Raw genomic sequence first — 70944 nt, 5'->3', positions numbered from 1 at the left:
CAGAGGCAGAGGCAGGCAGAGTTCGAGGCCAGCTTGGTCTATAGATAGATAGATAGATAGATAGATAGATAGATAGATAGACAGACAGACAGACAGACACACACACACAGATAATTTCTTTTTGCTTCTGGTCTTCAAGCTACATATAAGAACCATGTATGACTCCACATTTTTGGTGGTTCTGGTAACTCTTTGGCTCTTAACTTGTATGTCTTTTCCTCTTCTGACTTACCTTTCTTTTTTGTAAACAGTCTTAAAGTTGCCCTGCTGACTTGGAACCCTCCACTTGTACCACACTAGCCTCAAACTCAGAAAAAGATCTGCAAGCCTCTGTCTCTCAAGTGCCAGGATTAAACAACTGGGTACACCATCCAGAAGGTAGATAATACTAAATAAAGCAAGACTAGCAAATGTCTACAAACCACTGGTGGCGTCAAGGACTTGAACAATCCCAAACGAAATGATTCACACCTGTCAACCTTTGGGACTAGTTCTATTTATCTAAACATTGGAAGAAAGTATTTCTACCAATATGCACTCATGTCTGCAGCTCCATGGAAAAGAAGTTATCAATGTCTTTTACTGAAACACACCAAGCAGTATCAGATCTGGAACTCATTAATAGGCAGTTAAAAATTGTTCAAACCAGGTGAAGATATTCAGTCAGGGGAAGATGCCTCCAGTAGGCAGCCAGCCTGGGCAACAGAGCAGATGTTTCAAAAACAACTATACTTAGACTTCAGAAAGGCCCCACAACGCAATCAGAAACACTGTGTATTTATTATAGCTTCAAATGATGCAACTTTCTCAGGCTTTAGGGTTCCAAGCGACATGAAGGAGTAGCCTAAAAATGAGGTTCTTTACAAACTGACCACAGGAAGTGAGGACAAAAAAAATTTATAGTTCCAGCACCAGGTAAAATAAGGATTTACCAATTACAAAGAAATGTGGTTAAAACAGTAAATTCAGCGCTTGACTACATACACACTAGAAGAGAACCCAGGTCACCTAATCAAGTATCTACTGCTAAATAAACAGCAGATCTATCTTTTAACAGTTTAACTATGCCAACCATCTTTCACGCTGAAATGCACTGCTACAAAACTGCCGAGGTCGAAAGTGATAGGAAAATCCTACCCTGCCTTTCGGCAAGAAGCCACTCTGCATAGAGCATCACACAAAAGACAGGAGCGCAAACAGAAAGAAACACGCTCCTAGGCCTTCGCCTGCCGAGGCCGTGAGCCCAGGTTTCGATCGCAGAGCACCGCCGACAGGGAGCGAAATAAGGGCTCGGGGAAGGAAGGAGCAGCGGTAGGATCCACTTGCCCGACCGAAGGCACCCGGGAGTTAGGGGCAGCCGAGGCAGAGGCGCGAGCACAGCCCCGAAAGAAAAAGAGCGAGGCAGGCTGCAGCCCGGCGTCCGCGGCTTCCAGGCCGGCTACACCCTCCGGCCCACACCAGGCTCGGCCCTCCTCCCAGGCCCGTCCCACCTTCTCACCTCCCGCACGTCCTGCAGGCACTCGAGCACCGCCAGGTTGTTGCTCCAGGTGTGTTTGGGGCACACACGGGTCACGTCTTCCCTGCAGGACTCTTCCTCCGCCAGCTTCCAGCCTCCGCCAGTCCCACCGGGCCCCGCTCCGCCCCGCCGGGCCGGGGGCCCGCCCGCCGGGAACGGTGGCTGCTGCTGCTGCTGCTGCTGCTGAGGCGGCTGGGGCTGCTGCTGCTGCTGCGATAACTGAGACAGCTGAGGCTGCTGCTGCCCCGCCGGGCTGCCGCCTCCAGCTTGCCCTAGCAAAGATGCAAAATTGGCCCCCAGACCCTGGCCCTGGCCGTGGCCGTTCTGGGCCCCGGCTGCAGCCAGCAGCAGCAGCGGCAACGCCGCCGACAAGCGAAACATCCTCCGTACACGTCCACACACCGCCATCTTGGGTTCGCGGCGAGCTCGACGCACCCGCCGGCGACGTGTATTTAAATGAGGGGGCGGGCCCGCGGGCGTGAGTTGGCGTGGCTCCTCCCCAGCGGGCGGTAGAGCCCACGGCGCGGTGAGGGCGGAGGGTGCCCGGCGAAGGGCCCACGCCCTGGACCCGGCTGGCGGGAAAGTGGTTTTCCTTCCCGGAGGAGCTGCTGGGGCTGCTTAGGAAACCTGGGTAGGAGCACTGAGGTCTCATTTCTTAATCGTCGTCGTGGAAAAGAAAAGAAATGAATTCAGGCTGCCACAACCAAGATGGCTGGTGGAATATTTTGCCGGTTCAGAGACTTGGGAGGAGGAAGAGGGATAGAAAACTTTGTGTGTATAGAGATGAACTTCAAAACCAGATGTATCCCGATACCTGAGAGCCTCATTTTGCGCCTGACCGCCCTTACCTGCATTTCTTAACTAGAGAATCAGACGGCAATTGAATAAAGGTTAAGCGCACATAAATCATAATACTTGCTCTTGGGCTTTCCGGGTGATCGCTCAAATGTGAACTAAAACTGTGAACATTAGGAATAAAAACAAGGAGAGGCTGGTGATGTAAGTCAATTGGTAGTTTGTGAAGCATGCACAAAACCGTGGGTTTGCCGGGTAGTGGTGGCACGCGCCTTTTAATCCCAGCACTTGGGAGGGAGAGACAGGCGGATTCTTTGAGTTTGAGGCCAGCCTGGTCTACAAGAGCTAGTTCCAGGACAGACTCCAACGCGACAGAGAAACCCTGTCTAGAAAAACCGAGAGGAGAGAGGAGAGAGAGGAGAGAGAGAGAGAGAGAGAGAGAGAGAGAGAGAGAGAGAGAGAGAGAGAGAGAGAACAAAGCCGTGGGTTTGATCCTCAGCACCTCATAAACCCGTGTGGTGCATATTGCCTGTTATCTAACACTTCAGGAGGTGAAGGCAGGAGTTTGAGGCCAGTATGAGACTGTTTTTAAAAAAGAGTAAGAAAAATATCTGGCCTGTAACACGAAGTTCCAAAAGCTATAGGGAATAGTATTAAACTTTGAGGGCCTTTGCCTGAAAATCTTAGTGCCAGAATTTAGACACACACACACACACACACACACACACCGTTTTTGAAACACTATTACATGGCCCTTGCTTACTTGAAACTTACTACTTAGACCAAGCTGGTCTCTAACTTACAGATATCCACCTTACAGATAGCCTCTGCCTGCTGTAAGCCACTAAGCCCAACCAGGTTAAACCTGTGTCAGCAAATATTTTTGTTGCCCTATATGCAACTACAACTAGTGACCCTTCCTTAGGATGAGAGTTTCACACTCCAGGAAGCCTCTGCACATCCAGCGGTTAGGTTCTAATTCAGTTGAGAAAAACTTTGTAGTGAGGGGAGATATTAGTGGTTCTGTACAAAGATTCTTAATGAACTGCCCACAGTGAAACTAGTCTGCAGACAGTGTCCAACTAGAACCCCTGAGCCTTCCCATCCCGGGTGCACTTTCCTCCCAGGTCAGCAATTCAGAATGTTAGTGGTAAATGCAGACAACTTGAGATATGAAATCTCTACTGATCAGCATATTTAAAAAATACAGTTTAACAGAAGTGGAAAGCTAGGAAAATAGCTAAGAGGTTAAGAGTACAGGCAGCTCTTCCACAGAACTGGAATTAGATCCAGGACCCACATGGCAGCTAAAAAAACAAACAAACAAACCCCGTAATGGCTAGGCAGTGGTGGCACATGCCTTTAATATCAGCACTTAGGAAGCAGAAAGGCAAGTGGATCTCCGAGGCCAGCCTGGTCTATGAGAGGTAGTTCCACAGAAACCCTATCTCAAAAAAAAAAAAAAAAAAAAAAAAAANAAAAAAAAAAAAAAAAAAAAACCAACAACAACAAAAAACAGCCAAACTGTAACTGCAGTTCCAGGGGCTCCAATGCCCTCTTCTGGCTTCTGTGGGTACTGCATGCACATGGTGCACAGACACTCATGCAGGCAAAACACTCATAAACAAATGTACATAATAAAAAGCAAAACAAACAAAAAGGTGTGGTGGAGCATGACATTAATCCCAGCACTCAGGAGGCTGAAGTAGATAGAACTCTGTGAGTTTGATGCCAGCCAGATAGATATATGTAGCATGAGTCAGTCCTGCCAGAGATACAGTGAGACCCTGTCTCAAAAAACAAAACCAGGGGGCTGGAGAGATGGCTCAGTGGTTAAGAGCATTGCCTGCTCTTCCAAAGGACCCGAGTTCGATTCCCAGCAACCACATGGTGGCTCACAACCATCTGTAAAGAGGTCTGGCGCCCTTTTCTGGCCTTCAGGCGTACACACAGACAGAAAATTGTATACATAATAAATAAATATTAAAAAAAACAAAACCAACTAAAACTACAGCTTCTGCTGTTCTGAAACCATAAACAGAGCCGGGCAGTGATGGTGCATGCCTTTAATCCCAGCACTTGGGAGGCAGAGGTAGGCGGATCTCTGTGAGTTCGAGGCCAGCCTGGTCTATAAGAGCTAGTTCCAGGATAGACTCTAAAGCTACAGGGAAACCCTGTCTTGAAAACAAACAAACAAAAACAAAACAAAACAAAAAAGACTAGAATCAGAGGAGTTGGCATACAGGTTTAAGCACCAGGAAAGGAAACCCCTAAGAACAGTCTGTAGGTCAAACTGCCCACTGTGGTTGGCCCTGGTCTCTATCTCTAGGAATGGAAGTATGTTGGCAGTTCCACAGCACTTCCCCTTGTTACTACCACGGAATTATCTGGAGGCTCCCCTAAACTTAATAATGGATTAAAGTAGCTCAGGATGGACTGGATAAATATATTTCATAGTGTTCGCACGGCATACACAAGTCTCCAACAGCTACATCACCAGAAGTCCTGGAGGTTACTAAGGGCCATTAATTTTCCATACTGGGTCTGCAAGTGCTCAGATGAGAGATTATTTTCAGTCATTCTAAGGCTAGAGATGGACAGTCTGCACAGAGATGGCAATGGTTGCCTATCTTTCATTTTACACTGAGCAAGTCCTACACCAAGCCACAGATTGTGTCTAGTGATAGGGAGAAAGATAAATCTATCTTAAGGTCTCAGTGACCAAGAAACAAGACACTGAGAAATCTGGGAACCTGGCCAGCTCAGGCTATGTCCCACAAATCTAGACCTTACGGAAGGCATAGACTCCAACCAGTAGAGAGATGGTTGATTTTGCTAAGGTCTTCTAGCCCCATTAACTTCTCAGTATAAAATGCACCATTTCAGGCCAGGCATGGGAGCTCATGCCTGTAATTCCAGCACTTGGGATAGAAGAGCAAGCAAGAGGAGAAACCTGTAAGTTCCACCTGTCAACACACACACACACACACACACACACACACACACACACACACGGCAAATGGGCACAGAACTCAATGGTTTAGAATGTGCTTATGTGCTTAGTATGAAAGACCTTAGGTTCAGTCCCTAGACTTAATAAAATACATTACCTTTATGAGAACCAGGAGTTGTTTTTTACTCATTAAACTTTTTTTTTTTTTTTAAGAGAAACAGAGATCACACAAAGGTGACTTCAGCACTTGGGATCCCACACCTTTTTTTTTTAAATTTTATTTATGTATTGTATATACAAGAGGGCACCAGATCTCATTACAGATGGTTGTGAGCTGGACTTCTGGAAGAACAGTCAGTGTTCTTAATCTCTGAGCCATCTCTCCAGCTCCTTTCTTGTTTTTTTTGAGACAGGGTTTCTCTGTGAAACAGTCCTGGCTATCCCGGAACTTGCTTTGTAGACCAGGCTGGCTGCAAACTCACAGAGATCTGTCTGCCTTTCCAGAATGTTGGGAAGCGTGCACCACTACAGCCTAGCTCATTATACTCTTTTTTTTTTTTTTTTTTTTTTTTGGTTTTTCGAGACAGGGTTTCTCTGTGGCTTTGGAGCCTGTCCTGGAACTAGCTCTGTAGACCAGGCTGGTCTTGAACTCACAGAGATCCACCTGCCTCTGCCTCCCGAGTGCTGGGATTAAAGGCGTGCGCCACCATCGCCCAGCTCTCATTTTACTCTTTTAAGATTCCTGTTTGACTAATGTATTTATTCATTAGGTACTGTTGACCATTTTTTTAAAAGATTTATTTATTTATGATGTTAACAGCATTCTCCCGGCACAGCATTCTGTCTGCTTGTATGTCTGCCCGCCAGGAGAGGGCACCAGATCTTGTTACATATGGTTGTGAGCCACCATGTGAGTGCTGGGAATTGAACTCTGGACCTCTAGAAGAGCAGCCAATGCTCTTAAACTCTGAGCCATCTCTCCAGCCCTTGTTGACCATTTTTTGTCTTAGTTTTTGGGACAAGGGCCTTGACACAGAGACCAGGCTGGCTTAGATCTCACTATGTAGCCCAAACTGGCCTTGGTCTCCAGATACTCTTGCCTTGGCCGCTCAAGGGCTGGGATTATAAACAATCACCACACTTGCTGATGACCATTTTCTACATATGCCAGGCACTGCTTAAGAGCTGTCATATATGAGAGATAAACAACAGGACAGCTAATAAATGGTAAGACAGTGGACTGTATTGGTTGGTGCACATCTTTAATCCTTGAATTCCAGCACTCAGGAGGCAGAAGCAGGCAGATTTAGACCAGACTGGTCTATAGAGAGTTCTAGGACAACCAGGGCTACACAAAGAAATCTTGTCGCAAAAACCCAAAAGAGTAATAGTACTAATGATACTGTAAAATAATTTCAAATAGTGCAGGTGCTGTGAAGAATCAGAAAAGCTGTATAGTGTGACTAAGCAGAGGCTGGGGGAAAGGCTGAGAGATAACTACGCTGAGACACCGCTCCCCACCATGAAGAAGATGGTAAAGAATTGGATCTAAAATGTTTCAAATATGGAAGAACCAAATTCAATGCAGGGTAGTGATGGCGCACCTTTAATCCCAACATTTGGAAGACAGAGGCAGGCAGGATCTCTGTGAGGTTGAGGCCAGCCTGGTCTACAGAGTCAATTCCAGGACAAAACAAACAAAACTAAATTCAAGACACTGAGGAGATGGGAATGACATTTTAAAAAAAATGATTTATTTATAGAGAATTGTGAGTGCCATCTGGGTGCTCCCCCAAGTCCATCTTCCTTCGCAGTGGGAGGAGACATGATGTTTAGGTTTTATAATGTCCAAGAGTTATGCACAGCTAAACAATTCCAGTTAAGGGGTTAAGTCCTGGCCATCACCGACCCATTTTTCTCTTGACTTCACTCTCTTCAAGGTGGTCTTATAATTTGTCAGAACTGTATGGTTGTGCCCTTCCCATCAAGTACCCCCCAAATTTCCCCTCTACCGCTCCAGATGGCACCAGGCTTTAGCCTTTCCTTCTCCCAGCCTGAGATTCCTTGGAAAAACTACAATTTCTTAGAGTCCATTGTTTGAAAAGACTGGTGGCCAAAGAAAGGGACATATGTCTCATTAGAATAACCTCACTCCTGCCAGATCATTACATAACAACAAATAAACCAAACTAAGACAAACAGGAACAAACACCCTCTCCCCAAATAAACAACTTTTAAGTGAAGGAAAACCACAGAAAAGAGCTTTAAAAAAATATGTGAATGAATGTCTCCTGAGTCACAGGCTACATTTTAAAGGGGCAGGCACAGAGCAAGGCTCCAAATGCCCCAGCAAACAATAGCTGGGGGAGTAGTGAACCGAATGGAGCTTTCAGTGGTTCTAGAATGCCGGAAGAGGTTGATTGACTTTGGGGTTTAAAACCATGCTGAGATACAAGTAGCCTTGGGTAAACACCTCAGCTGAGGCTTCGGAAAGGCAACACCCTAGAAACGAAAGCCACGGACCAGTAGGACAGACACCTTAGGAAGGACCTTGTCCTAGAGTAAAGGGCAAAACTACAATAGATCAGCCATTATATTCTTCAAATATTCTCTAGTGAGATCAAGGTTATCAGTTACTACTTCACATTCTGTGCACAAGAAGAAAACCTTTCCTAGAAAAGAAATATTTTCACCAGGTTTAGATTCTGTTTCTCTCCTGTCCATTGTCATCACTTCCTAACTGTACCTGGGTACAAGCAATTCTTGAGATCTATTGCTTGGCAGGGTCAGGTGTTTTGTGTTTTGAGACACAGTCTCATAGAGCCCAGACTGGCCTCACAAATTCAGTATCCAGTGAAGGAGGTCCTGAACTCCTCAATCCTCTTGGGTCCACCTCCCAAGTACTAGGATTGCAGGTGGGCATTTACCACACCTGGATTTGAACAATCAATTTTTAGGCCACATTTAACAGAAAAGACTTGAAGCTGGGCGGTGGTGGTGCACGCCTTTAATCCCAGCACTCAGGAAGCAGAGGCAGGAGGATCTCTGTGAGTTTGAGGCCAGCCTGGTCTAGAGCAAGTTCCAGGACAAGCTTCAAAGCTACAGAGAAGAGGGGAGCAAGAGGGAAATGGGAGGAGGTGGAAATTTTTAATTAAATAATAATAATTATAAAAAGCTACAGAGAAACTATCTTGAAAAACAAACAAAACAGAGAGAGAGGGAGGAAGGGAGGGAGGAGAGGAAAGGAAGGAGGGAGGTAGGTAGGTAGGGAGGAAGGGGAGGGAAAGAGGGAGGGAAGGAGGGAGGGAAGGAAAGTGGGAAGGAGGGAGGGAGGGAAGGAAGGAGGGAGGGAAGGAAGGTGGGAGGGTGGGAGGGAGAGGGAGCGAAGACTCCTGTCACTTCTACTACAAAGCTGAGCAGATCTCTTCTGAAGGCGTCAATTCTAATGCTGATAGCATTTAAGTCAGACGCTAGGGTCTCTAAGCAGCAAGAGTTTGAAGGTATAGCAATTTTACTTTTTTTTTTAAATTTTACTTTTTTGTAGACAAGCTCTTACTGTATAATCTAGGCAGTCAGGATGCTCAGAGCTTCTAATTATAACTTTAATTGTAACCTTATCCAATTGTTGGCAATGCAGAGCTTTGCCTAGATAGAGCTCCAAGTCTATTTAACTGTTTTTTTTTTTCTAATCCTATTTCCCCCTCTATGTTCATCATTTTCTCTATCTAATTCAGATGTAGTTGTGGCCCACACCGAGCCTCTAGGTCAGTCTTTCTGCCTAGTGTTCACTGTTGGATAAATAGTTCCTCAACAATGTATACAGCTGTTGTAATTTTCAGCACAAAGGTTATCTGCCTACATTGTCCTGGAGACAGAAACCTGAGTCAAAACAAGCTTTTACATTTTACCATTTCAAATTTTAAAAAGATTTCTACTTGCGCTTTGCCTGATGTTATGTATGTGCACTGCATGCTTGCCCAGCGTACTTGGAGATCAGAAGGCACTGGATTCCCTGGAACTCTAGTTAGGGATAGTTGGGGGGTCATAGGAACTGGACCCAGATCCTCTCCAAGCAGCAAGGGCCTTCTCTCCAGCACTCCCAGGTTTTAAATAGTCTAAGTAGGGTGGAAGAAGCAGGACACGTAAAGCTGAAGCCCCATGTGCATGCCATTTCCTTTGGTGCGGGGCGGGGCGGGGCGGGGGCGGGGGGGAGGGGACTCACAAGGTATTTCTCTCCATGCTTACCTTGAACTTGAGATCCTCCTGCACAGCCTCTAGAATGCTGGCGTGCCTGGTTTTAATTTCATTATAATTTTAAAACTATCTCTTCCTTGAAGATAATGAGTAATTCAAATTCTTTATCCATTAGGAATGTACTTTGTACTCCTTTAATCCCAGTACTTGGGAGACAGAGGTAGGTGGATCTCTCCTAGTTCAAGGCCAGTCTGGTCCACGTAGGTAGGTAGCTATGTGGTGAGTTCCAGACCAGCCAGGGTAGATACACAATAACTTAAAAAGCAAAAATACTATTAGAAATCTTAGCAATTGGGATTTATTTCCACCTCAGAACTCGCTTTCCTTCAAACACTTGGCTTTGTAATAACAGTATTGTTATACCTTTAGATTCTTCTTGGAACCCAGTACTTTTATTTGTTGCTCAACTGGAAGACATTTCCAGCTTTTCCAGTCTGCAGAGTATGTTTGTACCTACAGAATCCTGATCTGAACAGAACAGACAATCTGGACAAGAGGCTAGAACTGTGCTGAGTGGGTGGAACCCAAGGGCCTATACATGCTCATCACTAATAGCCATCCAAGTATTGACAGCTAATTTAAAAAAATAAATTGCTTCCATCCTTCCTCAATTGAGCAGTAACAGGAAGCCGGCAAGCACGAAAGTCTGAGGAGTACATCCTTACTATAAAACTCAATCTGGCCTGAAACTTGTGATCCTCCAGCCTCAGATTCCGGAGTGCTGGGATTACAGGTATGTGTTCCCAAACTGGCTGATTGAAGAGGCAAATGCAGCTTCCAATTAGCAACGGCAAAAAAGAACTGGCAGCTGGAGCCTTACCAGTTTAGATAAAATATTTACATTGGGCACAGTGGAACACACCTGCAAGTACATCTGTGTGCTCGGCAGATAAAGGTAGACGGAAGGTCAGTTTTTCCTACGTGGGGAAAGTCCAGCCTGGGCTACAAGAGACTCTGCTTCAGACAAATAAATTAATAGACAGTAAATTGAATGCTTACTTCAGGTCTAGTGGATCATCCTGTGTAACTCAAATCCAGTACTGGACCCGATAGAGAATATACTAGAGTAGGACCATGCCCCTCCCTCTCCCAAGTGGTAGGTAGGTATACTCTAGTAGACACAGGCACAAGACAGTGAAGTTGATGTTATCCATGGCAAATCCTTTATTTTACTAACATCACAACAAACATAGAAACACAGCAAATATTCAGAAATTCCAAAGTATTATGATAGTATTTAAAAACAAACGTCCTGCTGGTGCTAAGATTAGAGTCATGGTCTCGAGATGAAGGTTCCTGCAAGTAGGGGTGGGAAGGGGAAGGTTTTCTTTAGAGAATCAGTCCATCATGTGAATCTGCTTCCAAATCACAGATTTGGGTTTCTGATTCAGCTCAGCAGTAGAGCAAAAACTCAACAACTGTGAGGCCCTGGCCAAATTTATTGTGGAAATGCAAAATGTGGCAAAGCTTGATATTTATTTTAGCTTCTGTGGTAGTAACCTTAACCAGTCAGCCTTAGTTAAACATTCTTCAAGGCAAGTCAAATTCTAACCCTGCCCCACACCAACCTGACACCCGGCGCTTTCTCTGTGGCCATCTGCTGAAGTTCCCCGAGTTCTATCTAATTTCAGTTCTATCCTGCCCCTGAAGCTCCAGGTCTAGGCAACTACTTTTAAAAGCGTGGGAGAGAGGGGGGCTTTTTCCCCAAGCTGTGGAAGCCGACATCTTTAAAGCTTTAAAATTAAAACAAAGCCAAAAACTCCTAAGTATCTTCAAATAGAAGGTTTCATTGAATACATATAGCCACAACTTGGAACTCTAGGTTAATTAACCTTAATAGTTCCCTGCTGGTAATAAAGATCCAAAACAGCTCCGGAGTTTGACACGTAGGACAGAACGCTTACTAAAAAGGACAGGATAGTGCCTCCCCAACAAATATTTGAGGCAACCGGCCATGGTGTCTGTGCCTTGAGACAAGGTGTTCTAGAGGCAGTGGTTTAATGGTGTAGCCTAAGGCGAAGCAGACAAATGTAACCTGAGCATAACTCTAAATGCTGGACAGTTCAGGACCAGCAGAATGCAAGTTCTAAGTGTCTTCCTTTCTGCCATCCACAGGTCCAGGTCTACTACATTCCTGAGAATAATCACTTTATTAACAAACAACACTTGCAGAAATGATTGGAAAGCAAATCAAAGGAACTTAGAATCGGACATTTCACACACACAGGAAAGGAAGCCTTTACCCGGGAACTGTATGTCCTTAAGCACTGGCGTGGTGGGGAATAAAAACCTCTAAGGATTCTAAGCTAACTAGAAAAAGTTAAGTCTTTCACAATTGCCCCAACAACTGGTCCTTTTCTTTACCTCCCACAATGCAATGAACTGAATGCACACAAGCTCTAGCCATTGGCTCTACATACAGCTAGCTCATCAGCCACCTCCATCACTGGACTTGTCAACATTCTAGAAAGCATGTACACCTGGAATGTAACTGTTGTTGATGCAACACATACCGCATGAGAAGTACCAAACGGGGGGGGGGGGGGGGGGGGGGGGGGGGGGGGGGGGGGGGGGGGGGGGGGGCAACAGTGCAGAGGTGTGAGTAAGATCAAGTTACTAAAAGGTTGGGCATTCAAATTCTACCCAAGGCAATTCAGGCCTGTTGGGTATCACAAGCCCCAAAATGTTGTGGATATTCAGATCCTAAATAACAGCTGAGAGGACTATAAGATCTGCAGAATTTAAATGAAGAATGGTCCAGGCAAGATTCACAAAGGTACTCTTTTGGTGCAAATAGCATACACAATCTTAGTGTCTCTGTGACCTAGAATCACACTAATCCAAATGAACCCATGATCCAAAAGTTCTAGTTACGGCATATAAACAGGTATTTTGTTCAGGGCTACTAGGTGCTAAGAATAATACTTAACATTAACTAGCAGCAAGACTGGAGGGTCTCAAGATGCTCACTCCCATTTATAAAAATGGACATCCTTCTCAGTTAAGGTGGCCAAATAATTGCTCTGATTTGCTTCAAATGGGCAGATGTCCAAGACAGGTTGATCAGTCTTCAAGTCCTGCAGCAACGAGCCACTGCCAGCATTCCACAGCTTAAAAAGGAAGCAGAAATAGAAGTCAGCAGTTAGTCAGCCCAGGTGGGAACTGTCTCTAACCTTAACACTGTTCAAAACTAGCACACCTTAAGTTGGTTTGAAAAGCAAGTCAAGGACTCATTTCTTTCATCTATGTGCCAGAAGTCTTCTAAATATTGTCTCCTCTAGAAACAAAAGAGTCAACTGAGAAAAGACCACTGTCTCTATCTTCATAGAACTTATATTAAAAAAATATTTATTTTAATTATGTGTGTCTATGTGGGATACTTGTAGAAGAAGGTAGATCTCCTGGAGCTGGAATTACAGCTGTCTGTGAGCCTTCCAATTTCGGTGTTGGGAACCAATCTTGGATCCTTGGATCCTCCTTGAATGCTGAGCAATTTCTCCAGCCGTGGAACATACATTCTAGCAAGTGTTTTCTTTTCTAGAACATTTATTACAAGAAACTTGTAAAGTATCTAAAATAGTGCCGGTGAGGTGGCTCAGTAAGAAAAGACACTTGCCATGCAAGCCTAATGAGTTAGATGTCTAGAACCGAGGTAAAGGTGGAAGGAAAACCAAGTCTACAAAGTTGTTCTCTGACCTGCACCTGTGCACTGTAGCACATACTCACCACCCCTAACATCATACACTGAAGTTTTTAAAACTTGCGGTATGCCAGACATGCCTTGAACTCCAGCATTCTGAAGGTAGAGACAAGTTTGAGGCCAGCAAGATCTACATAGTGAGTATACAATGGCTCAAAAAATTTTATTGAAATAACAAAATGGGTATAATAAACTACCATCAGACTCTCCCTCTCTCTTGAGAAAGGGTCTGTGCAGCTCTGGCTGGCCTGAAATTCACACTTGACGTGTTACTAAATAAGTCAACTTCCTATTAAACTTCAACGTTTTAGCAATTCTGTTTTCTTCCCTTTACTTGTACTATTACTTCACACTGTTTAATACCTGGTGTAATCATTACATACCAACGACAGTTTTGAGCGTTTATGTGTATATATTTATATATGCCCCACATGTCATTCTGGAAACCACAGGTGTCTTCTGGTATTGCTCTCTGCCTCATTACCTTTAGACTGGAGTAGCGGTGCTTGAAACTGACTCCCTTGGATACGCCAGGAGAGTGCCTTACCACTGTGCTAGGTCTAGGCCACAAACCCCAAACTATTTTTAAATATAAAATAAAAATAGGCTTACCAGGACAGACTTTGATGCTTCATCCCCAGTACACACTAGGACATTACCATCATTCTCTGGGCTTTGGAAGATGGCATTTTTGGTCAATAGTTTGCAAGTGGGTCCCCCAAGGAATGTTTGCACAGGAAGGCAGGAACAGACGGGCTCTCCAGCATCATCTAGTTTGTAAGACATCTCCATCAGCACAGTTCGCATGGTGTTATGGCTTTTATCTATGAGACAGAGAAATAAGCGTTACCTCATGGAGATGATACAAAAGAAATTAACTAGGTACTGGAACCTCACTTACAACCGAGCTAGGCAAAAAAAGGTAAATACATTAAACCCATGAGACCTATATAGCAAATACAACAACACAGCACCAATGAAACTCAGGAGCCTGGCTAGGAAAAAGGAAGTTATCTTCAAAAGGTTTTTCCTACCCGAGAAACAACTCTAGAAATATACTGGTTTTGAATAATCACTGTATCTTCTGAGACCTCCTGGGGAACTGATTCTTCAGGTATTCTAATGGCATTTTTCCTTCTTCCACTGAGGACTCCATTAGCTATAGCAAGTAGTTACATCTAAAGTACTTCTGAATGACAGATAAAAGCTGGGAAACGAAGTGGGACCCCCGCCTTCAAGCTTTCTTTTTTTTCATTGGAGTTTTGCCTGCACATATGTCCATGTAAGGGTGTTGGGTTCCCTAGAACTGTAGTTATAGACAATTGTGAGTCACCACGTAGGTCCTGGGAATTGAATCCACGTCCTCCAGAAGAGCAGCCAGTGTTTAACTGCTGGGACATCTTCCCAGCCCCAACCCCTAAGCTTTCTATGGAAGTCACAGCATGATTTGGTAAAAAGCCAAAAGGTCAGGAGCGGCAACTGAAACAGTGTCCCAGATAAAGCAAATGTGCAGTGATGAGATCAAGTCACAACCAGGCGATCTGATGGACAACTTGACATATCTACCTTGAAACCCATTTTTAGGTCTGACTTAAAATCTGTGCACACAGAGGCTTCTCCATTAGCCAGGCATGGTGAACTAACAAGTCAATAATTCTAGCTCTTTAGAGGCTGAGGCTGAAGTTTGAGGTTGGCCAGTGCCAGAGAACCAGGAGTACACAGCAAAACTGTCTCAAAAATAAGATAAAATAAAATAAAAAAATAAAAAATCCCAAGTGGTTAGTTGTTTGCTATATATTCTCACTAAAACTCAACACATTCCAAAACTGTTGATCACAAATAAAGCACAATGGTCAACATCAGTCATAGAATAAGCTTCCCTATTCAAGTTTTCTTTAAATTAGCCAATCCCCCCCCCCCCAGAAATTTTAAGGAACAATGTCCATAAGCCTTAATAAAGACAGTAGTCCTACAAGCTCTTTTCTTCCTCTGTACCCACTGAGATGGCTCCGCCTCTTCCCAAGAGCCCTAAAAGCAGGGCTCCTTTCCTTGGAGCTTTAAGTAGTAAACTTCCTTTTGTTATTTAATGAGTTTTGCTGTGCTGCTTTTGTGTCTCATCTGAACCTGTCTTCTGATCTGGTTGGGGCTCTCCCAGACAACAGCTGTCTAGGTAGGAATAAATTGGACTCAGACCAAGTAAGAGCCACAACAAAGGTGTCCACCAGTATAAACAAATTTCCTGTGAGAGACACCCAGTTACAGGCCAGAATTAAGATACTAGGTGCTTGTCAAGACAAAGATTGAAAGGCGCACCATAACCAACCACTACTAAATATCCAGAATCCCATTAGAGCAGGGCTAGAATTCATAGCCAGAGCCATTCTCTTGAGACCTCAAGTCCAAGTTAAAAAGGCAAACCCTTACCAAAATGACCATCAGCATGGTTCATCAGGAATACAGTTTTTGTTTGTTTTGTTTTGAAGGCGAGGCAGTGGAGTTCAGATGCCTAGATACTCCCATAAAACCATGGCTGTCAATCTTAACTTCGCTGGACCCAAATATGGAACAACTAAAAACCTGATTGGGCATTAGGCTGTTTCCACCTGGATCTGATGTGAGGGGCAAAGGAAAGTGGTCTGAAGGTGAATGCAATGGACTCCAGAAGCACATGGCGGAAAGTATTCAAATGCATGTCAGGGAAGCAGACTCTATGGAGGAAATGGGAGCCATCATCTTCACTGTAGCACCAAGAGCGGCAATACAACAAGCCTGTCAGCCTTAGAGGTGTTTACCAAAACCACTCAAAGGAATGTCTTCTTTCCTGTACAAATCCACATCCCTGGCCCACTCCCAACAAAACAGCAGGTCCCTGAGAACTTCAGAACTCACCAGGCCTGTAAGTCACGAGACAGTGTCGGGTGCTGCTCTCTGTCTGGAAGTCTACAAAGCCCCCTGGCTCCAAGGAAAGCACATGAGGCTTATGAGAAAAGTCTGTTTTTAACTCCCAGAAGGAGGCATTCTCCAGGGTTCCAGCCAGCACCCCACCATAAGGAAATGCAGTCACAGCAGCTCTGGGTAAGTATGACAGGGACACCAAAGGACATCTGAAGGCAAAAAAGAAAACTATGACACACACTCCAAATCCAATACTGTGCTCCAGACCTCATGACCAGGAGACCTGGGCCACATTTCAGTCTCAATAGAAATCAAACAGAAGGGTGACTGTCTTCCTGCACCCTTTATTTTATTTTTGGTTTTTTGAGACAGGGTTTCTCTGTAGTTTTGGAGCCTGTCCTGGAATTAGCTCTTGTATACCAGGCTGGCCTGGAACTCACAGAGAATCGCCTGCCTTTGCTTCCTGAGTGCTGGGATTAAAGGCGGGTGCCACCACCACCCAGCTTCCTGCACCCTTTAAAAATAATTAGCTATCTTTATAGGAGAAAGAAAAAGGAAATACACATAACATTCTGTATCTACTTTCCACAGGATACATGATACACTTAAAAAGGAAAAAAAGCGCACTGTAACAAAAAGACTTTACTCAGAAAAGATGATTTTTCTAGACTTCTCACCATAAACTCGTAATAACTCTTCCGCCTCAACCCGCTAAGCTCTGGAATGGTAAGTATAAGCCACCAGCACTGGTTAGATTCTTTTCTTTTTAAAAGAAAGGGTTTCTTTTGTATATCCCTGACTATCCTGGAACTTTCTCTGGAACATGTTAGTCTCCAACTCAGAGACTGACCTGTTTCTGCCTCCTGATGCTAGGTTGTATTAAAGATGTGCCCTGCCCCCCATGCCTGGCTTTGGTTAGATTTTCTAAATTTCTACCTGTAAGTTTATGAACAATACTATATGCTAAAAATCCTTTCACAGGGCTGGAGAGATGGCTCAGAGGTTAAGAGCACTGGCTGCTCTTCCAGAGGTCCTGAGTTCAATTCCCAGCAACCACATGGTGGCTCACAACCATCTGTACTGAGATCTGGCGCCCACCTCTGGCATGCGGACATACATCGAGGCAGAATGTTGTATACATAATAAATAAATAAATCTTTAAAAAAAAAATCCTTTCATAGATACCAACCTACAGGCTGTGTTCCTATGATTTTAATGCCGAAGTTACCAAAAAAACACTTTATTTTGGTATTTCAAGACAGGGTTTCTCTGTGTAGCTCTGACTGTCTAAAATTCACTCTGTAAATCAGGTTGGTCTTCATCTCAGAGATCTTCCTGCCTCCCAAGCGCTTGGATTAAAGGTGTACCACACTACCACCCCTACCTCAAATTCTATTGATTCTGAAGTGGTGAAAGCACCAGAGCTTAGATTGGTGGTCAATTGCTGAGACACTCAGAGGAATGAACTAATACAGTTAACAATCTAAAAAGAATGCTGTGATCTACATAAAAACAAGTTTTTCCTACCTGGCTTTTTGAGGAACTAACTCCTGTATATAGGCATTTGTGTTCCGTAGGTCATATATCAGAATTGAACCATTGGCCAGTCCAGCATAGATGTAATTGTTTTCATCAAGACACCAGCAACAGCTCCAAACAGGACGTCCAGTATTATAAGTCTGCACAACAGTATTTGTTTCTAGGCTGTGGAGTTAAGAGATTTTACCACTATACATTAAGAAAACCATGTATACAATGGTGATGTTTAATAATAAGACATTTAATAAAGGAATATTTATTGAGAACTTATCTGCACCCTAAACTATCTGGATTTCATTATTTCCTCTGGGAATTGCATACTTCTCAATTCCCAAACACTCCTGCTTTCTGGTCTGCAAACTTAATTCTTGAGTTACAATGAAATGAAAGGGTAAACTGAAGGAATACACAAATGATACAATCCCTTCTCTACTGAATTTTCTCTATAGTTAACTGTCACACAAATATCAGTAAGCAATACAAGAAAGTAGAAAATATAAGGAAAACCAAAAATTAGGTCTGGAGAGATGGCTCAGAGGTTAAGAGCACTGACTGCTCTTCTAGAGGTCCTGAGTTCAATTCCCAGTAACCACATGGTGGCTCACAGCCATCTGTAATGAGATCTGGTGCCCTCTTCTGGTCAGCTAGCATACAGACAGACAGAACACTGTATACATAATAAATAAATCTTAAAAAAAAAAAAAAACCCAAAAAACAAAAATTATAATTCAGCAGCCCAGGAGTAGTCATTAATAACACTGTGTAAGAAGAGCACCCCAACACACATGCTTCCTGGGGTGGTAGACAATGAACCTAGGGATTAATGCACGGTAGGCAAGCATATCTTCAGTCTGTCCCTGCTTTGAGATAGGGTCTCACCATGCAGCCCTGGCAGGTCTAGAACTTGCTACGTCAAGATGTATGCCATCATGTCTGCCCCTTTTAATTATTTATTTTTTAATTATGAAATTATTTTTTTAATACATATGGGGGTTTTGCCCACATGTAAGTCTGTGTACCCTGGGGGGGGGCAGAAGTAGTTTCAGATCTAGAACTGGAGTAAAGACAGTTGTAAGCTGCCATGTGGGAGCTGGGAACTGAACCTGGGACCTCTGGAAAAGCAGTCTGTGTTTGTAACTACCAAGTCATCTCTCTAGCACACCCTCACCCATTTTTACAAGATTTTATTGGGAGGCTGAAGAGTTGGCTCAGCAGTTAGGAACATTTGCTGTTCTCCTGTTCCAGAGGACCCGATATCCTATTCTGGCCTCTGAAGGCCCTGCATTCTGGTGGTGCACAGTCATCCATCAGGGCAAAACACCCACACGCACATGAATAAAAGTAAGTTTTTTTTCTAAATGAAATTCTAAAGAATTAGAACAATCCAATCTTTGGTGCAGACCTGAAACACCAGCTATTCAAAAGGTAGTGGTGGCACACACCTTTAATCCCAGCACTCCAGAGGCAGAGGCAGGCAGATCTCTAGGAGTATAAGACCAGTCTAGTCTGCCAGGCAGTGGTGGCACAAGCCTTTAATCCCAGCACTAGGGAGACAGAGGCAGGCGGATCTCTGTGAGTTCGAGACCAGAGCTACTTCCAGGACAGGCTCCAAAGCCACAGAGAAACCCTGTCTCGAAAAACCAAAAAAAAAAAAAAAAAAAGACCAGCCTAGTCTACAGCGTGAGTTCCAGAATAGTTAGGGCTATTATACAGAGAAATCCTGTCTCAACTCCCACACCCAAAAGGTGAGGAAGGACAATTCCAAAGTCAAGGCTAGCCTAGGTCAATTATAGTAAAAAATGATATAGTAAAAATTAAAAAAAAAAATAGACAGTGGTGCCATGACAGAATGTTTGTGTAGAATATTCCAGGCCCAAAGTCACAAAAACTAACTCAGGCCGTTATACATTAACTTAGTGACTACTATGCCACTTTTATTTTTTCTACCGCACTCCTCATCTTAGGCTGACCTTGAGTCCCAATCCTCCTGTCTCCACCTTTCAGGTGCTGGATTAGAAGCTTCTCCTATCATACCCCACTTGATGCTTGCTTTTCTGTTTTAGACAAGTTCTAACTCTGTAGTTCAAGTTGTCCTGGAATTCTCTATGTAGCCCAGGCTGGCCTCAAACACATGGTAACCATCATGCCTCTTAGGATCCCAAGTGCTAGGATTACAGGGGTCAATCACCACACAGGATTTATAGACTTTTATTTTATTTATTTTTTTCAAAACAGGGTTTCTCTGTGTAGCTTTGGAGCCTATCCTGGAAATCATTCTGTTGACCAGGCTGGCCTCAAACTAACAGATCTGCCTGCCTCTGTTCCTGTCCCCTGAGGGCTAGGATTAAAGACACGTGACACCACTGCCTGGCTATTCATTTGTTTATTTTGAGACAGTTTCTCTATATAGTTGTCTATATAGTTCCGGCTGTCCCGGAACTCATTATGCCTAAAACTCAGAGATCTGCCTGCCTGTCTCTTAGGCACTAGGATAAAAGGTATGCACCTGTTGCTTACTTTTTTTTAAATATTTATTTATTTACTATACAATATTCTGTCTGCGTGTATGCCTGCAGGCCAGAAGAGGGCACCAGACCCCATTACAGATGGTTGTGAGCCACCATGTGGTTGCTGGGAATTGAACTCAGGACCTTTGGAAGAGCAGGCAATGCTCTTAACCACTGAGCCATCTCTCCAGCCCCCGCTTATATACTTTTAAAAGGAGACAACGGCTCAGATAAATAAGAGAACTAAGACTAATTTGATGCACAGCGGCCCAGGCCAATCTTACGATCACTTACCTGGTCAGTTTAATAGTGTTGTCAAAGGAAGCGGAGAGCAGAAGGCCTTTGGATCGACTGCTGAAAGCTAGTCCACGGATCTGCTTGCTATGCATAGGAATGTACTGACTGCTTTTCATGTTGGCAGTGCTCAACATCTTAACACCAAAGCCTACCAAGAAGAGAATTGAAAAAAGGCATATAAAAGTAAATTAAGGCAAAATCTATCTTTTTTTGTTTGTTTGTTTGTTTTTGTTTTTCGAGACAGGGTTTCTCTGTGGTTTTGGAGCCTGTCCTGGAACTAGCTCTGTAGACCAGGCTGGTCTCGAACTCACAGAGATCCACCTGCCTCTGCCACCCAAGTGCTGGGATTAAAGGCAGGCACCACCACCACCCTTTTTAAAGTAATCTTTTCTTACCTTTCTTGGAATCCAAGTCCCTAGAAAACAGCTCAAACAATGAAAAGGAATATTCTGTAGATTTATACCCCCTCCTTTTGAGACAGTTTCTCTGTGTACCCTGGCACCTGGGAGGCAGAGACAGGTGGGTCTCTTTGAGTTCGAGGTCAGCCTGGTCTGCAGAGTTCCAGGACAGCTGACAGCTAGGGCTACACACAGAAAAACCCTTGTCTCTAGTGGGGGGAAAACATTATTGAAAGTTTGAGGTCAGCCTGGTCTAAATAACAAGACCCAGTCTCAAATAGCCAAAACACAGTTGTTTAGACAAACATCAAACATATTTTACCTATAGGAGATGTAAGATATATATGAGCAATAAAGAACAAAGACAAAAGGCTATAGAAACTAAGATGACAATTTTTTTTTTTTTGAGACAGGATTTCTCTGTATCTTTGGAGCCTGTCCTGGAACTAGCTCTTGTAGACCAGGCTAGTCTCAAACTCACAGAGATCCGCCTGTCTTTGCCTCCAGAGTGCTGGGATTAAAGGCTTGCGCCACCACCAAACTGACAGATGACAAGTTTTTTTTTTTTTTAAAGATTTATTTTACTTTATGAGTATGGGTGCCTTGCATGCGTGTATGCATGTGTACCATATGCATGTCTGGTGCCCACAGAGGTCAGAAGAGGGCATCAGATCCCCTAGCACTGGGGTTAGGGACAGTTGTAAGCCACCATGTGGGTGCTGGGATCTAAACTGAGCAGCCAGTGCGCTTAGCCAGTCATCTCTCCAGCCCTGTCAAGTTTTATTTCTAATATTTATTTTATATTTATGCTTTGCCTGCATGTGTGAGGTGTACCATATACATGCCTGGTGCCCTTGGAGGCCAGAAAAAGGGTGCCAGATCCCCGGAACGGGAGTTACAAGTTATGATGGTCGTGGCTTGCCACAATGGTGGCTGGAAATTGAACTTGGGAAGAAGAATTAATGAAATTTACTACTCTTAATTGTCTCTCCAGTCCCACCAGTCCTGTCCCAGCTTTTTAATGTGTGTTTGTCTCTGTGTGCTGTGTGGGTATATGCACACAGATATGGGTGCCCATGGAAGTCAGAAGAAGGCAATAAATTCCCTGGATCTGGAACCAATTTTGTGGTTTTTTTTTTTTTTTTGTTCTCGAGACAGGTTTTTTTTTTTTTGTAGCTTTGGAGCCTTGAGCTCGCTTTGTAGACCAGGCTGGCCTCAAACTCACAAATATCCACCTGTCTCTGCTTCCCACGTACTAGAATGAAAGGCATGTGCCAGTACTGTCAGGCCTGGAACTGAAGTGATAGGTGGTTGTGAGACACCTAACATGGGTGCTAAGCTTTGAATTATGGAACTCCAAAAGAGTACGACTTTCCTGCCTGAAAGAGCAGCAAGTGCTCTTAACCACCGAGTTATCTCTTCAGCTCCCCATTAATATATACTAATAAAATGACTATTACAGTCCTCAAATTCTCTTATTTGCAATTCAAAATACCAAATTTTGTTTAAATTTGAATTTGCTGAACATTCAAATGAATTGGTACAGTAACCAACACGGAATATTCTCTTTGGACGATACTGGTGACCATGTATCTTCTTCCTCACATTGATATGACTACTGGTTATTTCTACATTCTTTTTTTTTTTTAACTTTTTTTTTTTTTTAAATGTTCATTGGTGTAAAGGTGTCAGCTCCCAGGGAGCTGAAGCTACTGGCAGTTGTGAGCTGCCATGTGGGTACTAGGAATTGAACCCGGGTCCTCTGGAAGAGCAGCCAGTGGTCTTAACCGTTGACCTATCTCTCCAACTCCTATTTCTACATTCTTGACAAATGAATTTGCAAAATAAAAGCAACAGCCATGAAAGAATTTTTTAAAGAAAAACAGCCATACTACTTGTACTATTTGTAGCTAAAATAGACATTTTCTGTTTGTCTGAAGCAGGATCTCACTACATAGACCACAGTGGCCTCAAACTTCTGCCTCAAGCCCCTGAATTCTAAGACAATTGATGTGTGCGTGTGTGTGTCAGTAGACCCAGCTATGAAAGACATGTTTTTTTTGTTTGTTCTGAGACAGGGTCTCTATGTAGTCCTGGCTTTCCTGGAACTTGCTGTGTAGAATAGGCTGGCCTGGCCCTCAGAGATCTGTCTGCACCTGCCTCTCAGGTACTGGGATTAATGGCTGTGCCACTGTGAAAGATTATCATTGAGGCACCCAAAGCACCTGCATTCAGTTAATAGGGAACTGACAGAGAAAAGTGAGTTGATTGATAGCCTGTTATCAGTGTTTAACCACCACTGAGCCCAAGATTCTTCAAAAAGGGAAGAGAAGCAAGTAGTATCTACTCATGAATACAAAAGATGAGTTTCTGAATTCTTTACCTGGCAAGAAAGAAGACTGAGGAGACGGTTGTGATACCACCAGGCAGCTCAAAGCATCACAATATGCCATAATTCGGCAGTTTCCTGTCTGAGATACTGCAAAGGTCTTTTGGAAGATGTATTTATGCTGGTTCCGGCGGGAGGGCAAGCATTTCTTGCAAAGTGCTTGGGAGCCCTTGCGCTGCTGCATTTGATTCTGATGCTGCATAACAAAGGCTTCTAAGTCCTACAAGGAAAGACTTTGTAAATGAAAGATTTTATTTTCCCTCTCAAAAATGTTTTTCTTTATTTTTACTTATATGCACTGATGTTTAGTCTGCATGTATGTCTGTATCAGAGAGTCAGGTACCCTGGAACTGGAGTTAGACACTTATGAGCTGCCATGTGTGTGCTAAGAATTTAACCTAGGTTCTCCCTAGCCAGCGTTCTTAACAACTCAGTCATCTCTCCAGGTTCCAAGAATGAATTCTTGATTGGATAAAAGATTTCTTGCCAATCATAAACACGTTACCAAGAATTTCAAGGAACTGCATTTCAATTTCACCAAGTAACTGAAATAAAGAATGCAGAGAATTCCCAAATATCAATAGTCCTTTGTGGTTGCTCTATGTCTGAAGTCCTCATAGAATTCACAAGTATGGACTTGGGGCAAATGTCCCATCATTGAGATAAACCTAAGTAATATTTAGATTCCTCTTAAATTGCCTGTGTCTTTAATTCTGATTCCAAATTTCTTTTTTAATTAGAAAGGACAAACTCACCTGGACACGGCTATTGAGTTTGGTGCATTTATCAATGAGGACCTGAAGTTGGAGCCGGCACTGTGCAGATTCTAACTCTGCCTGCTTCCTGAGCATTTGTTCATTCAGTAAGTCACTGGAAGGAAAAAGTCAGGGGCAGCTGAGTTTTAGGAAAAAGACTTTCCAGGATAAGAAGGAACCAAATTGAAGCCATTCTGGATAGAAATTCCATTTTGAATAAGGGGCAAGTAAAGTGTAAGTTCACGACCTCCCCAGATCCTCCTGGGTAACTGGACATCACTAACATCCTGGTTGGCAAGTTGAGACCAGAATGGTGGGCAAATCATCTGGCCATACTTACTTAAAGTAAACCAACCAATGAGAAGAAGATGAGTGTACCAGAGATATGTTCTTAGGAAAGTCCCTGATCCCTGAATCCTGACTGGTGAAAATGTAATTGTAACTTGGCACAGATGTTCATAGTTTTCATGCTGGGGTCGCAGTTCAGCTCCTGCATTCTGGGCCCTAATCAGTAAGTAGTGGCTGGATTTCAATAAATTTTTGTTTTCTGCATTGATTTGGTATTTTCAATTGTATTGGATCCAAGCGGATCCCATAAGAGACATAGTTAAATTCACATTGTAATAAACGCCTTGCTGTAAGTATGCCATGTAAGTATAGTAAAGTAAAAAATGATCTCTCTAGTAGCATGTGGGACTAAACAGTCAGCCCACTGGGGTTTGGAGTTAAAGGAAGCAATAAAAGCCAGAAATTTGACTTACACTATGGAATGGAAACTAAAAATAGCCTAAGAAAATGAGGAAAAGAACTAACTCACCGCTTGAGCTAAAGTAAATTATAAAAGATTGAACCTAAATGTAAAAAAGATTATCTATTGGTGTATCTGTGGCTTGTCCCAAAGATTATCTATTGGTGTATCTGTGGCTTGTCCCAAAGATTATCTATTGGTGTATCTGTGGCTTGTCCCAAAGCATGTGAATTAAGTGACAAATGAACAGAACTAAAACGGCTAAAGCTTAGAAAAATGAAGAAGTTTACATTAAGCAAATTCTAACAAAAAGTCAATTAGAATGAAGGTAAAATGCATGAATAGACATAAAAAAATAACAATATATAATCACAAATTTGCATGTACTTAAGCATAATTTCAAAATATGAAACACAAAAACAAGAACAAAATTCCATGTCACTGATATAGCAAAGAGAAAAAGATATAAAGACTAGAATGACATGGCTCAGAAGTTAACAGAGTGAGACTCTAATTCAAAACAAAGACAACAAAAACACTCTATCAGTGGGCTGGAAAGATGATTCAGCAGTTAAGAGCATTTATTATTCTTTCTTTTTCTGAGACACAGTTTGCTGGAACTCACTCTGTAGACCAGGCTGGCCTCCAACTCACAGAGATTCACTTGCCTCTGCCTCCCAAGTGCTGGGACTAAAGGCGTGCGCCACCACCGCCTGGCGGCATTTACTACTCTTGCACAGACAGGACAGTGTTTAGTTCCCAGGACCCACATGACAGTTCACACTTGCCTGGCACTCTAGTTCCAGGGAATCTGAGGCCCTTTTCTGTCCTTTGAGAACCCCAAGGAAATATATGGTGCACATATATTTGTGCTGACCAAACACCCATGCCGTGCACAATAAAAAAAAAAATCTTTAAAAGGCATGTGGGGGTGGGAAGTTATCTTTGTCTACTAAGAGCAAGGCCATTGTTCTTGGACTATATAACACCTTGGCTCAAAAATGACAAAAAAAAAAAAAAAAAAAAAAAACCCAAAAAACAGGTGATGTACAACATCCTTGATTTAAGACATAGGTAGCTATGAAAAGTTTGTGCAAAAAGATCACAGTATTTAATAAATTACACTACAGCACTTGGTAATCCATGAGAACAGACTTCAGAGTTAAGAGCCAATTTGACAAAATTTTCAAAGATCAGAGCTACACTTTGATCTTTTTTTTTATTTATTTATTAAAGCTTTCTGTCTCTTCCCCACCGCCGCCTCCCCTTCCCCCCCTCCCCCAATCATACACTTTGATCTTAAAGTAGCAGAAACAAGTACAACCACTAGACTGATGTAGCTTCAGAGAAACAAAAACCCACACAGGCTGAGCCTGGCGGCATAGGCCTGTCACTACTATTCAGGTGCTGAAACAATTCCAGGCTTGTTTGGTCTACAGAGTTCAAGGCCAGCCTAGACAACTTAGAGACCATCTCCAACAACAACAAATGCCTCCACAGTTCTTAAACAGCACTTTGGACAGGTTGCCTAGGTAGGTCTCACACAGAACTCATGCTATCTACCATGAGGCAATCTACCTCTCTTCATCTTCAGAAAAGCACAGTGCTTGTTTGCTTAGAACTGACTTCTTTTTAGGAAGGCTCCAAAACAAATTTGGGAAAAAGTTAAGATTTGGTAAAGCTGAGTACAAAGATGACTAATTTTTTTTCTGCTGGCATTTTCATTTTTTTTTTTTTTTTTCCCCTAGGATCCTCCAGAACAGGAGTTACAGACAGTTGTTAGCTGTCATGTAGGTGCTAGGAATTGACCCACGTCCTCTGGAAGAGCAACCAGTGTTCTTAACCATTGAGCCACTCTCCAGCTCCCATGACTGCTTTGTTTTTTCTATCCTTTTCCTTTCTTGTTTTGGGGATGGAGGGTTTTCAGACAGGGTTTCTCTGCAGCCCTGAAACTCACTCTGTAGACCAGGCTGGCCTCAAAATCAGAGATCCACCTGCCTCTGCCTCCTGAATACTGGGATTAAAGGCATGCACCACCATACCTGGCTGCATTTTGAAATTTTTTAATTCTTCCTAAAGAGGCTAGAGTAAATTGTTTTCAAGTCTCAGGATCCATCGATAGTCATGTGGATACTCTGTCTTCACTTTCTGGTGGCACTATGGGTCCAAATCAGGGATTTGTACATTCTAGTCTATCCTAGGCTAACTCTAAACTATATCCCCAGTTTGAACTTTGCTTTTTAAACACAAGTATGCATTTTAATGACTGATTTTTATGGTTTGGGGAACAGGGTTTCACTATATATTGACTTGGACTTGAAATCTTCCAGTCTCTGTCTCCCCAGTGCAGGACTTTGCTCCACGGGGGGAAAATTGTGGAAGCAAATGAAAAAAAAAAAAGGAAAAAAATATGGGGGCTGGAGAGATGGCTCAGCGGTTAAGAGCACTGCCTGCTCTTCCCAAGGTCCTGAGTTCAATTCCCAGCAACCACATGGTGGCTCACAACCATCTGTAATGGGGTCTGGTGCCCTCTTCTGGCCTGTAGGCATACACACAGACAGAATATTGTATACATAATAAATAAATAAATATTAAAAAAAAGGAAAAAAATACTTTACAAAATATAGTCAGAGTGATGTTTTTAGACCTGTGCACTTCAACAATTTTTGCATTGTCTAATACTATACCACATAGATATATCAGTTTATTCAACTAATTAATTTACTTGACCTAGATTATTAACAACAAAAATTGTTTTCATTAAGTAAATCTTTGCAAATACCCTTTTATAAATAATTGCCGCTGGGCAGGGGTGGCGCGCGCCTTTAATCTCAACATTCGGGTGGCAGAGGCAGGTGGATCTCTGAGAGTTCGAGGCCAACCTGGGCTACAGAGTGAGTTCCAGGACAGGCTCCAAAGAAACACAGAGGGGGAAAAAGAATTGCCTGTAGTAGGATAACTATGTATTTGTTAAACATCTGAAAGTAAAGTTTTATCATTGCTGTGACCAAATCCTCAGTAAGAAACAATCTGAGGAAGTATTTATTTGAGCACACAGTATGAGGTAACCCTACAGCACCTGGTGGCTCTACAAAGGCTCGCTTACACATCTGCTAACCCGGAAGTAGACAAGCCAGGCTACAACTTGAGTAAGTTAACTTCTAAGGCCCTCCCTGCCCAGTGAACCATATCTTCCAGCTAATCTTGGCCTCTTAAAGGTTTCACAACCTCCCAAATGGCATCGCCAGCTCTAAGTATTTAGATATTTAACATTCAAACATTATCAGTAAAATGTGAATTAATACATGTCTGCAATTTTCTCAGTGGTGGGTATTTTAAACTTTAGTCTCCTTTTTCTTTCAAGAGACAGGGCCTTTGTAGCACGGCAGTTTGGAACTTGCTAGGCATTTCCCCCACAGATCCCAGGGGTTTGTGGATGCCAGTCAAGAGCTCTACCAGTGAGCTATGTACCCAGTCTTGGCCTTGATCCTCTTGCTTCTATCTCTCATGAACATGTCACCATTTGAAAAACATTAACTGGGGGCTAGAGAGATGGCTCTGTGGTTAAGAGTTCTGACTGCTCTTCCAGAGGACCCAGGTTCAATTCCTACCACCCACATGGCAGTCAACAGCTGTCGGTAACTCCAAGATCTGACACCCTCAGATACACATACATGCAGGCAAAACACCAATGCAAATAAAATAAAAATAAATAAATTATAAAAAAAAAAGAAAGAAAAAACATTAACTATGTGAGAACATGGGTCTTAGCTGGGCACGGTGACATATGCCTTTAATCCTAGTACTTGGGTGGCAGAAGCATGCAGACAGATCTGAGTCTGAGGCCACCTAATCTACATAGTGAGTTCTAGGACAGCCAAGGGTACATATAAGAGCCTGTCTCCAGGAAAACAAACAAACAAACAAAACCAACCCCAAAACAAACAAATAAAAAGATGAGTCTTACTGTGGCCTGGGATTTACTATTTGCTCAGGCTTGTTTTTAATCGCCCACAAATTTTGCATGAGCCTCCAAAGTGTTGAAATTACAGGTGTGGACAACCATGCAAAACCAGATCTTTATTCAAAAGAGTTTTTAATCCCCCAGTGCTAAAATGAAACCCAGGGCCTCGCAATGTTAAGCAAGTGCTTTACCACTAAGCTATACTTCCCAACCTCAGCTTCACATTGCACTTTACTTGTTGGAGACAGGGTCTATGTAGCCATGACTATCCTTGTCTCTATATAGATCAGGACTGGCCTCAAACTCAGGTCTGCCTGCCTCTGCCTCCCGAGTGCTAGAAGTAAAGGTGCCATGATCTCTGGCTTCCAGCCTCACATTTTAATGCTATATAGACAATAAATCATGTAGAATGTGATTATATAAGTACCAGCACCTGAGATTATAACCTCAATGATCTTCAGAAATCCCAAATTAGAGACTAGAAAATGACAGAGTAGTAAGGAAATTAGATAATTTCTTTATCAAATATGCTTTAAAAAGAAGCAAAGAGGGCTGGAGAAATGGCTCAGCGGTTAAGAGCATCGCCTACTCTTCCAAAGGTCCTGAGTTCAATTCCCAGCAACCACATGGTGGCTCACAACCATCTGTAATGAGGTCTGGTGCCCTCTTCTGGCCTGCAGGCAGACACACAGACAGAATATTGTATACATAATAAATAAATAAATAAAAAAAAAAAAAAAAAAAAAGAAGCAAAGAGCACCTCTGGATTGAATGTGCACATCCTCCTAGTTCTGGGAGCAGTCAAAGGAAGGCTTGTACAGGTAACAAAGGGGTCAAATGAGCACCACAAAGAACTGGAGAAGTCTAGCCAGGGGCAATGGTGGTACACACCTTTAATTTTAGCACTGCACAGAGTGAGTTCCAGGACAACAAGGGATATATAGCAAACTGTCTTGAAAACACACAAGCACGCATGGCAGTGGTGGCCCACGCCTTTAACGCCAGCCCTCGGGAGGCTGAGGCAGGTGGATCTCTGTGAGTTTGAGGCCAGCCTGGAAACCCTATATGAAAAAAAAATCACCACCACACACATACATACAAAACCCAAGAAACAAAGAAACAAAATGAAGCAGAGAAACTCTAGGTGGGGTTTTTTTTTTTTTTGTTGTTGTTGTTTTTCGAGACAGGGTTTCTCTGTAGCTTTGAGGCCTGTTCTGGTACTAGCTCTTTTTTTTTTTTTTTTCTCTTCTTTGGAACAGCTCTTGAAGACCAGGCTGGCCTGGAACTCAGATTCGCCTGCCTCTGCCTACCGAGTACAGGGATTAAAGGCGTGTGCCACCACCACCTGGCATCTAGGCAGATTTAAAAATTTTTCCCCTTTCTCATATTTATTTACTGTGTGTTGTATACATACATGTGTGGAAGTCAGTTCTCTCCAGCCACCATTAAGTCCTGGTTATTGAATCTGCTGAGCGAGACTTGGGAGCACGTGCCTTTACCACTACACTATCTCACTCACCCTCACCTACCTTTTCATGCGCTCCTGTTCACTGTTGTCCAAAGCTCTGAGGGTCCGGGCATAAAGAACAACGATGTCACTGTGCTTGGCTTTCTTGTTGCACTAAAGAGTCCAGTGAGACACAATCAGAATGGTTCTAGGGATTCTGACTTAATACAAAGTCCTTGTTTATGTTCCTTACCTGAGGACATTTTCGTGTCTGTCCTTTAAGCCACTTAGAAATGCATCTATATCCAAAGAGATGCCCACAGCGTAACGCTGAGAGCCGATGGTCCCCAGCACTTGTCCACTGTTCCAAACATATTGTGCAAGTTTCCCCTTCTTCATCATCCACAGAAGACAGAACGTCGGGTTTCTGGGGAGACTTCTAGATTAAAGTTGAAATGCAATCAAGTCAGAAACTGCAAAAACAGTGTCGTGTGCAAACTACCAAATAAAACTGCACCTAAATGATATAAACCTACCTGAAAAGCTGCGAAGAATGTTTAACACCTACTAGATACATGTCATTTTTATAAAATACAACCTAACAAAATATACATCATATACTATATACACTATCTACTTCTGGGGGTATGGTGGAACCTTTATACATGCTAAACATGTCTTCTGCCATGAAGTTACATCCCAGAAACACTGATTTTTTTTTAAACTGTTGTTGAGAAAGGGCCTGAATATTGAACCATACTAGCCTCAAATTTAAATTCTCTCCACTTAGCCTTTTGAGTGCTGGGATTACAAGCAGGTAGCATCACCACACCTGGAAAACCTTTTGTTTCCATTCATTCACCCATTATTTCATGTGTGGTAAAGAAGACAACTTTTGGAGTTGTTTCTCTGTCTACCACGTGGATCTCAGGAAGTGCCTTTACCTATCTGGCCTCCTATTATTGATTTAACAAAATTGTTTGAATCTCTATCTTTTCCAATCCAAATAAAGAAAAGCAGTTATTAGTCCAAAGTTACAGAAAGTGAAGTAAAAACATTCTGGAAATCACGATAATCAACATCAGATAGTAGGCAGGCTCTTTTTTACTTTTTGGAAACAGGGTCTTACTATACAGCCTGGACTGACATCATGTGCACTAATGTCGTGCCCCCCCCCCCCATGTATGGCCTTTTCTTCTTTAACTGTTGCTACCCATGTGCATGTGGGCATATATACATAATTTGTATGTATGTACTCATAACACACTATAAACACATCCTGCTTAGTCACATAATGTTACTTTTATGTGTGTTTTCAGGGCTGAAACTGAATTGCTATCCAGGTTATCCACTGGATAACTACTTGGTGTACTCCTCCAGGGCCGACTATCTTTCCCGCTTTCAGCATTCTTCAGTTGCCGTCAGTTCTTTGTCTAGGCTCGTAGCCTCATTCATAGCCTTCCCTTTTCTACATTAGCATTTATTGGTGTCGTCCTTGTTCAGGTCAAGAAGGTTCTTTCTTTTAATTTTCTGCTTTTCAATAGGGTTTCCCTGTGTAACAGCTTTGGCTGTCCTGGAATATACTCTGTAAACCAGAGAGGTGCCTGCCTCTGCCTTCCAAGTGCTGGGATTAAAGACATGTGTCCAGCCCAAGCAAGTTCTTTATACATGCAAAATTAATCATCAACTCTTATAGCCTTAAAACATCCAGCTCATTCCAGTCAAAGGAAAAATATGAGAAAACAAAGAACATAAAAATCTTAACAAAAGCCTGATGGTGGTAGTGGTGTGAGCCTTTAATCCCAGCAGGCAGGGGGGATCTCTGAGTTCAAGGCCAGCCTGGTCCACAAGAGCTAGAACCAGGACAGGCAGGCCCAAAGCTACAGAGAAACTGTCTCGGAAAAACAAAAACAAACAAAAGACAGCACACACACTGATCAATAAGCAATCATTTATAGTTACTAAATTCAACTAAAGAAACCATTTCTTTATTTATCAGACAGGCATAAATTGTTACCTGATAACACCAATTACTACTGTGGATGTATATTTGTTATCCCTTCACCTGGGAGGCTGAGACAAATTGCTACAAATTCAAAGACCACCCTGAGCCAATCAGGAGAGCCAAGTAACACCTTGTCTCAAGGAGAAAAGAAAACATGCTTACATACTGTTGCTGTGGGCATGAGTCTGCATAAATTCTCAAACGCAAGTTTCATTTATCAAATTAAAACATACTTTCCTTTGATATAGCAGTCTCTGCTAGAAATATATCTCGAGGATAATCACAACTATTTGTTAACTGTCCAATGATACTCTTGACTTATTTAAGAAAAACTTAAGAAAAAAAGGGAGGGGGAGGAAGCAATAGGGTGCATAACAGGAAGTTGACTAAAATGTACCCTACGTTATGAAATATGCAAATACTAAAATAAGGCCTGTCTGGGCTACCTAATAAGACTGTCCTAAAACCAACCAAAAACCAACCAGCCAACCAACCAACCAAACTAACCAACCAACCAACCAACCAACCAGTGCAAGGCTTGGTGGTGCATGCCTTTAATGCTAGCACTCAGGAGGTAGAAGCAGGCACATCTCTGAGTTTGTGGCCAGCCTGGTCTACAGAGAGAGTTCCAGGACAGCCAGGGCTACCCAAAGAAGAAAGTTACACAATGAGTAACTGAAATAGAAACCACATCTGAAAATCTCTTTCACAAAGCCTGCAAAGCTTTCTAATTTAACCTAGTCTCATTTAAAATGAAAATCTTAACTTTCATTTAAAGGGATGTTCAATATGCTTGAAACCGTAGCACTTAGCAGGCCAAGGATGGAGTTAAAAGCCAAACTAACTTCAGGTTAAGACGTTATAAAAAGAAAACGAGGCCGGGTGATGGTGGCACACACCTTTAACTCTAGCACTTGGGAGGCAGAGAGGCAGGCAGTTCTCTGTGAGTTCAAGGCCAGCCTGGTCTATAAGAACTAGTTCCAGAACAGCCAGGACTACTACAAAGAGAAACCCTGTCTAGGGGGTGAGGGGGGTAAAGGGGAATAAATGGGGGAGGGGAGAAGAAAATTCTTGTTACCTCTTCATGGACTGTTTCACCTCCTGTGACAGATGTAGCTTCTTGCTCTGCTGAGATAACTCCATGTTCTACTAAGTTGTATCCAGAAACAGCACAAACAATATACAAAAGACAGAAGTTAGGTAGGAGAAGCTAACAGAGAGCCTCACTGCAGCTGCCCACCTGAATCTATAATATTTCTGCAAAGGATGTCATTTCTACCATATAGCATCAGTGATTTATTATTACTATATACTTATTTTGGATATTCCATAAGTAGACAAAATATCCAACACTCAGTTTTAAAAAACAAATCAGGGCTAGAGATGGCTCAGTGGTCTAGAACACTGGTTATTTTTGCAGAAGACCCAGGTTTAATCCCCAGCATCCACATGACAGTTCACAGCCATCCTAACCTCAGTTCCAGAGAATCTGATTCTCTCGTGGGCAGTAGGCATACGTGTAGTTCTCATATATGCAGGCAATACATTTATAAAAATTTATCTAAAAAGTAATATAAAAAACTCACAAATTCTTAAGCTCTATTCCATTGTTTTGTGTATACATGAAAACCAGACGAACCTTAAAGTGTCAATACTTGAAAAACCTTTATAATACCACTAAAAACATTTTTCATATAAACACTATCATTAATATATCTTTAAAAACAGAAATTTCTTACTACCATCTAATAATAGATAATCCTGTTTATATTAAAAAACTCCTCAATAGTTGTTCTTTATAGTTGATTAATTCTCATCTTTTTCACTATATATGTCCATCTCCGTGAATTCAAAACCAGCCTAGACTACAAAGTGAGTTCCAGGATAGACAGAGCTGTTACACAGAGACACCTTGTCTTTGAAAACCAAAATAAAACAAAACAAAACAGGGTCTGGAGATAGGGCTCAGCAGTTAAGTGTACTTGCTGATCTCATAGAGGACCGGGGTTAGTTCCCAGCAGTCACATGGTGGTTCACAACCATTGATAAAACTCTAGTTTCAGAGAATCCAGTGTCCTCTTCTGACCACGTTGGGCACAGACATGTACATGATACACATGCTATGTGCAGGTAAATCACTCATAAAAAATAAATTCTTAAAAATATCTAAAAAGATTTTTTTAAATATTTATTTATTTATTTGTTAATTGTACAATAGTCTATCTGTGTGTATGTCTGCAGGCCAGAAGAGGGCACCAGACCCCATTACAGATGGTTGTGAGCCACCATGTGGTTGCCGGGAATTGAACTCAGGACCTTTGGAAGAGCAGGCAATGCTCTTAACCACTGAGCCATCTCTCCAGCCCATCTAAAAAGATTTTTAAAGGAAAAGGTATTGAAAGAACATGATCTGGGTATCAGTGGCTTTTAAATGAAAACAGAACATCTACTTTAGGGGGTCTCTGCTTACCAACTGCTAAATAAAATTCCATTTACACAAAATAAAACATACTAAGACACAAAAGTCACAACTCAGATGGCTGAATTTATCATTATATAGCCCAAACTAATCTTGCATTACATCGTCCTATTGCAGCCTCCAAAATGATGGCATTATAGACATTTGTACCAACAACATAGGCACACAAAACTTTTAAATATACAATTTACTTCCTCAGGTTTACTGAGGTAATCTCTTCTTGTCCTGACTCTACATTATGTCTGCCCAGATAATTTTCAGCCTTCTGGTCACATCTATCTTGGCAATACTTTTGGGACTGTCCATGACCCTGACCATGGTCCAGATGTTATTAGCCAAAATAATTAAATGTTTGTGCAAGGTAGAATATAAAACTAAAACAACTAGAGAAGCATATATCAATAATTGTAATCTTATGTCTGGCAAACACTGCTAAAATCTGGAAAAAGACAGATGCTACAAGGTCACTCACTCCAATCTCCTCTAACATTGATGTAATTGTGGTTTTTGTCTTTAAAAATGATGTACCTCTCAACTTTGGCACCAAGAGACATTTTGGAGGTGTTAGCCTGCTCTTGGTCTAGTCATTATTAAAGGGCTCTAGTAATTATTTAATTAGTGAGGCAGTGGGTGGATCATCTCAGTATAAAAAGTAAAAGGGACTGTGAAGAACCATTACAGAGAGACTTATTTTGTTGGAACACAAATTACAGAAAATCATGAGACAGATCGAAGTCTTTTAATGTCACCATAGCCAGTGAAAGCTATCTATGCTATGTGGATTTTAGTTTTGGATAAAATACAGACCTGGGATGTTAGCTTCGGGTTCTTCTGCCTGGACAACAACCTCTTCATTCTCTGCAGAGCCATCACTGTCAGAATCAGTTCCTGATGTGGGATTCCTGGTCTGTGAATCAGGGGCAGTGGCTGGTACGTAGGGCTGAGACCTGCTTACCTGAAAGTAGGCAGACATTGGTGTTCTCAACCTGCGTGGACATAGGGACAAAAGAATTATAGTACAATGGACCATCACTGCAAGAATAATCTCTAATGATGAAGACAATTCCAAGTTATTTCAGTCTATTTCAAGGCCATTAAATGTTTCCATTGAAAACTGAGTGAAACTAACATATTCTAGGGCTGGAGAGATGGCTCAGCAGGCAACAGCACTTGTTGCTCTTACACAGGACCTGGGTATGGTTCCTTGTACCCACATGGCAGCTTACAACTATCTGTAACTCCAGTTTTAGGAGCTCTGATGCTTCTCCTGACTTTGATGGGCACCAGACATATATATCATACACATACATACTCACAGGCAAACAATTAAAAATAAATATAACTGGGCTGGAAAGATAGCTCATTGTTAAGAGCACTTATTGGTCTTCCAGAGAACCAGGATTCAGTACCTGGAAGCTCACAGCCATCTGTAACTCCAGTTCGAGGGGATCCAATGCCTCTGGCCTCCTTGAGTACCTGGATTCTAATGCATATACTTAATCACAGATCCCCACATGGGCACATAATTTAAAAAAATAAAAATAAATCTAGAGCATACACATGTTACATTTTTCCTGCTTTTTAAAAGTTGACTTGTTAGAGGGACATAGCAACCATTTTTCGAGACAGGGTTTCTCTGTGGCTTTGGAGCCTGTCCTGGAACTAGCTCTGTAGACCAGGCTGGTCTCAAACTGACAGAGATCCGCCTGCCTCTGCCTCCCGAGTGCTGGGATTAAAGGCGTGCGCCACCACCGCCCGGCTAAAAATAAATTCTTAAAAAAAGAAAAAATAGAAGATCAGGCAAATATTGGTTAAATATATCCCCCCCCATTCAATCATGGAGTCTTTTAGGAAACCAACCACCAAACATCACATGAGGATTCTTTCCAACAACATGGAGTTCCCACAGTGGCTGTCACACAGTCTATCCAAGGCTACCATGGTGCTGGACAAAGGGATGAGAATAGGGAACTACAAAATGTACCAAGAGTTGCTTGTTTTCCTTCACTAATCACCCCTAGATTACTACAGATATGGCCAACTCTGTCATGAAAACTTAGCTCACATTTTACAAACACTGTTACTACTCTAAGGAGAAAAATTTTCCTTTCTTTTTTTTTTTTTTTTATGTGGGAGTTTTATTGAAATAAAGGGAGTGAGGCAGGGGAGAAAAAGAGAAATACAGAGAGAAAGAAGAGCCAAGGACCAGCCTGCCTCTTCAGAAGAGGGACAAGAGAGAAAATTTTCTATAGTCCTTATTCTGCCTTTTTTTTTTTTTTTTTGGTATAGTGCCTAGTAAGCACAAGGTCCAGAGTTCCCAAGATGGATCTCTACATCCAATCAGAAGAACATTTTTGTGTCCTCCCCACCCCCATTTTTAAACAGGGTCTATGTAGCCTCAAATAGCCCGGCTTTGAATTCACAGGTCTATCTGCCTCTGCCTCCCAAGTGCTGGTATTAAAAGGCAAGCATTACCACACCCAGTTGGGTTTGTTTGTTTTAATAGACCAGGTCTCAAATACTCCTACCTGGCTTCTAACTTGCTAACAAGCCAATGATGGCCTTGAATTTTTGATCTTCCAGATCTACTTTCCCAAGTGTTGGGATTAAAGGTACACTCTACCGCCCGGAGTGATGGCACACACCTTTAATTCCAGCACTCTGGAGGCAGAGCTTGAGGCCAGTTTGTCCTACAGAGTTCGTTCCAGGACAGCTAAAGACACACAGAGAAACCCTGTCTCAACAAAAAACAACCTATATACTACCATTCCCAATTCACTGATGCTAGGAATCAAACCCAGAATTTAGTGCATGGAAGGTAAGCTCTATCAAGTCCGAAACAGCTCCTTTCTTACAACAACAACAACAACAAATCCTTTTTACCTGTTTTAAATCAAGCTTAGTTTAGTTCTTTTTGGTTTTTTGTTGTTTGTTTGGTTTTGGTTTCTCGAGAGGGTTTCTCTGTGTATCTCTGGCTGCCCTGGAACTCACTTGGTAGACTAGACTGGCCTCGAACTCAGAGATCAGTCTGCCTCTGCTTCCGTGCATGCTGTGATTAAAGATATGTGCCACCATCTGGCTTTGTTTTATGATAAGGTATCCTAATTGCAGGACTAAAAAGTGCTAGGATTAAAGGCATGTACTACACCTAGCTGGCCTCTTCAGATTTATTTATTTATTTTTACATTTATGGCACTTTGCATGTATGTCTATGTACCACCTGCATGCAGTACAGGTCAGAAGAGGGACGTCAGATCCTTTGGAACCGGGGTTTCAGACGGTTGTTAGCTGCTACTAGGAAACAAATTCTGGTCTGGTCCTCTGGAAGAGCAGCCAAGCACTGAGCCATCTCTTCAGACCACCCTGTTCTTGAGTTAAAAAAAAAATTTGGGTTTTATCATCTGTAGTCCTAGTCTTCCTTAGTTTTGTGATAACAGGTACTCTGATCTATCCTATTCATCAATATCTCTAGGGTAAAATTCAATTTCACATATTAGAGTTGTAATACTTCATGAATGATAACTTTGGCAACAGAACCAAGCAGGATGGAGTTTTAAAGCTTGGCTTAGGGGCTTGCTGCCAAGATCAGTTCATTATTTAATTTTCCCTCAAATTGGCCTCTTGGCTAGGTCTAAGGCAGAAGCCACTCACTTTGGCCCCAGGAAGTCTAGCAGGTGAGTCAATGGCAAACATTATAGAGAGAAATTCATCTAAATTTTGGAAATTCAGAAGCCAGCATGGTGGCAACACTTATAATTTCATCACTCATGAAGTGGAAGTAGGAGGCTGTTACCAGATCAGCCTGAGCGATACAAAAAGACTTTATTTCATTGAGAAAAAAAAAGAAATATCACCAAAACCAATTAACTAAATAACCCTACTCAATGCTAGTGAGATGGATGAGCAAGTCAATCGCTTGAGTTTAACTGGGAACTCATATAGCAGGACAGAACCAACTCCAGCAAATTGTCTTCTAACCTCACATCCATGCTGTGCCATGAGTGTGCTCATATACATATACACGAATAAGAACATGTAAAAAGGACAAAAGAAAAAACCCTACCTTAAAACAAAGAACACAAATATAGTTCAGAAGAAAGAAACCAGTCCTAGGAAATCAGTTACATAGATTTAGTGTAGAATTTGCTTAAAATACAGTTTCAGGAAAATATTTTAGTATTGTATTCATCTTGTTACAGAATCCATGTTCCTTGCAGTGAACTGCAGAGCCTTGGCCTTTGAGGTTTACTCACTTTGCAGAGCAGGTTACATGGATGTCAGTACCAGTCAAATGGCTTGGCTGACACATCTTTCAACTCCTATTTTGTAAATGGAGGTTTCTCTGTCCCATCCCGTACTGCAATCACTTCTAAATAATCACTCAGAGGCTTAATATTAATTATAAAATGCTTGGCCTATAGTTCAGGCTTATTACTAACTAGCTCTTACATTTAAATTAATCCATTTCTATTATCTATGTAATGCCACATGGCCATGGCTTTTATCAGTCTGCTGGCATGTTGTCTCTTGGGCAGCTGGCCTGTATCTATCTCTCTTGACTTCACCCCTCTTCATTTGAGTTGTTTGTCTCACCTAACCTTATTCTGGCTATTGGCCAAAGCGTTTTTATTATTAACCAATGAGAGAAATACATATTTACAGTGTACAGAAAGATCACCCCAGAGCATTCTACAATCCACCTCCTATAATTAATTAATTTTGTTTGTTTCTTTTTTGAGACAGGGTCTATATAGACCATGCTAGCTTCAAGCTCAGAGATCTGCTTGCCAAAGGCTGTGATTAAAATATGCACTACAATACCCAGAATTTAAAAATAAATAAATCTTAAAAAGGGGGGAGCACACCACAGTTGGGGAGGTGGCTCAGCAGGTAAATCACCTGATATTCCAGCACAAGCATCAGAGTTCCAATACCCAGAACATGTGTAAATGTGGGGAGGGCCCTTGTAACTCATGGAGACAAGATTCCCAGAGCAAGCTAGTTAGCTAAACCACATGGGAGAGTCCTGAGTTCAACTGAGACCCTGTCTTAATTAACCATGCACACCTAAGTATGCACACACTCCATACATATTTGAAAACATTTGAATTAATAAATAAAAGGGGAGGTGGTGGTGAAGGGATGACTCAGAGGTTAAGAGGATTGGCTGTTCTTCCAGAGCTCCTGAGTTCACAACCATCTATAATTAGATCTGGTGCCCTCTTCTGGTGTGCAGGCATATACACAAGCAAAACACTGTATACATAATAAATAATAAACAAAAGGGGTCACCTTCAATAAATATTATTGCTGACAAACCTGCCTTTAGATTTCAAAGCACATCACTGAAACCATCCCCTCAATATTAAAAGAAGTAAACAAGGCAAGCACTAATTTCATCCGGTCTACCAGGAGTGGGGATTCTGAAGAGTTAGCACTGAGGGGGTGTCTAGAACCTGAGTTTCACAATTCATAAAGTGGCATCAATCATTTAACTTATATTTTACCTGGCACCATCTGGCCTCTGAGACCCTCCACTTCTGGCCCTTAAAACGGATCCTGTTCTTCTCCTCACTCGCACTGGCCCCACGCTGTGGTTTGAAGGTGGCGGTCTCAGCAGCTCCAGCATGTTATGGAGTCTCTGCAGCCCACTAATGAAGTTGTTCATCGAAACCGCTGTTGCAGCTCGGATACTCTCGTTAGCACCAGATCCCCGTCTACGCGCTTCTGAAGTTCCTGGAGTGACTGCCTCCACATTGCCTTCTGAGAGCTGGGCATCCTCTGTCAAATCAATGGATGCTGGTGGCACAGGCTGTAAGAGGGGCAGTCCTCCTTGGCTGCTGACCACTTCAGCTGGGGCAGGCTGACCAAGTGCTCCTCCTTGGCTGCTGACCGCTTCAGCTGGGGCAGGCTGACCAAGTGCCCCTCCTTGGCTGCTGACCACTTCAGCTGGGGCAGGCGGGAGGAGGGGTGCCCCTTGGCTGGTAACGTCAGTTGGAGCAGCCTGTCCTGTACTACCATCTAATGGTACTTGAAGATCACAGTCCATTGCCTCCTGAGCCATCACTAGAGATAAAGCATTTGTAAAACATATTAGTAAAATAGGTTAAAAAAAAAACAACAAAAATTATACAGTTGATATAAGCAGTCTTTTAGAATTTCTGCTTAAGATTCTTTTTAGCAAATCAGCAAATTAGAAAAACCTTAAAAATTAATGAAGTAAGAAATGTTTTGGCAACCAACTCTAGAGCCTGGAAGATACCATGAATTCAAGGCCATCCTGGGCTACAAGACAAGACCAGAGCTAACCAAACCATTTACAACCATTTTCCTATAATTATAGTATATATATATATATATATGTGTGTGTGTGTGTGTGTGTAGTATATATGTCCCAAAATATAAAGACCTATAATAAGGAGGCTTAATATTGTAATAAAAACCCCGCAATTTTGTCTCAACCAACATAAAGACATTTATCAAAACAAACAAAATGTTATATCTAACAGGTAATATTAATCTTTCATAACATCAAAAGTGACAAAGGATGTAGAGAAATGCCGTTTTTTGGCACATGTGGTACTGTACACACTAAGCGTATCGCTCTACCACTTAGCTCTACCCACCCATCTACTCTCAGCCAAGCCACAGAAGACATTTTTACATTTCTAAGATTAAAATTTAAATTTCTTTGAGAAAAAGCGAAAGTGAGACTGGGGACTGAAGCTCAGTACCAGCCTAGTATACAAAGGTATCTGGATTAACCTTGGCACATATGCAAATACACCACAGCTAAATTGGCTGGGCTTGGTGACACGTCTGTAATCCTATCACCGACAGGATGAAGGCAGAGGCAGGAGAATAGTGAACTGGGCTAGCCAGAACTACAAAGTAGGTTTCAGAAACCTGAACTACTTCGCAAAACCATACATCTATGTAAATTTAACTAATTAAAAAACACAGTCCAAGACCTATTAGATCTGAGTAATGAATGCACAGAATTTTTCATTCTAATTTTCAGCGCATGGTTCTATATTTTAAAACGAAATCCTCCCATCTCATGCGGAGAGCAACCATTGTTCTGATTTCAAATGGAAGGTAACAGCAGAGAATTCCACACAGCATGGATTTCATAGCTGGTGCTGTATCCTCTCAAGGAAAAAAAACTCCAACAAATGATAAACCAAAACTACAACAACTAAGAACATGCCAGGACCTATACACTATTAAAACCGCAGTAGACTTCTATAAAAGAACCTAGCAATTTTAACTCTTTATGCAAAAAAGGCTATGCTTAAAAAATTTTTCACTACTCCTTGAAACCACGTAAACTAACGCTTTTAATGTGTTCTAAGGTTTACCGACATCCTTACAAGAATTATCTTAAAAGACCCTGCCGTTGCTTAGTGTCCTAACAGTAATTCCGTCCTTAGAGAGGATAGTCTCCAAATTTGAGGGCAGTCCGGGCTCCAGAGAGAGACATCACAAACAAGCAAGCCTAAGCTACGTAGCCTCTTCTTTACCCTCAGCACGTCACAACACACACACACACACACACACACACACACACAAACCAAACAAAAAACGCTAGCGTGATGGCCACGAAATGTCAGCGGCCCTCAAAAGGTGAACCTCACATCTGCCATCTTACAAGGAAGCTTCAGAACCAGAAGGCGGGGGCGACGACCCCCAGTAAACACGGCGTCTGGTTTCGGTGGCGATTCAGTCTGACCTGGGTTCAGATCCAGGCTCCCCCTTTTAGTTTGTGGAAAACCTAAAGTTTCCTAACCTGTCTGTCCAAGTCTGCTCACCCGCAGATAACGAGAATACACACGTCACAGCTCGGCTGGCCTGGTAAAATTGCAGTTCTGTAACCCAGCGAGAGACAAGGGCCAAAGAGAACCTGGCGCTCGAGCGCACCGGAGGCACCTGGAGAACTTTGCCGCACGGGGCCCCCAACCGCGCAAGCGGAACCTCGCTTCAGTTCCTTCCGGAGAGCTCATCCTCTCCGCCTTTCTCGCCCCGGACCCCCCACATTCCTCGGGACGCAAGGAAGAAAGTCCGAGGTCCCCAGCCCTGGTCGAAGGACGCCGCAGAGTGCGCAACCCGCCTTCAGCCAACCGGACTAGGCCCCGCGACCAGACACAGGCCAAGGGGAAGATGATCCGCACCCAGAGGCCCCGGGCTAAGGAGACACAGGTACCTGCCTCACCTTAAACTACAGGAACCAGGTCGGACGCCCCGACCGATTGCGACTTCTGCTGTCGTTGCCGCGCAAAACTCGGCGCCCGCCGGCGCCAAACAACTCTCCGGACTCCTCGAGCGCCCCGTTCGAGCCAAGGTTCAGCGAGCTCCTATTGGTCAGTCTCCGAAGGCGGCGACCAATACTATTTCTTCTTCTTCCATTGGTCGGCGTTGGCTGAACTAGTGGCTCTCTTATTGGCCAGCTCTTGATACTAGCTTGGCGAGAACCTCGTGCGAAAAAATCCTCCTATAATTGGTAGAAATCCATGTCCGCCATCTCGCGCCCCGCCCCTGTACGGTAGAGCGTGAGCATTTTCTTTTTTTTTTTTTCTTTTTTTTTTTTTAACTGTTTTGCATTTATTTGAAACGTCTAGCCGGAAGAAGACCCGAGGAAGAGAGTTCCTCATCCGTTTTTCTTCTTTTCTTATTCCTCTCCTCCGCTCCTCCTCCTCCTCCTTTTCTATAATTTATTTTTATTTTACGAGCATTCATTGGTGTTTTGCCTGCACGCATGCCCTGTGTGAGGGTATCAGATCTGGAATTGGAGTTAGAGACAGCTGAAAGCTGCCATGTGGGTGCTGGGAATTGAACCTGGGTCCTCTGGAAGAGCATCCAATGTTCTTACCTGCAGAGCCATCTCTCCAGCCCCTCCGTCCGTTTTTCTAATGTAAGTGAAAATGTTAGAAGTGATTTCCTCGGGCTGGAGGGATGACTCAGAGATTAAGAGCACTGACTGTTCTTCCAGAGGTCCTGAGTTCAATTCCCAGCAACTACACGGCTGCTCACAGCCATCTATATGAGAGATGATGCCAACACTGTGTACATAATATTATTTTAAAAAAGTGACGTCCTCCGCTTTTCTCTAAGACTTTATTAATTAATATAGTAGTTTATCAATGATATTGATAATGTTGATCCCAGAATTCTGGAGTCTGTAAGAGCCATGAGACAACTCAGTTCATTTATTCTCTCTCATACAGGGTTGGACAGCTTGTCTTCAATGGTCAAAAAAAAAAAAAAAAGAATTTGTACAATTTCTTCAACTTGAAATTACTCCAATAAAATTTCTTGGGAGTCATCACATAAGATTCTTCAAACGCCGGGCAACGCCGGGCAGTGGTGGCACACGCCTTTAATTCCAGCACTCGGGAGGTAGAGGCAGGCGGATCTCTGTGAGTTCGAGACCAGCCTGGTCTACAAGAGCTGGCTTCAGGAGAGGCTCCAAAACCACAGAGAAACCCTGTCTCGAAAAAAACAAAAAAAAGATTCTTCAAACATGTTTCTGAAATTGTACTAGCTCTGTAGACCAGGTTGGAGATATTCGTTTGCCTCTGCCTCCTGAGTGCTGGGATTAAATGCGGGCACCACCACCACCCAGCTATGTTTTTAAAATCAGAACTTCAGGCACAGATTACATTGCTGCATTTTTAGTTTATTAATTCAGCAGCCAATTTTTAGTAAAATTGGTAGAGGACAATATAAATAATAGATACTTTGTATATTTTCTCCTCTAAACTTGTTACCAAGGTCAGTACCAACTTATATTTATTTATATTTTATGTGCCGTGGTGTTTTGTGTTAGCGCACCCCTATCATCCTGGCATTCAGGAAACTGAAACAGTAGGATCAACTAGAATAAGCCTGGGTACATAGTGAGTTTCAGGACAGTCTGGGCTACAGAGTAAGAACCTGTCCTAAAAAAAAACAAAAACAAGGGACTGGAGAGATTATTTAGTGGTTGTGGTAGTGTGAATGTAATTGGTCCCCATCAGCTCATAGAGAATAGCATTATTAGGAGGCGTGACTTTTGTTGGACTAGAATGAATTTGTTGGAGGAACTGTGTCACTGTGGAAGTGGACTTTGTGGTCTCCTATAAGATCAAGCCACGCCCAGTGTCTCACACCACGTCCTCTCGCCCGCAGATAAAGAGGTAGGACTCTCGGCTTCAGTACCATGTCTGCTTGCATGTTTCCTTGTCCCACCATGATGAACTAAACATCTGAAGCTGTAAGACAGCCCATTCAGTGTTTTCCTTTGTAAGAGTTTCCATGGTCACCGTGTCTCTTTGCAGCAATAGAAGCCCTAAAGCAGTGGCTAAGACCACTTGCTTCTCTTCACTTTGTTTTCCAGCATCCATGTAAGACATCTCCTGTTTGTAATTCCAGCTCCAGGGGATCTGATACCTCTGATGATCTCTGAAGGAAACTATGGTGTCATGTATGTGCCCACATGCAGACACACACACACACCTACACATAAATAGAAATAATGAAAATAAATCGTTTTTAAAACCCCATCAACCTGGATAGTGGTGGTGCACACCTTTTCTCCCAGCCTGCACAGAGGACACCGGGTAACCAGGAAACAACCTATGTAAACAGTCAGGGGGGAAACTAATGGCTCCTGATCTGATTAGCACATTCACCAGATACTGCAGTTTCTATGGGCCTAGGTCTGAAGTTTATACTTATTGCTCTAATCGGTAGAAACAAACAGCCTGGGTCTCTAAATTACCAGCTCCGAGGTATGCTGTTCTTAGCTGTCCTGATCCTGGTCATTGTGGGACCTCATATTTACTATGTAGCTGAAGATGATTAAACTTTTTTGTTTTGTTTTGTGTTTTTCTTTTTTGTTTTGTTTTGTTTTGTTTTTCGAGACAGGGTTTCTCTGTAGCTTTGGAGCCTGTCCTTTAACTGGCTCTTGTAGACCAGGCTGGCCTCGAACTCACAGAGATCCGCCTGCCTCTGCCTCCCGAGTGCTGGGATTAAAGGCATGTGCCACCACTGCCTGGCTGTGTGTGTTTTTCCAGATATGTTTTCTCAGTGTAGCCTTGGCTGTCCTCTGTAGAAGGACAGAAGAACAGAACTCACTCTGTAGACCAGCCAAACTAGACTGGCTTGGAACTCACAAAGATCCTCCTGCCTCTACCTCCTAAGGGCTGGGATTGAAGGTGTGCACCACCACCGTCCAGTGATGACTGAAAGTTTTGTTTTGTCTTGTTTTTTGAGACAGGGTTTCTCTGTGTAACAGCCCTAGCTGTCCTGGAACTATCTCTGTAGACCAGGCTGGCCTCATACTCACAGAGATCTGCCTGCTTCTGCCTCCTGAGTGCTGGGATTAAAGGTGTGTGCCATCACCACCAGACAATGATTGAACTTTTAATCTTTCTGCCTTACCTACCACTAAGTGGATTTTTGGGCATCAAACACAGGGCTTTGTACAAGTACTCTGTACAACAACATCACTGAACAACATCATTGGTCCCTAGATCACAACAATATGGAGATCTCTGGGACCTGATGTACAAAGTCAGACGTGATCAGAGGCCAGGCCATGGACATCCAAACAGCAAGTTTTGTATTTAGTTCAGTGGGCAAAGGGAAGGGTTGCGGAGGGTTCACTATTACTACCGTTGTGTAGCAAACACCCCAAAACTTAGCGGCTTAAGACAGGGATATATTTATTGAGCTCATGTTTTTGTAAATTGGCAGTGGGGTAGGCTCAGCTGGGTAGCTCTTCGATCTTAACTGGGCTTCCTCATGCAACTGGGTCAATTGCCAGGCTGACTGGCTGGCTTAGCGTGAACTCAGATGGGACCATTTGCCGCCACTCTGTGTAGGTCCTCCTCATCTACCAGCATGCCTACCACTCTTGTGCACGGGTGGGCACTGTTTCACGAGAGGGAGGGAATATTTTAAAGCCTAGATTTGGAAGTGGTCCACTGTTCCTTCTTCCACATGCTGTTGAAACAATCAAGCCATTAGCCAGCTCAGATTCAAATGCTGGGGAAACAGAGGCCATTTCTTGATAGGATCCCTCAAATCATGAAAAGAGCCATGGACATAAAATCATTTTCATAAATAATCTGCAGTTAATCTTAGCAATATAGTTTTAGAAATACTGGGAATTCTTTATAGCTGGAATTGTTTTTGTTGTTTGTTTGTTTGTTTTTTGAAACCCGTCTCTATATGCAATCCTAGTTGTCCTGGAAGTTGCTATGTAAATGGCTAACCTCAAACAGAGATCCACCTGTCTCTGCCTCCCAAGTGCTGGATAAAAGGCATGTGCCACTACTTTAGGCTGGAATTGTTTTCCTTCTTTCTAATCTTTTTTTAATAATTTATTTTATGTGCATTGGTGTTTTGCCTGCATGTGTATCTGTATGCGGTGTCAGATTCTCTGGAACAGGACTTGTGAACTGCCATGTGGGTGCTGGGGATTGAACCTGGGTCCTCTGGGAGAACAACCGGTACTCCTAACTGCTGAGCCATCTCTCCAGCCCCATGGAGTTGCTTTCTATTTGTAACAAATAAGAACTTTGCCAGGTGTGGTGGCCCATGCCCTTAATCCCAACATTGAAGAGGCAAAACTAGATTTCTTTCAGTTTGAACTCCGTCTGTTCTATATAGCAAGTTCCAACTAACAGGGGCTACATGGTGAGACTACATTTAAAAAAAGAAAAAGTTTTGCACCTAGCAAAACTTGATACTAACAGATATGAAAGACAAATGTCCAGTTTGTTTCTCTTCCAGCTTCTTGTCCAGGGAGTCTTCCGTTTAGGTTTGCACACACACCTCAGTTAATTTCAGACAGTCTGTCTAAGATTTCTATGAAGGAATGAACAGAAAGTAGACAAGAGCAAGTTAGTGACAGCCAAGCTAGAAACACAAACGCATGTCTACAATAGAAAATACACAGAAACTGTTTGTCTGGCTTGTGCATAAACTGTTTGCACACACAGACCCCTAATACACCACCTATGAAAACCTAAATCCCAAATGAGGCATCATGTGTGTGCCTATAATCTTGAAACATTTGTAACCCCAACTCCAAGGGGGTCACAGACAAAAGGATTACTGAGGCTTGATGACTTTCCAGGCTAGCTGAGAATATGAAGCCCCCAGGCTCAAGAACAGACCCTGCCTCAAGAAGAAAAAGTGAATGACCTGGTCATTCTTCAGTGACAGGGTATTGAGAGAGAGGACCAGATCAGATGAAAAGAGAATAGAAAGTAGAGAAGATACCAAAGTTTGGGAGTGGGAGGGCTTGTGTCAGCTATGTCTTATGCCAAGGAAACTTATTAAGTAGTGCGGCATCTTATATGTTGTTTCCATGGGAGACATGGGACAGAGTCAGCAGCTATCATACATTGGGACAAAGTCAACAAGAAGCTAATCAAATAACGTTGCACAAGGGATATCTCAAGAACATTACAGACCAAGCACACAAAAGCTTGAGACTGATAACCAGATCCCTGTACACTGGGAAGAGTTGGGTTCTTAGAATCTGAAACCTCAGCTCTCCCAAGGCCCAAGCCACAGGCCATTACCCACTCTATAAAGAATATTTCTGGTTATTATGTTTATGATATGATATTATTTATATTATATTTTTGTCTTTTTGAGGCAGGGATTCTCAGTAACTATGGAGCCAGTCCTGGAACTTACTCTGTAGACCAGGCTGGCCTTGAACTCACAGAGATCTTCCTGCCTCTGCCTCCTGAGTGCTGGGATTAAAGACATGCACCACCACCGCCTGGTTTACTCCTGGCTTTAGAGAAGGAATTGTCGTCCTTCTCCAAACCTCAGGGAAAGCCTTGAATCAGCTCAGCTCTCAACAGGTGAAGATGCATAGAGGACAGCTGATGCCCTCTTGAGGGTGTCTCTCTCTCTCTCTCTCTCTCTCTCTCTCTCTCTCTCTCACACACACACACACACACACACACACACACACAACACACACACACATGAATAAGTATATAAGCCAGGTGTGGTGGCACACACCTTTAATTCTAGCACTTGGGAGAGAGAGGCAAGTGGATCTCTGTGAGTTCAAAGCCAGCCTGGTCTTCTGCATAGGGAATTCCAGGATAACCAGAGCTGTACAGTGAGATATTGTCTACAAAAAAAGCCAAACAAACAAACAAACAAAAAAACCTTAAAAAAGGCTAAATCAGGGCTGGAGAAATGGCTCAGAGGTTAAGAGCACTGGCCGCTTTTCCAGAGGTCCTGAGTTCAATTCCCAGCAACCACCTGGTGGCTCACAACCATCTGTAATGAGATCTGGTGCCCTCTTCTGTTATCCAAGCACACATGCAGGCAGAACACTGTATACATAATAAATAAATGAATATTTTTAAAAAGTATTTGAAAACGTCTAAGTAAGTCAAAGAAATAATTCCAAGGATGCTGAAAAAAGGAGTAAGAGGGAGGGAGGGAGGAAGTAAAGAAATAGGCCTGAGAAAAGTAACCTGTTTCCATCTCTGAAGCCCCGCCTTGCTGACATCTGGGCTACATCATTCTTATTTGTGGTGGGATGTCCTATACACTTGATGGCTCCATGTTAAGCTTTTGTGTGTGTGCTGCTGGGGACTGTGACCCCAGGGTTCCCATCCACTAGTCACACACAGTCCCACTAAGGTACACCTCTAGCCCTGTCCTATGAATAGCATCCCAACCTCTGTCCATTAGATGCCAAGAATACACACCCTGCCTCCCCTTGCCCTGAATTGCAACAACCAAAATTGCTTTCAGAAGTCGTTAAATGTCCCCTGAAGGGGCACACCCAGAATTACCCCTGGGTGTGAATTTCTCTCCTGGAGCTTTAAGAAAAAACAACAACAAAAACCCCAACTTTTACAATTGTGAAATAAACGTGTGGCTTGCATTCTTTTTTTTTTATCCATCATTTTAAATTTATTTTACATACCAACCACAGTTTTCCCTCCCTCTTTTCCTCCCATCCCTGCCACACCCTTCTACCACCCCCACCCACCCACTCCTCATAAGAATCCTACCATCCACAGAGGGCCTTTGTTTGGGCTCATAGGCCCTGCACTCCTCAATGATCTCCTGCAATAGCTTAGGGCAATCTTCACCCACTGGCTCCTGCTTCTGGCCCTCAGCTACCAGCTTGTAGATCTTCTTCGAATCACAACCTACCATGGAAGAGAGAGGATGAGTGGCTTCATTTTCACTCACGTACTTCTCTCTGGACATTGATAGATAGGATTAGAACAAGGGACTTCAAACATGGGGGGAAAAAGAAAAGAAAGGAAAGGAAAATAAACAAAGAAACAACAGAGCTTTTAGAGACTCTCCTAACCGGTTCAAGGAATCCCTGCATTAACCAAGTGGCTATGGCAGCACTAAGGGGGAATTTCTGGTCTCTCAGAAGGTTGATCCAACTACAACCTCAGTAGGGCCAGCCTTCATGTTCTTTACCTTGGAATGGGATCTTTCCAGTGACAATCTCCCAGAGCACAATTCCAAAGCTGAAAGAAAATCAAGGGTTTATCAGGTGGCCCAACTCAGTGGGCAAAGAACTCACCGTGCCGTCCTCTTTTGAATTTGACCTCCAGAAACCAAGTAGAGGTAGGAGGAGAGAAATGACCCAAAAAGCTATTGCCTGGACTTCATACACGTGTCATGGCCTGTGCAAGCCACCCTTCCGTACATTGCTTGAGAGATGGTTTAGCACACTTGCTGACCTGCGTTCTGTTCCTAGCACCCAGATGGCAATTCACAGCTATCTGTAATTCCGGTTCCAGGGGATCAGATGCCCTTTTCTGGTCGCTGTGATGGCTCAGAGGTTAAGAGCACTGCCTATTCTTCCAGAGGTCCTGAGTTCAATTCTCAGCAACCACATGGTGGCTCACAACCATCTGTAGTGAGCTCTGATGCCAACACTATATACATAATAAAGAAATAAGTAAAATCTTTTAAAAAATGAAACCAAAAATCTAAGCATGTAACACATTTCTTTTCCCATGCTCCTTGAGCCATTTCAGAAAACACTGAATTTTCTGGTTACTGCCTGACTCCAGGCAACACCCCACCACACCCACTGCGTGATCAAAGCTAGAACCTACACACATTAGGGAGTACTTCCCCACTGACCTGCACCCCGGCCCCCTGTTCAACAGAGTTAAGATGGTCCTCAGAAGCGGAGTTCACTGGGGACTATACTGTCCTTCCTGCCTGAGTGAGAATTTGTACAAAAACATGCACACACCTATATATTTCATCTTGTCTGTCATATTTATGATACGGATTTTCCAGTCTCTCAGGGGAGATATATGCCGTTGGATGGTTTCTCTCTGCGTTAGTGTGTTTTGTCTTCCAACTGATGGAAGTTTGCGTCTTACTTAGTTCAAATCCTGCAAGCTAGAGACAGAAAGATGAGTTAGAGGTAGATGTCGAAACGGCAAGCCCCAGGGTGGGGAGGTAGAAGGTGGAGCTGGGGTGGCTTTTTCCCTAGGGGATTTATTTCCAATGGTGCTTTAAGGCTATGTTTGACATGATAGGTTCAATTCATCATGTTGTGCCAACCAAAGAGAAGCTCTTCTCTGGGACAGCTCTTCTCAATAGAATGGGATGGGTGGTAGGGAAGAGTCTCTGAAACAATGGCTATAAGGTCCCTGCATGCTTTGGTAAGTTTACTGACTGAACGTACTTATTACTACTGCTAGGTCTAGGGCTTTCATGGTGAAAGACCCAACTCCAATCAGCGAGGGAGGGAGGGACCATAGAGCTCCATCATGGCTTGATTTTCCCCAGGAGCAGCTGCAGAAATGGCAGGAGGAACTCCTTTGTTCTGTCTGTCCTCGCACGGTGTTGCTTGGATTTTGCATGAAAAGTGTGAGTTATCTTTGTCACCCCGGAAGTCATACATGCCTAAAGATGTCACTGCATGACTAAAGGGAGCGCATGTTTTTGCTCCCCGTGGAGCTGACATTAGCATCATCAGTGTGCAGAAAGAGAACAGGCTGACACAGTCAGCCAGGTACCCAAATCTAAGGGTGAGGTCAAGAAAAAGTTGAGACATACAGATAGATGGCAGAAGGTGTGATTCCACATTCCTTTAGTCCTAGCACTCAGGAGATAGAGATAGGTGAACTCTGTAAGTTCAAGATCAGTCTGGTCTACATAGCAAGTTCTAGGACAGCCAGAGCTACATATAGTGAGATCCTGTTCCAAAAAAACAAAACAGAACAGCAGAAGACACTTAGGTGGGGAAGGCATCTGAAAGGCAGAAAGGCTCTGTCTGCACGAGGCTGGAAGGAAGAGCAAGCTGTGCACCTGTGTGCTGGGAGCCAGTTGGTTGCTGTTGAAATGGGTGTGGTGATTTGAAAGAGAATGACCTCCAAAAGGAGTGGCCCTGTTAGGAGGTGTGGTCTTCTTGGAGTAGGTGTGATCTTGTTGGAGGAAGTGTGTCACCGCTGAGGCAAGCTTTGAGGTCTCATATATGTTCAAGTTACATCCAGCGTCTCAGCTCATTTCCTGTTGCCTGCAAGATGTAGAACTCTCAGCTACTTTTCCACCATATCTGTCTGCACACTGCCAAGTCCCACCATGACAAGCCGCCTAATTAGGTGTTTTTCTTTGTAAGCATTGGTGTGTCCATAGTGTCTCTTCACAGCAATAGAAACCTTAACTAAGACAATGAGCAAACTCAAAGAACTTGGGAAAGAGGCACTCATCCTGGCTGGATGCTAATATGGATATAAGGCTGCCATAGCAAAGAATGTTGATGACGGCACCTTGGCCCTCCCTCCCTGGCATAGCCATGCTCAGGTGCCTGGGATTGACAGTTGCCTCTGACAGAGTGACAGCAGTCATGGGCAAGAAGAAAAGCACCCGGAGGTCAGATTGAGTCTCTGGTGAAAGTTTATGACTGCAATCATCTCATGTCCTCAAGGCTCTCCACAGATATCCCCTTGGACAAAAGGGTCACCAACATGGACATTTTCTGGAACACAGCTCTGAAACTCAAGGCCAGATGGGAGTTCAAAGTCAAGTTGGAGGAATGATAAGAGATGGGCTAGATCATAGGGTTCTGTCAGCAGCTTTAGTTTCAGTTGTATCCATCATTAAAAATTAAAAAGAGAGAAAGAGAGCCCGGTGGTGGTGGCGCATGCCTTTAATCCCATTTAATCCCAGCACTTGGGAGACAGGCAGCAAAGCTACAGAGAAATCTTGTCTCAAAAAAACAAACAAACAACAGAGAGAGAGAGAGAGAGAGAGAGAGAGAGAGGAAAGTATCCATGAATGACAAACATTCCTTTACAATTTTAGTAATTTTAGGGCGTTGGACAATGAATTAATAAACCCCTTTCTTCCTCTGAGCAAATGAAACAAGTCATGGTAGATTTTCAGCTAACCATCGGCTCTGTTCCCCTGAAAAACTGATACAGGTAGACCATCAACCTATGCTTCTTAGTCACCTAATTATAAAAATTATTGCTGGTATACAAATTGCTTTGGGGTAGGGGTTGGGGGGGCATAAATACCTAACAGGCATGGTGTACTTTGTAGCAACCATTATACATAGGAACTAGCTTGTCCCTTGCAGGCTCTTGGAAGGTATGTCTATAAAGTTATGAGACACTGACTACTTTAAGTCATGAGACTTCGAAATCTGGATGACTCCATACCCACCCAATGGGAGCCTCCTTCTTTAGCCACTGGTAGGAGCAAAGCCTGGATGAATGTGAGGTCCCACACTGGAGAGAAGGGGTTGATGCTGCTAGCTAGGTTTGCTCCCTGTGAAGCCTTGTAAGTCACCTCAAATGACAAGTGTGGCCCACGACAATCCTCTGAATCTGAATGCCCAGTTGATCATAAGTAGATGCCCTGGTAGGTGTTCAGTGATGGAGAAGTGGCGTCTAAATGTCTAAGAGAAATGGCTCTTTGCTCATCCCTGCTCTGGGGTGGGAGGAAGGTAGGCACATCCGAGAGGGAGGCAAGGGCAGAGTTTGTTCTGTAGTGGGCACCCAGAAAGCTGTATAAGCAGGTGAAGAGGTGCACTCAGTTCGAGAGAAATAAGAAGGCGCGGCCTTTCTGCAATACCCTCTTCTAGGCAGCAACCATAGCTAAGCTCTGACCAACCCAAGGAGACCTTGGAGGACGTGCTCACCTTTACGTTGTAGCCTTCAGCTACCAGGAAGCTGGAACTGCTGATGTTTTTGTGCAGTTGTTGGGATGTTTCTGAATGGTGTAGCCTGATGACAACCAAAGGTAGGGTGTATTAATGATCTTGGCATAAACAGTGTTTAGTGGGATAATGAGGCTGGCTAGTACCCTGCCTTTCATGTGGGTGGCTCTCTGTGGGCAACCTAGAGAAACGCACCTGCTCAGCACCAGAGTTTGCAGTGAAACAGTGGAAGGAAGGGAAATTGGAGCTTCTGGCCCGTCCTCCCATCACCTCCGAGAGCATTAGTAGTGTGGTCCTCAGTGCTGGGATTACAGGTGCACCCCACTACTGCCTGGCTAGACTCCTCCAGTTCTTTTTTTTTTTTTTTTTTTTTTTTTTTGGTTTTTTGAGACAGGGTTTCTCTGTGGTTTTGGAGCCGGTCCTGGAACTAGCTCTTGTAGACCAGGCTGGTCTTGAACTCACAGAGATCCGCCTGCGCCTGCCTCTACCCGAGTGCTGGGATTAAAGGCGTGCGCCACCACCGCCCTGCCTCCTCCAGTTCTTTGAGGTGCTTAATTAACCCTTCTGGTACCTGTATAAGCCTCTGGCTGCTCCCAGGACTAAGAAGATGCGCACACTCAGAGGGAGGTCCTTTTCTTCATCCAGCAGTTCCCTCAGGGTTCCAAGTTTACAGTACTCCATGACAATGGAGAATTCAGGGGGCTTCACTAGGAAAAGAGGAAAAGAGGCAGACGGAGGTGAAGACCCAGCCTCACTCAGGACTCCCATAGTCACAAGTGCCTTCTCAGCTTCTTCCTGTAGTGATACATTTGCTCTAAAGCAAGCCTCATTTCTCCCCCAGCCTAAGACCAACTTGACTTTAAAGTACAACATTTCAGTCTAAAGGAAACTGAAGTAACACTCTCTTCGGAGATGGCTGGGGGGACTTAACTCTCCTTGGAGGAGTTATTTCTTTCATTTCCAGCCTCTGACCTGGGATTTTGACTTCTGGTCCAAACTCTTCACCAGTCTGTCCCTCCCACACACAGATTAGGTTGGACTGAGGCTATGGAGTAGTTTCCAGAAGGGAGATGTTGCTGTCCTCTCTCTAGGCAACAACAGCAAAAATGAACAGCAGGGACTTCCATGCTGCGAGAGGAAATGGAGCCACCGTAACCCTTAGTTTTAGCTAAAGGATAAGAAGCAATTAAAGTCACATTAAAAACTAAGGGGCTAGCCGGGAAGTGGTGGTGGCGCACGCCTTTAATCCCAGCACTCGGGAGGCAGAGGCAGGTGGATCTCTGTGAGTTCGAGGCCAGCCTGGTCTACAAGAGCCAGTTAAAGGACAGGCTCCAAAGCTACAGAGAAACCCTGTCTCAAAACAAACAAACAAACAAAAAAAACCAATGAAAACCTAAGGGGCTGGATGTGGTGTGCCATTGTATTGATCCCAGCGCTCAGACTCAGGAGGCAGAGGCAGGCAGATCTCTGTGAGTTCAAATCCACCCTGGTCAATGGAGCCAGTCCCAGGTCTACTACTTAAGTAGAACTTGTCTAAAAATAAACAAAAAAAAAAGGAAAGAAAAGAAAGAAAACAAAACATACCCTTGCCTTAGGCTAGCATCTCAACAAGCAGCCCCTGGGTTCTCAATGGATAGGGAAGGGGAGACACAGCTCCGTTAGTGGAAAGGAGAAGGGAGCTTATACCTTGAAACACAGAAATAGTGAACATTGGTAATAACCTCACTGCTACCAGTGAGGGGTCTTGATGGGGTTTACTTTCTCTGTCAGAGAATTAAAGGGCAGGAAAACTCTTGAGACAGGTAGCAGTGGGGAAGATCTCAAACACAGCAGGCAGAGTCAGCTGTAAGGAATGGCTTTTGTGAGGCTTGAGGAAGAGAAAGAGGGCAGGTGTGTGTGGTGGAGGTAGAGAGTAAGCACATAGAAACACCCTCTCCTCTGCAAATCAGTTGACTCGAGAGTCTGAAAACCAGTCTTTTCTCCTGGGCTGGGTTTTTAAGGTTTCTGAAGAGTCTTCCTCTCCTAATTTGGGGTGGGTCGGTTGGAACAAAGACAGGATTACTCGCTCACAACTGTCGTGTAAAGCAGCGTTTGGAGAGGTGTGGCGTGAAGTCACACGTGCCCTCCTGCCAAGTCTCTGTTTTGGCTTTGGTCTCGAGTCCGGTCAGGAGAGTGAGGAAAGAGCTGCCCGTCTTCAGAGTCTGTCTTCTTTGACTTAGTCATGGCCCCTCTCCTTGTCTGTCTGCCTATCAGGGTGTCTGTCTCTTAGTCATGGCCCTCTCCTTGTCTGTCTGCCCAGTAGAGAGTCTGTCTCTTTGTCCCTCACTGCCACCCTAGGAGCTGCCCTTAGAATGTAACACAGTGCCACCTTGAGTCTCTGGGGCCTGCCCGCCTTTCAAAGGCCTGGCTCTTGTCTTTCTTTAGGATGCTGGCCGGAGGTGAGGAACACTTCCTCTGGTACCTGAGCTTTTCTTACGTCTCTAAAGTTTTCCTCCCCACCATGTGACTGTTTGTCCACCATGTGGCTGACCTCCATGCTTAACTCAGATGACACAACTCTCTTTCTAACCTCTTAAATGCTCACCTATCAATCTGTAATTATCTTTAAAGCTCAAAAAAAAAAAAAAAAAAAAAAAAGAGTAACACATTAAAACACAGACAGCATCTTCTAGGCAGTCAAAAGCTTGACCAATCCCGGAAGGCTCCTTACCCGTTTCATCAATGCAAATCCCAAATATACGCAAGACGTTGGGAGAATCAAATTTCTTCATGGTTGTGATCTCGTTGTGGAAAGCGTGCCTCACTGTACTAGGAGAGTGAGAGGAGAAATTAGCATCCAGACTCTGCCGGTCCCCCAGAGAATGTATGATGGAGTAGGGGCTTGAGACACCGTCGGATCCCAGAATCGCTGATGGGCTTGGCTACCAGTCTAACTTCCCAGATGCAGAATTACTCCCTACGTGTCTGTCACAAAAATGATAGTATTTCTTAATCCTATTATTTGGTATTATCTGGTATTTGATAGAACTGTATTTTTGTGACTTATATAGCAAATTAAGATGTTGAGTTTTTATTACTAGTCATATTTTATTGTAGTAAATGTCCTGAAAAAAATAACTGTGATGTGTGTTCTTGATTAGCAAAAATAAGGAAATTAATTGAAAATTTATAAACAAAAATCCCTTCCTGAATGTGGCCTCGGGAATGTGGGCATCAGTTATTAGAGAGGGTCCCAGCACCCACTAACTCAGCCCAGTCTGCTACTTCTCACTGTGTGAGGCTCCAAGAGAAAACGATATTTGTCCAAGATCTGTCAGGCAGGCAGAGCAGAACCAAAGCATATAGAAATCGACTATTTCAAATTTGCTAGCAATGAAAAATATGAAAACAAAATTAAGAGAATAATTTCTTTTACAATAGTGTAAAAAATAGCAAGAAATTTAGGAATAAATTTAACAAAGCCAAGCATGATTGCATGTCATCAACCCCAGTTCTCCAAAGGCAGAGGCAGGAGGATCTTTGTGAGTTGCAGGCCAGCCAGGGCTACAAGACAAATTAGTAATAATATCAACAGACTCCTCCCACCCCCCCTCAAAGGCCCAATCAGTACGTTCACTGATGCAAAGACAGATAAATTGACCCTTGGGACAGATCAGAGATATAGAAACTAGACTGATGTTTATACAAAAACTTATACGATAAGTGTGGTGATGCCCATCAGCGGGGAAAAGGATGGGTGATTTAGTAGATAATACAGAGAAAACTGCTTACTCTGTGGATAAAACGAAAACTAGACCCTGCATAATATCACATAAAAAGACTGATAATATCACATAAACTTAAAAAATAAAGCTGGGGACTGGAGAGATGTCTCAGAGGTTAAGAGCACTGACTGTTCTTCCAGGAGACCTGGGTTCAATTCCCAGCATTCACATGTTGGCTCACTACCACCCATAACTCTAGCTCCAGGGGATTCAGTATCACCTTCTAGCCTTTGCAGACACCAGGCATGCAAGCGGTACACAGACATACATGTAGAAAAATTGTCCAAGCGCATAAAATAACACAAACATTTAATACAGGCGAAAAAAAAAACCCAGAAGTTGCAAATGTGAAGGCAGAAGATATGAAGAGGTAATTTACAGAAAAGCAAGTCAAATAGCTACTGTGAGGGCTGGAGAGATGGCTCAGAGGTTAAGAATACTGCCTGATGTTCCAGAGATCCTGAGTTCAATTCCCAGCAACCATGTGGTGACTCACAACCATCTGTAATGAGATCTGATGCCCTCTTCTGGCCTGCAAGTATACATGCAAGCAGAACACTGTATATGTAATAAATACGTATATATAAAAAAAATAGCTACTGTGAGTGTGGCAGCATTAAACGTGGGTGTGCACTCACCTCTGTGCGAGATACAGGAAGACAAAAATCATGTGTTCTCTGTCACATGCAGATCCGAACTTCTAACGTGTGCATGTATGTAAATAGTGGACAGAGGTGCTGAGAGAAGAGGAAAGGGGCAAGAGGTCACATGACACGAAATTGGAAAGGGATGCTACTGAGGAGAGGAGGGTTCAAGAGAGGGAGTCAAGATAGGGAAAACCAAATCGTATTTGATTTGTGTTTTGTTTTTGTTTTTTGAGAAAGAGTTTCTCTGTGTAGCTCTGGCTGTCCTGTCTCCTGTATAGACCAGGCTGGTCTAGAAAATTACAGACCTCTGCCTCCTAAGTGCTGGAATTAAAGGCACGTGCCACCACCGGCCGGCCCAAATTGTATTTGAAAATGCCATAATGAGAGGATGGAGAGATGGCTCAGTTAAGAGTGCAGCCTGGCGGTGGTGGCGCACACCTTTAATCCCAGTACTCGGGAGGCAGAGGCAGGTGGATCTCTGTGAGTTCGAGGCCAGCCTGGTCTACAAGAGCTAGTTCCAGGACAGGCTCTAAAACCACAAAGAAACCCTGTCTCGAAAAACCAGAAAAAAAAAAGAGTGCATCCTGCTCTTGCAGAGGACTGAATGGTTCCCAGCACCCACGTAGGGTGGCTCACAATTACTTGTAACTGCAGTTTTATGGAAATCTGCTGCCTCTGGCCTTCGTGGGCACCTTTATTCAGATGTACTTACACAAACATACATATAAAAAAAATAAAATGTCACAATGAAAGCGGGGCGGTGGTGGTGCACACCTTTAATCCCAGCACTCAGGAGGCAGAAGTCAGTAATTCCTAGATCAGCCTGGTCTATACAGGAGACAGGAAAGCCAGGGCTACACAGAGAAACTCTTTCTCGAAAAACAAACTCTGTGAGTTCAAGGCCAGCCTGGTCTACTAGAGCTAGTTCCAGGACAGGATCCAAAGGTACAAAGAAACCCTATCTTGAACCCCCCCCCCCAAAAAAAAATCACAATGAAACCAATTTTTTTTTTTTTGAGATAGGATTTCTCTGGGTAGATGTGGCTGTCCTGGAATTCATGCTGCAGACCCGGGTGGCTTTGAACCCACGAAGACCCACCTGCCTCTGCCACCTGAGTGCTGGGATTAAAGGCGTGCCACACCATGCCTGGCTCAAATTCTTTATAAGTAAATAAAGTTTTAAAAACTGCAATGGTTAAGCACATATAAATAAGTGATCAAATGTATTAGTAAATGGAGAAACGCTTTCATATCTGATCTCACTTTACAAGGATAAATCCAATTTAGAAACACCAGGAATCAGTCAGGACATGAAACATAGGCGTTCTCAGGCACCACAGGTAGAGTATAGCCATATCCACCCCCTCTAAGCTTCCTGGGAGTACTTAGCCAACTTAGGTATGTGGAGCCTATGATCCAACAGTTCCTATCCTGGAGTTACAGTCAAAAAATTCTTATACAAGTATTGGGGTGTAGTTCAGTGGCAGTGTTTGCCTCCATGTGTGAAGTTCAGGGTTCAATTCCCAGTGCCTCAAAATTGCCATACATTCATTAAGGGCTATGTATGGTGGCATTGTTTTCAGTTGGAAGCAGATGGTTTACATCATGGGAAATAGGCAAAATGTGGTCTGAGATATCCATCCACTTCAAATAAAAGGACTTCATGTTCCATGATGCTGAGTCAAGAAAGTGAGGCAAGTGGCCAATAGACATGCCACTTTGTCACCTGTGAGAAATCAATACTGTATAACAGAATAACCAAAGAGTATATTTTACAGGAAAACAAGAATAAAACACTGTAATCATTGTCTGTAGAATTCCCAGCACCACACCAAAAAGGGGGGGGGGAGGATGAAGAATGGAGAAGCAGGATTATGAGGTAATAAATTTTGTTGTTGTTGTTTTGAGATAAGGTCTCTATGTCTGGCTAGTCTGGAACTCGCTATATATAGACCAGGCTGGCCTTGAACTGGGATTGCCTGTGTCTGCCTCGTGTGTGCTGTGATTTTAAGGGGTGACACCACTATGTCCAGAAAAGACTATAAATTCTGGATGATACATAAATCCATGAGTACAAGGGGGAAAGTTTTAGAGCTGAGGTAGAAAGTTACTCAACGCCAGTCTGTTTCTTTTCCTTTTGTGTGCACAAGTGTTTTCCCTGCATGTATGTCTGTATCATTTGTGTGCCTGGCACCTGTGGGCTAGAAGAGGGTGTCAAATCCCCTGGAATTGGAGTTACAGATGTTTGTGAGCTGTGATGTTGGTGCTGAGAACTGAACCTGAGTCCCCTGTAAGAGCAACAAGCCCTATATTGAACCAATTGTCCAGTCTAATAGCCTCTGTTTCTTAATAATACAGATTAAGTCATCTAGCCCTTTAGAGCCTGATTCCCCCATTTAATAATGGGGAAAATATAGCTGTCTCCTTGGGAAGTTACAGAGAATAAATGTTGATACACGTATGAGAGTCATAAGCTGCAGCTTACCAACCTGACACTTCTGGCTTGGGGATTGTTGAATACTTTGATGGTAACTGGCGATCTGTGATACTCTCCTCTGTAAAATGTGCTGAGGTCATTTTTCTTCAGTAAAGTCCATGGAGAGCTGGTAAGATGTTCCTTCTCAATCTCCTTGATTTTTTCCTGTGGGTTCTTCTGTGTGGGTTGTAGTGAGCCTGAGACAGAGGAGACAAAAAGTCAGTGTGCTAAAGGTGTAGTCAGGGAAGTGGCCTCTTTGTGATGTGACGGGGGTGGTGGTGCTCCACACCATGAACCAAAACTGGTCCTGGCTAGAGCTTCCAGTGGACTCAACTCCGGGTAGAAGGTCCTCTGTGTCTGCGGTACGTGTAGAGACACATGTGAGGTTGGTAGTGTTGTTTTGTGTACTTCATTGACCTCCTCTTCCAATCTATTTTTTTTTCTTATGATTGAACCAAGGAACTTGTGTGTGCTTGGTGAGTGTTCTATTATTGAACTATGTCTCTAGCCTCCTTTTTCAATCTTGCCTGTCTTTCTGGTTTTAATGCCAGTCTCTTTTATCTTGGAGTTCTCCTTACTCCTGGTGCCACACATCTTAACACTAGGGACCTGGCATTATGTCCAGTCTTTTCAGACCAAATAGAGAGACAGTTCAAGCTCAGCAACTATACTGCTGTCAGTTGTGTGACTGTTCCCTCCTAGACTGATGCATTTTCTTCCTCAGAAGTTCGTGGAGTTCATAGGAAACTTACAAGACTGAGGAAGTTCTAGAAACGTACAGGGCTCACAGCAGTCTCTTGCTTAGTAAATCATTGCTGGGTGAGAGGAGACCCTTGTAGGAGACCAGCTATCCAGCTTTCCTAAGTTATTGCTCATGTAACTTGTGTGTGTGTGTGTGTGGGTGTGGGGTTTAGGTCATTCAAGTGCCCAAGATCATCATTCTCTCATAAGCAGCTCCTCACCCATGCTCCTGCAAGTAATGGTAATACTTTGGTTCATCAAGATAGACTTGGACAAATCGTTCTTTCATCTGAGGGCCAGCTAGGTTTATGGCAACTTGACACAAGCTAGTCATTTTGAAGGAAGGAACCTCAGTTGAGGAAATGCCCATACCAGATTGGCCTAATTTCTTGATTGACAATTGATGTGGGAAGCTCCAGTTCACTGTGGGTAGTGCCACTCCTGGACTGGTGGTCTTAGGTGTTATAAGAAAGCAGGCTGAACAAGCTATGAGGAGCAAGCCAGTAGGTAGCACTCCTCCATTACTTCAGTTTCTCCATTACTTCAGTTTCTGCCTCCAGATTCCTGTTTTGAATTCCGGCCTTGACTTCCCTTAGTGATGGAATGTGACCTGAGAGTAGTAAGCTAAAAAAAAAAAAAAAAAAATCCCTCTCCATATCCCCAAACCTGTGAGCAGAGAAAACGGAACAGGGCAGGAGCAGAGTAGGCTGGAGTTCCTAGCAAACAGATAACTTCTAATTCGGGAGCATCCACTGCAACAGAGCATGTGACAACTTACACTGTTTCAGAGTTTCCTTGATTTCTTCCACGTCAATGCTCACCTTCATCCAGAGAGCTTGCAGATTTTCTGTTCTTTGCTTAAAGATACAAGCCCTAAACAAAAAGTATATGTGCATCAAAACAAAAATGCTAATTAAAATCACCAAGGTGTCAGATTTTAACTCTAAATAATCATATGGCAGGAAATACTACCGTTAATACTCATTTTTCTATTTTCAAATGCATAGGAAATGCCCTGAAGTCTGGCTGTGTGGATCTCTTTGATCATTGCCTTCAACTCAGTGATTACCCATGTAATTTCATTACTGGGACTATATCCTAAAGTTATTCTGAAACACACACAAAGATGCTCATTTATGAAATTATAACAGTGAACAATTGGCTATAATTTGCATGTTCAATATATCTGGTCCATATATACCAAGGAATACTAGAGAAACCTATGGAAATTTATTTGGAAGAATACTCAAGATTATATATTGAGAAGAAGAATCAGAATACATACATGTAAATCTCCAGAGAGCAGGAAAAAGATAATACAGACTGTGTCTGAGATGTAAAAGAGGTCCCCTGAGGTCAAGGATGAGGGGAGGATTAACTCCTTATGCTGGGCCTTTCTGCCCACCCCTGCTCCCACCCCCAGAGGATCTCACTATGTAGCTCTGGCTGTCCTGAAGCTCATCATGTAGACCAGGATGGTCTTGAACTCACAGGGATTTCCTCCTGCCTCTGCCTCCCAAATGCTAAGATTAAAGGCATACACTTCTATACCCAGCTATTCTGGGCCTTTTAAAAATCTTTTGGGGGCTGGAGAGATGGCTCAGTGGTTGAGAGCATTGCCTGCCCTTCCAAAGGTCCTGAGTTCAATTCCCTGCAACCACATGGTGGCTCACAACCATCTGTAATGAGGTCTGGTGCCCCCTTCTGGCCTGCAGACATGCACACAAACAGAATATTGTATACATAATAAATAAATAAATGTTTAAAAAAATCTTTTGTATGTGGTGCCCTGTGAATGCATCACCCATACCGAAACATAAAGGGCAGAGCAGGATGTCAGTCCTGTCTTCCAGGTTAATGGCTTCCACATGGTTCCTGCCACCATGAAGGGCATTTTCTGATGATCAGAAAGGTTGGAAGTCAGTCCTGCCCTCTAGCTGAACCAACCTCTCTATACTACCATATGACCGCCCTCTCCAATCCCTGATTCTCTCTCTCTTTGATGGTGGGCATTTGAATGGATTACAGATGTCTTGGTTCTCTTATTACACAAAGAATTAATTTGCTTAAGATTCTCCTCACTTGTCCCACTTCGATGTTGTCTGCCAACTTGACTGAGCATGGATCATCACCCCCATATCAGAGCAATAGGACAGTTACTCCTCTGAGCTCGAGCATCTTAAGGGTGTGTCCACGTGTGCTTCTGTTCTGGTCTTGGCACTGTTACTGTGATGAATGCCGTGATCAGAAGTAACTTCCACTTCTTTAGCTTACCTATTACAGTCTCTCATCTAGAGAAGCCAGGGCAAGGAGCTCAAGGCAGGAACCCAGAGGCAGGAACTGCAGCGAAGACCATGGAGGAGCATGGCTTACTGACAGGCGTGCTTTCCATGACTTGTTTCGCTTGCTTTCTTGTACGGCCAGCACGACCAACCCAGGGGTAGCACTGCCCACAGTGCGTGAGGTGCTCCCGCATCAATCATTAGTGAAAAAAAATTCCTCACAGACTTGCCTACATGATGGAGCATTTTCTCAGTTGAAGGTCTCTCTTCCCAGATGACTGGAGGTCGTGTCAAGCGGACACTACCCGGCTCACCTCTTTGCTCCCTTTCTCTCTGCCCAACTCTCAGTATTGGGTTATAGACCCTCTAACTCCTGTGCTTTCTCTATCAAAGAATTCAGGCCATTCCCCCACACCCAAGTATCTTTTCTCTCGGACAGACCTGATAAGCCCCCTCCACCCTTGTAGCTCTAGGATACATTTATAGTCCTGCCTAGTCCATGCCTCCATGCCCCTTGGCACACAGTTAGGCCAGGCTATGTCTCGTGATACTATTGTGGGAACTCTCCTAGTGATCTCATAAAAGGCCGTATCATGGCTTTTAGGCAGAGGCTGCTTGTTCATTCCCGGCCACCCAGACCCAAAATAATCACACAGAAACTATATTAATTACAACACTGTTTGGCCAATAGCTTATGCATATTCCTAGCTAACCCTTACACCTTAAATTAACTCATTTCTATTAATTTGTGAATCACCACGAGGGTGTGGCCTACTGGTAAGGTTCTGGCTTTCCGGCATCTGTCTCCTTTGGCAGCTTTATGGTGTCTCTCTGACTCTGCCTACCTTCTCTCTATAACTTTGTTTGAACTTCCAGTCTGGCTTTACTCTAGTAAGCCATTGGCTGAAACAGTTTCTTTAATCACTAATGGTAATGAAAAATGGTAATAAAACATATTCATAGCACAGACCAACAGCTGTCTGTGGCCACCAGCCTGTAATTTGCCTGATAAAAAGTTAATCTTGACCGGGCGATGGTGGCACACGCCTTTAATCCCAGCACTCGGGAGGCAGAGGCAGGCGGATCTCTGTGAGTTCGAGACCAGCCTGGTCTACAGAGCTAGTTCCAGGACAGGCTCCAAAGCCACAGAGAAACCCTGTCTCGAAAAACCAAAAAAAAAAAAAAAAAAAAAAAAAAAAAAAGTTAATCTTGTATCAGTTTCTTTTCCTTTCCTACAAACCTCTTTTAACGCTTAGCTAACCATGTTTGTGACTCATATCACTGGGTCATCATAAGTCCAAGAAGCTCATGTTTGTTTCCTTGTTTCCCTTATCTTTCCTCTCCTGGTGGCCTAAGCTCAACTCTCACCCTCTACATGCAGGCTCGTCCGTGCCTCACTTCTTTAGAGCCTGGCTTTCCGTGACGTTCAAGGGGAGCCATTATTGCTCTAGCTATTGTTAACTCATCTACCCTCTAATGTGGTCTCCTAACTCAGTTCCTGCTTCCGTTCTGACTCTCAGGTAGGTTGAGTTATTGACTTCCAGGTAGTAGCTGGATACAGTCATAGCAACATAGAGGACGGACCGTATGCCTTTGTCTCTCCATGTTGAGCTTTACCAGATGGATGGCTATTTTTAGTGGATGTGCCGCAAGTAGAGGCTTGAAAGATTATAGCTCAGCTAGGTCTCGTTCCTGACATTCTGCCACAAGAGCAATCTCATCTCTGTATGAATTAGTCAAGGTGTACATGGAAATGTCTGTCTTGTCCATTCTTTCTGAATTCTTGTGTAGCATTACTCTACCTTGTGACTTTCAAGGGCTTCCGAGAAAGTTAGCTTCCTATCAGCAGACTTTACGCTCCATGAGTTTATCCCTAAGGTTTAGAACAGTATCGTGCATGCTGTACCCAATCCACATTTCCTTAGTTTGTTGATTTAATTCTTTTTACTGGACGATTTTCACTTCAAGAAAAAGAGTCCCATAGAAGCCAAGATGGTAAGATATGAATTAGAATTTCATATATTACATCAAAGAGCGAACAGAGAAGCAAAGGGGACTCATAAGCATGTAACAATGTGTCCCCTCCTCCACAAAGTCTTCCCCAGATTTCACTAGCCTCTATCATACAGCAGGATTTCTCAGTCACAAGTATATGCAACTGTTCAAACTCCTCCATGTTCCTCTTCTTTCTTTGACAAATCAAAGTGAGGCTAAGATGCTCCCTGGTTCCATCTGTTCCTCCACTTCATCCCCCAAACCCCATTTATTCTTTCCCGGTCTTTGGAATACTCACTCATCCTCTCTCGCATCCTGTTGATCTTCCTGCAGCCAGGATGCTTTTGAAGCAGAGCTCTGTTGACCAACCTGAAGCCACAGCATGATCTGCTCCCAGACATCTCTCAGCTTCTCATTTACTTCAAGGAAGAGTATCTTGTCATTGCCCGCAGTTACAAACTTCCAAATACTGGACTTCTTGTTGAACTTTTCTATCTGCTGCATAGCCTCCTGCAGGGCAGTCTCAAACTTGTCCAGGGTTTCAGTTATGTTCTCTGGCAGATTGTTTGTTCCTTGATCCTGGAGCCTCTGGAGAGGCTGTAGCAAGCCATGCACACGCTCCTTCAGACGCTTGCACTGCTTCTGGCAGTGGTTCATTTCTTCACACTTTTTATAGATGAGCTGGCCTAAGGAGATAATCTGTCCCAATTTATCCATACCTGGAAGAGACCCACAGATTGGCTGAAATCCCACAATCCTGGGTGTATTTATTACTCAGCTAATTGAGGGTCAAGGGTATCTATGATTTCAGTGCCAGAAAGGGGATGCCTCCGCCACGTAAGGCAGAGAGAGCTTGCTGTCTGCCAAATCTATTCTGTCCTTGTAATAGAGCCTGAACTGGGAAGTATTGGTCAGCTAGCACTATATCCTCAACCTCTTGCCACTCTGAGAGGCCTTGTGGTTAGCACCTAACTATGGGTCGTGAGTGGATGGGATCTGTGCTACTTTAGGATGAGACAGGTTTGCAAGGATAGGGTTTCAGGGATACTGGTACCCTAAGGAAAAGATCCTGGGTTCCTGAATAGTTGCTTTTGGAGGAAAGCTGCCATTGTTGCCAGAATTTCTGCTATGAACTGTGTGATTTAAGATGCAGTTTCAGCTGTATGGGAGCCATTATATTTTTGGGTATTTTGGTCATATTATCTAGCTTATAACACAGATGTTCTTTGGAAGTATTAGAAATACCTTCAGGGGCCAAGCAGGCAGCCCAAACCAGTGGAGTGAGTTGCCTTAGAACAGTGCTGCAAAGGAGTATACTTCCAGGCAGATGTGCTGCTGCTGAAATCCCAGCACCCAGGAGGCTGAAGCAGAAGGACCACGAGTTCACAGCCAACCCCAGCTACCTTCTGTCTCCAAGAAAACCCAAAGCTGAGATTATAGCGCCATGGTAGAGTGTTTGGCGAGCCTTGGCTAAGGCTCTGAGTGTGCAGAAGAGAAGAGAAGCTCCTGGGGCCAGAGAGGTGCCTCAGTGGGTAAGAGCACGTGCTGCTCTTTCAGAGGAAATTCAGTGCCCTCTTCTGACCTCTGCAGGCACCAGGCATGCCCATGGTGCACATGTGTGCATACACACACATACAGGCAAAACATTCACACACAAGAAATAATACGATAAATCTAAAAAAATAAACCTGAAAGGCTTCCTTTTAGTTTCTGTGACGTGGCCCTTCGGTTTATCTTTCACTTCTCCATTTTTGTTTTGTTTTGAGACAGGCTCTTGATCTGTATCTCAGAATGACCTCGCCACCCTCGACTTCATTATCCTGGTGCCTCTCTGTTTCAGACACATGGAAGAGTCCAACCAGTCACATCCTCTCTTCAAATCCTGTAGAAAAAAGGCCCACACTGGCCCTTGGGTTCATGGTCGAGGAAACCACTCCAGCTTCATCTAAACACACTCCAGCTTCATCTAAACACACGCAGAGGTTACTCAGCAGGTTGACCCCTGCTATTCTGCAAGGACAAAGGGTCTCTCAGTTTCACCTGAGCAGCCAGGAATCTGGACTTTCACGTCAGACCTCCTGATTTTAAATTTTGCAAGGAAGTCAAAGAGTGTTTCCTTTCAGTCCATAAAGTGTTTGCTGAACAAACTTGAAGGTCTGAGCTTGGCTCCCCAACACTAGTGTAAAAGTCCGGGTATGGCCTTTAAAACACGAGTCAAAAAGTGAACCCAGGGCCGGGAGTGGTGACGCACGCCTTTAATCCTAGCACTCGGGAGGCAGAGGTAGGCAGATCTCTGTTAGTTCGAGGCCAGCCTGGTCTACAAGAGCTAGTTCCAGGACTGGAACCAAAAGCTACGGAGAAACCCTGCCTTGAAAATTCAAAGAAAAAAAAAAGTGAACCCAAATTGTCAAACTGAAACTAAGTACGTGGCAATCCACGGGTTTTTGTTTTCCTTGCTCACTGAATTCCACTGAACTGGGCAGGAGGCACGGGTGTTAACATCAGGGTACTCTTTACATCTGAGCCATCGCTACAGACTGTCAGGGCACTCTTAAAGAAAATTAGTAGATCTCAGGGCCCAGCCATTCCCAGATGCAGAACACATTGCCTTCACAACTTTTCCTTAGATGCATGAGAGCAAAGGGGAAAAATCTGGAAGTAGTAATAACAATTTACTCTAAGCCTGACCATCCCCCACTAAAAAAGTATCAGACATATCTGGGCTTGGGGGCACATAACTTTAAATTCAATACTTGGGGGGCACAGAGAGATGTCTCTATGCATTCAAGGCCAGCCTGGACCACACAGTGAGTTCCAGGGCAGCCATAGCTACACGGTGAGACCTTGTCTTAATAAATAAATTAACAGTCTGAAAAACAGACTTCCCTTTACAAACATTACATCAGATTACTTTATCCTTGCATGAAATGGGCCCTAGAAAAGGAAGTGGGCATTCATATTTAAAGACTGGAATCCCGTTTGGGGTGGGGGGTGAGGGTGGTGGTAGTGCCTGCCTTTAATCTCAGAGGCTGAGGCAGGCAGATTCCTGTGAGTCCAAGGCCAACCTGGTCTACAAAGTAAGTTCCAGGATGGCCAGGACTATACAGGGAAACCCTGTCTCTAAAAACAAACAAAAACAAAACAAAAAAGAAAAAAAAAGGAAAAAAAAACCCAAACAAAACAAAAAACCTGAATCGTCTGTCCTGGAAATAGATTGTCCTATCGAGTACCCACCTACTCAGCACCTCTGGGCAGGGTCCCTACCTTTTTCCTCTTCTCAAACCCCGTTCCTCGAGCTCCGTCCTGCTTTGACAGAAGGCAAGCAAAGATCTTTGCAGACAGACAGCCCCTCCAACAGAGTCAGGGAATCGAAACCAACTCACCCCTGAATTCCAGGAAGTCAAATCTGTGATTCTGCGGTTTTCCCCGCTTCCTCCAGCCGCGGCTCCTAGTTCACTCGACCCTGCGGGCTCACCCTGGTGATCGCAGGGTCGATTGTCCCCTCTGTCCTACGCGCAATTGCAGTAGGATCAGTCTCCCGCTGCTCCCGGACCACGGTCTTCTGCCCAGCAGAGAATGCACCCTAGTCCGGAGCAGTTCTCCGGTCTCCAGAGCCCCTTCCCTCGGTGCGGTGCAGCCTGAGCGCTCCCGGTGCCTCCGAGGGACTCGCACAAACCGCTGTTCCCGCCGAAAGTCAAAGCTGGGGCGACGCAATCATGTCACAGCGGAGTCCTCCCAACCAACCTGTTGGACAGCTATTTCTGTCCAGAGTCCTCCTCCGGAAACCGGTGCGGGATTGATACTCCTCCCCCAGGTTCCTCTGTGACTTTTGCTGGTGTTCTGCCAGCTTCCTACACCCGCTTTCTGGACAGCTCCCAGTTGAAGCGCCTACCTGACTTGGGTCCTTTCTCCTAATCCGTTAAAAGGCAACTCTGAGTACTCCCAGGTCCTCTGCTTGGGCCTCAAATTTAGGGTTTGGAAAATTAAGATTACAGGGAGCCCTGATAACCAATGTATGGGATGGCCTGGAAGTCCAGCAAAATAGAAATTAAAAAGAGAGGCTGATGGGATGGCTCAGTGAGCCTGATGACAGGGTGGAAAGAACCGACTGCTCCAAGTTGTCCTCTGACCTCCGCATGTGCACAGGCCCTGGCACACAAATGCTCGCGCGCGCACGCACACACCAAACGCAGCAAATAAAAATGGGAATAAGCCCTAGAAATATGGAGGAGGTTCCTACATGTGCTTTGTGCTGGACAATCCTGGGGCAGGAGATGGGGAGTGGTGGCAGTTGGGTAAGGGAACGGGAGGCTTCCCAAGCAGGGGGAAGTCACTTCCTTTTTTCTCTAAGGTGATCTCAAAACTTGGCTATGGTTTGAGTTGAGTTTTATTAAAGTCAGTTATATCCTCAGTTAGCTGGTATAAGAAATGCCATTCACTACTAAGGCTAGATAGCCGGGAAAGACTAGAAATGAATCGTGTGGTGTCTTAGTTAGGGTTTTTATTGCTGTCAAGAGACACCGTAGCTACGGCAACTCTTATAAGAAAAACATTTCATGGGGGCCTCGCTTGCAGCTTCAGAGGTTCAGTCCGTTATCATCATGCCGGGGAGCGCGGCAGCGTGCAGGCAGATGTGATGCTGGAGCAGCAGAGAGGCCTAAGTCTTGTGGGCAATAGGAAGTCGACTGGCAGTCACACAGAGGGAACCCTGAGCAGAAGAGACCCCCACAGTGACACACTTCCTCCAACAAGCCCACACCTCTTCATAGGGACACTCCCTTTGGGGGCCAATTTCTTTGAAGCCACCACATTCCATGCTCTGGGCCCCAAAGGTTTATAGCCATATCACAATGCAAAAAATGCATTCAGAGCCTAGTGGTGGTGGCGCACACCTTTAATCCTAGCACTCTGGAGGCAGAGGCAGGCGGATCACTGTGAGTTCGAGGCCTGCCTGGTCTGCAAGAGCTCTAGCTCCAAAACTACAGAGAAACCCTGTCTCAAAAAAAAAAAAAAAAAGAAAAAAAAAGCATTCAGTTCAACTTCAAAAGTCCCCATAGTGTAATAGTCTATAATAGTCTCAAGCTTGTTTCAAAGTCCAAAGTCTCTTCTGAGTTGCATGGCAATCTCTTAACTATCTCTTAACTGTAATTGTCCTGTAAAAAAAAAATCACATACCTTCCAACATACAATGGAACAGGATATACCTTACCATCTCAAA

General features: G+C 43.6%; 3 protein-coding genes across 6 annotated transcripts in view; all 3 read right to left on the bottom strand.

The window, feature by feature from the left end:
* The window catches only part of Glg1 (golgi glycoprotein 1), an 87865-nt gene extending 85915 nt beyond the window's left edge, over nucleotides 1–1950 (bottom strand). Inside the window, exon 1 of one of the 2 annotated variants that reach the window (XM_050143596.1) lies at nucleotides 1499–1950. In XM_050143596.1, the coding sequence (XP_049999553.1) occupies nucleotides 1499–1924 (426 nt within the window). In that variant the 5' untranslated portion in view covers nucleotides 1925–1950. The remainder of the gene's footprint in view (nucleotides 1–1498) is intronic. The other variant, XM_050143595.1, reaches the window with a different exon arrangement.
* An 8708-nt stretch (nucleotides 1951–10658) lies between these two features.
* On the bottom strand, nucleotides 10659–43008 carry Rfwd3 (ring finger and WD repeat domain 3). Of its 2 annotated transcripts, none has more exons than XM_050143603.1 (13): nucleotides 42854–43008; nucleotides 40149–40707; nucleotides 35449–35627; nucleotides 33241–33311; nucleotides 30411–30596; nucleotides 30240–30331; nucleotides 23999–24113; nucleotides 23238–23463; nucleotides 20454–20604; nucleotides 17641–17817; nucleotides 16108–16322; nucleotides 13831–14042; nucleotides 10659–12628 (listed from the first exon to the last, which is right to left on the bottom strand). In XM_050143603.1, the coding sequence occupies exons 2-13, from the start codon at nucleotides 40703–40705 to the stop codon at nucleotides 12485–12487; spliced, it is 2325 nt and encodes a 774-aa protein (XP_049999560.1). In that variant the 5' UTR covers nucleotides 40706–40707; nucleotides 42854–43008; the 3' UTR covers nucleotides 10659–12484. The 2 variants fall into 2 exon arrangements, with proteins under 2 accessions (XP_049999560.1, XP_049999561.1); XM_050143604.1 differs by having other exon boundaries at nucleotides 33241–33308.
* A 2861-nt stretch (nucleotides 43009–45869) lies between these two features.
* On the bottom strand, nucleotides 45870–69467 carry Mlkl (mixed lineage kinase domain like pseudokinase). Of its 2 annotated transcripts, none has more exons than XM_050144400.1 (11): nucleotides 69110–69467; nucleotides 66025–66445; nucleotides 62228–62322; nucleotides 60722–60905; nucleotides 56532–56629; nucleotides 54393–54528; nucleotides 53804–53888; nucleotides 50900–51051; nucleotides 50110–50159; nucleotides 49683–49823; nucleotides 45870–47493 (listed from the first exon to the last, which is right to left on the bottom strand). In XM_050144400.1, the coding sequence occupies exons 2-11, from the start codon at nucleotides 66441–66443 to the stop codon at nucleotides 47462–47464; spliced, it is 1392 nt and encodes a 463-aa protein (XP_050000357.1). In that variant the 5' UTR covers nucleotides 66444–66445; nucleotides 69110–69467; the 3' UTR covers nucleotides 45870–47461. The 2 variants fall into 2 exon arrangements, with proteins under 2 accessions (XP_050000357.1, XP_050000358.1); XM_050144401.1 differs by lacking the exon at nucleotides 69110–69467 and adding an exon at nucleotides 68991–69084.
* Between the last annotated feature and the right edge of the window lie 1477 nt (nucleotides 69468–70944).

Source organism: Alexandromys fortis, unplaced genomic scaffold, assembly GCF_014885135.2.
Source record: "Alexandromys fortis isolate MF-2015 unplaced genomic scaffold, M_Fortis_MF-2015_v1.1 scaffold_1, whole genome shotgun sequence".
Classification (NCBI taxonomy): Eukaryota; Metazoa; Chordata; class Mammalia; order Rodentia; family Cricetidae; genus Alexandromys; species Alexandromys fortis.
The sequence above is the reverse complement of the archived record's forward strand: the minus strand, read 5'-3'. Positions and strand labels throughout refer to the sequence as shown.

Excerpts from the sequence above, each read along its gene's own strand:
- Rfwd3 (XM_050143603.1), bottom strand. The coding sequence starts at position 40,705 with ATGGCTCAGGAGGCAATGGACTGTGATCTTCAAGTACCATTAGATGGT. Across the intron at positions 23,464-23,998 it reads AACTCAATAGCCGTGTCCAG|GACTTAGAAGCCTTTGTTAT; the intron begins GTGAGTTTGTCC and ends CTTTCCTTGTAG. Across the intron at positions 14,043-16,107 it reads TCTCGTGACTTACAGGCCTG|ATAAAAGCCATAACACCATG; the intron begins GTGAGTTCTGAA and ends TCTGTCTCATAG.
- Mlkl (XM_050144400.1), bottom strand. The coding sequence starts at position 66,443 with ATGGATAAATTGGGACAGATTATCTCCTTAGGCCAGCTCATCTATAAA. Across the intron at positions 56,630-60,721 it reads CCCCAAGCCAGAAGTGTCAG|TACAGTGAGGCACGCTTTCC; the intron begins GTTGGTAAGCTG and ends TCACTCTCCTAG. Across the intron at positions 54,529-56,531 it reads GATTTGCATTGATGAAACGG|TGAAGCCCCCTGAATTCTCC; the intron begins GTAAGGAGCCTT and ends CTCTTTTCCTAG.